Source organism: Fundulus heteroclitus, chromosome 15 (assembly GCF_011125445.2).
Source record: "Fundulus heteroclitus isolate FHET01 chromosome 15, MU-UCD_Fhet_4.1, whole genome shotgun sequence".
NCBI classification, from domain to species: domain Eukaryota; kingdom Metazoa; phylum Chordata; class Actinopteri; order Cyprinodontiformes; family Fundulidae; genus Fundulus; species Fundulus heteroclitus.
Genome location: NC_046375.1, coordinates 22,537,831 through 22,609,919, shown reverse-complemented (window position 1 = coordinate 22,609,919; position 72,089 = coordinate 22,537,831). Strand labels below are relative to the sequence as shown.

At 40.9% G+C, this 72,089-nt stretch overlaps 3 protein-coding genes, 1 long non-coding RNA gene and 1 pseudogene across 6 annotated transcripts in view; 1 reads left to right on the top strand and 4 right to left on the bottom strand.

Annotated features, from left to right (window-relative positions):
* Positions 1-2,046, bottom strand: part of psmc1b (proteasome 26S subunit, ATPase 1b) — a 12,726-nt gene extending 10,680 nt beyond the window's left edge. The window contains exons 1-2 of the mRNA XM_012868906.3: positions 1,978-2,046; positions 1,411-1,464 (exon numbers count right to left, since the gene is read on the bottom strand). Coding sequence (XP_012724360.1) covers positions 1,411-1,464; positions 1,978-1,980 — 57 coding nt within the window. The 5' untranslated portion in view covers positions 1,981-2,046. The remainder of the gene's footprint in view (positions 1-1,410; positions 1,465-1,977) is intronic.
* Positions 2,047-12,600: 10,554 nt separating this feature from the next.
* Positions 12,601-16,646, bottom strand: LOC118566234. Its single transcript, XR_004932890.1, has 4 exons — positions 16,615-16,646; positions 16,332-16,490; positions 16,114-16,209; positions 12,601-15,899 (listed from the first exon to the last, which is right to left on the bottom strand). It is a non-coding gene; the product is annotated as an uncharacterized LOC118566234 (long non-coding RNA).
* Positions 16,647-16,675: 29 nt separating this feature from the next.
* Positions 16,676-23,235, bottom strand: LOC118566207. Its single transcript, XM_036147630.1, has 4 exons — positions 22,928-23,235; positions 17,856-17,954; positions 16,733-17,735; positions 16,676-16,686 (listed from the first exon to the last, which is right to left on the bottom strand). The coding sequence occupies exons 2-4, from the start codon at positions 17,856-17,858 to the stop codon at positions 16,676-16,678; spliced, it is 1,017 nt and encodes a 338-aa protein (XP_036003523.1). The 5' UTR covers positions 17,859-17,954; positions 22,928-23,235.
* Positions 23,236-24,023: 788 nt separating this feature from the next.
* kcnk13b (potassium channel, subfamily K, member 13b) lies at positions 24,024-55,293 on the bottom strand. 3 transcript variants are annotated; one of them, XM_036147673.1, is made up of 4 exons: positions 54,553-55,293; positions 37,520-37,929; positions 37,157-37,390; positions 24,024-25,835 (listed from the first exon to the last, which is right to left on the bottom strand). In XM_036147673.1, the coding sequence occupies exons 1-4, from the start codon at positions 54,890-54,892 to the stop codon at positions 25,680-25,682; spliced, it is 1,140 nt and encodes a 379-aa protein (XP_036003566.1). In that variant the 5' UTR covers positions 54,893-55,293; the 3' UTR covers positions 24,024-25,679. The 3 variants fall into 3 exon arrangements, with proteins under 3 accessions (XP_036003566.1, XP_012724359.2, XP_012724357.2); XM_012868905.3 differs by having other exon boundaries at positions 37,157-37,387; XM_012868903.3 differs by having other exon boundaries at positions 37,157-37,929.
* Positions 55,294-64,326: 9,033 nt separating this feature from the next.
* On the top strand, positions 64,327-64,445 carry LOC118566250 (annotated as a pseudogene).
* The last annotated feature ends 7,644 nt before the right edge of the window (positions 64,446-72,089 follow it).

Here is a 72,089-nt window from a genome sequence, read left to right as displayed (position 1 = left end):
CCTTTTATTTTCTGCCTAGTAATTATTTTATTGCTGTTTCTTCAAAATAAAAATTGTGATATCTTTTCTATTATTTTATTTTGTATTTTTTCCACTGTAAGCCCCTTAAACCACTTTAGTTGTCTTAGTACAATGACAATCTATTGTATATTTTTCCTTTAATGTTGTATCGAAGCAGGTTGTGTGTTAAGAGGCAGCAAGCCTCACAACCTGCTTTACAGAACATGGTGTAACTGTGCTTGACAGGCAAGCAGACTGTTATAGAGCACATATACTGTACATACTTTTCTGAGGGCCTAAATCTATGCATGGAAAAAAAAACAAATATATAGGCTTTGGGTAATATAGTTTTTCCCCCTCATTTTTTGTGAAAATGAATTTGGGGTTTTCATTGGCTGTATGCCATAATCATAAAAAAATAACACAAGTAAACAGTTATAGTAAATTCCTATGCGCAGGGCTGGACGATATAGGAAAAAAAAAAAACATAAATAAAATAGAAATTATATTGATCCATATCGATAATTGTCAACAAATTCAAAACATATATTTGTGCACCCTAAGTGCTGTCCTGGCCAATTTATGCTGTTGCTTAGCAACCTATTCTTAGATACAGAACACACAAACACTGAATTCAAACTCAAACCTTTACTCGATCAACTTTTTACCAAAACTGCAAGTTTTTAAAAAAAAAAAATGAAAAAGAACGCTTGCTCTCTGAACTCCGTGAAGGGGGCGGAGCATTCCTTGGTCTGTGATTGTGATTGGTTGGGAGGATGTAATGGCTATTATCGTCTAGAACGCAAAAGGAAGGAAAACTGTTCCATTGAACGTTTTATTGAGCCTTTTTTCTATCATCGATGTACATCTATTGATTGACGTATATTGTTATTGAATTATCGTCCAGCCCTAGTTCTGCATATATGGAATCCTTACAGTACATGACTTTTATTGTTTTAATAGAGTTAAAAGGAACAACTTTTGAAAAGATTGCATTTTACTGAGATGCATTTGTAATTTTCTGCCAATTTGACAACCTTTGTTAGTGACAATTTTCTTTAAAATACTGGACAACAATAAAGACAGTTGACCAATCACACAAACGAATGCTCCAGGTTGTAACCATACTTCAAATTATTGGTCTTATCTAAATTACTTTTTTGGCACTTTTCAGTTACATCACTCATTCGGATATCGATTCACTTGAAATTTATGTCATCTCGTCTTATGTTTTATCCATGTAAAGACCATGTAGACTCTGAAACTTGTCTGAATATAACATCAAAATGTTCAAACTGGCAAATAATCTGAGATAAAAAACCCAGCAGTGTGTTAAACTGTTATGTTGACTTTGTTATATTCAGATGTAACCAACAGGAATGGCTCCTAAAGCCGATAGGAAACAGTCACCTTGTCATCCTTCTTGCCTCCTCCTGGACCGTGGCCTCCACTCTGACTCTGACCCTGGGAACATAAACAGGTTTTAATAATAATAAAGAGAAAAAGGCCAAGGTGAATCCTCACGATGGTCCATTTTCTCCCACAAACATTGTTTCCCGGTGCAAAAGGTAGCTCGTAGCTGTGACCTGCCCAGTCGGCAGGCGATACTTTAGCTCAATATTTGTAAAAAGCCGAATTATAATAATATTAGAGACACCCATAGAAAAGACCGTTAACTTAAACGGGTGAAAAAACCCCCAACTATGGACGTATTCCCGACATGAAAAACTTGGACAATGAAAGGAGAAGCAAGAGCTCTGGAAGCTAAGACGAAAGCTAACGTTGCTAGCTGGAGGCTAAAGGATCGTAAACTGCCTTTAACCCGTCTTGCTTCTTCGCAGATAAAACACACAGCCATAAATAGCTACCGCGCGGCGTGGAATGTGACGCTAAAAGACAAGCCATACTCGTAAAAATGAGTCCTAAAAAAAGAATTATATATTTATTAAGCGTAGCAAAAAGTGCTTGCTCACTTACCATCGTTGCTTGTCGCTTGAATGTGACGTCACGTCATACGGCAACAACATAGGGCACAAAAAAAGACACGCATCATCAGGGAACCATGTGACTGCCTGGAGTTCATAATGCCTCAGGTGGGACACCTGGCCGGCTGTGGTAAACCCATTGAGCCTGACACTTTCAGTCACAGGGTGTTGGGTTCGAGTCCCTCCTGAGGCTTTCACGTTTTCTCCTTTCTTTATTAGTTGTGACGATATTAGCTTAATGTGATAACAGCTATAACTAAACTAAAAAGTAACTATTCCAAACTCAGGCTTATTATTTCGCCTATATAGATGTTTCTTCTCTTCTTGGTATAAAAATGCTCAGTATAGTTAATACTTTTTTTGGGCTGCCACATGTTTACCACCACACAGGAGGCTTTGACATTTTAATCCAGTTCTAAATGAGTGCCATATTTCTATGCTTTATAGAATTGAACCGGTAATTTTACTTTTGCATTACTGATGTACTACACCAGCAGTTTAAGCCGGATAAATATAAATATCTTCATAGACAGTAAAGTGTAACCAAAGTTTTATGAAGCAACTTGGTAATTAAACCGGCTGTGATCTAACATTTAACTGGGCTGCATTTGTATTGTTTTAGGTCAGTGAGGACTACCAAAACAATTTCCCAATTTTTAAATCACCAGAATAATGTTAGGGAATCTTTGAGAGAATAATTTCATTATTTTCCTCAAGTTCAGAAGTTTACAAGCATTTTCTTAGCATATGTTGTAGAACTGCCTTTTACGCTGTAGGACTTAGGTCTCATGCATTGGATATCCTGTTTAGGTTTATAGGTTGTCTTGCTTGGGCACATATTTCCAGTTTAGCACAGAAAATTTTTCTCTAATGTACTGCCCACTTAAGATAACTAACTGAGCTATATTCTTTAGTCAAAACCAGGTCTTAGTCCAGCCATAATAAAGAACATTTCCGTGCTAGTTTTTAAAATGTGTGCTTGTGATTGGTGTCTTACCATTCAGTCCATATGCCCTGAATCTGTAGTACAGTGTTCTGAAGACAATAATAAAAAAAAAAGTTAAATATTCTTAAATACGAGTCACATTTTCTGTGACTCGTATTCTTAAGTAATGCCTACTAAGTCTTAGGCATATTTGTATCTATAATCTTTAAAGGTGCAATTTAAATGTTATTTATTTTCTTTCCCATACATGCCCTTACAATTGCCTGACGTGTAAAATTTGTTTTTCTCTATTTACCACAGTTGCAGGTATAGGCTGGATTAGTCAATTCATCAGGGAGTGATTCAGGGTGAATGTTCTGGACGTGCGAGTGGGTGTGATGCGCTGCGAGCTCTTGTTCACCTGGCTACTCGGTTGAGTCTCTGCTGTAATCGATGCATTAGCGAGAGATCATCAATATTTATAGCTTTCTTACCTTAGAAGACATTATGCTTCCAAACAAAAGACCCGTGCAGTCGCAGCAGAAGATGCTATTCCTCCTCTCCCATGTACGTGCACAATTTCCTCTTCTTCTTTATGTGAGGAGTTGTTAAGAACTCAATAAGAAGGTGTCATTTATGCTTCCAATTACAGCGGTTTGATAAGTGTTGAGACTCATTTCATTGTGATAACCCATGAGGCTCCTTGGTTTTCTGACAGTAGGCAATCAAAGTTACTGATAGTCAACGTTTTTCACAGTTTGGCCGATCCTGAGACTTATAGTCAGGAGCGACTTATATATCAATTGTAAATGGTAAATCATACTGACCAATATGAACAAAGTAGTAAACATTACCGTATATAGCCTCAAGAAGGCGCTTTAGGCTTGTTAAAACTATATACTGCTCCTGTACCACATAAAAATTCATTGAAACATTAACTTATACACAACAAAGACAAAACACGTTTGTATGTTGTTTCGTTGTTTCAGTCTGCATTAACGCAGCAGAGCGTTGCATGGTGCATTTCGAAGGCCCCAGACAGAGACAGAGCCCTGTTTCTGGGCTGTCCATGAAGCTAATAACAGCTAGCACTAGCTTACTGGTCTGTTGTCCGAGCATTTTACAACTTCACTGATGCAAGTGAGCTTTATGTACTAGTTTAGCACGTAACACCACTTTGCTCACGGTCTAATTTCAGCGTAATTTTGACATGTCAGTTTTTAGTCTTGGATTGTGTGAAATAAATTTCTAAATAAATGCAACTTATAGTCTGGTGTGACTTATAGTTCGGTGCGACTTATATATGTTTTTTTCTCTTTATGATGTATTTTTTGACTGATGCCACTTATAGTCTGAAAAATACGGTACTTTTTGTATCTATCAGAATCAAGCATTCTCATATATCAGCTCACAGATCAGCTTTGTGACAGGGATTTTTAGAACACATATCAAGATTGATATGTGTTTCAACTAGCACAGTTTAAATCAGTCTTATTCTGCTGGAGGTTTCATCTTCCTGTGAAAAGCGAGTTTTCCTCTCCACTGTCCCTTCATGCATGCTCAGTATGAGGGATTGCTGCAAAGCCATCGACTATGCAGACAACTGTCCACTGTGGCTCCACGCTTTTTAAGGAAGAGTGAATGCTGCTTGTCAAGACCCGATGCTGGGTTTCCTTGGGAAACTTTTTGACCAATCTATTTGGATGATTTGTGTGAACTTGACTTTATGAAGTGCCTTGACATGACGTGTTGTGAAAAAGAAATCATAGGCCTTCGATGAAGTCTGAATTCCAAGAGGAAAAGAGGCCAACCTAACTAAAAATCCAATATGGCTGCTGTGTTTGAAAATCTTGCAACAATGTTGTAATAAACACACTTATTACAGTTCTAGTAATGTGCACCTTATAAAATATTCCCTTATGTACCAGTGTACCAAATGAAGAATAAGTTGCTTCATGTTTACATTGGAAATAGTTGGAATTTTCTGACAAATGTTCCCCCAAAGGCAGCCCAGCTATCAGCAGTGGAAGTTGTATCATAGTTTATGTATGCAGTGTGCAAAGGCATAGTCACATGTCTCTTTTGAATCTTTATTTATTTATTTAGTGGTTTCTTTATTTGCCAGCTGTAGCAGGATGACATCATCAAGTTACATTTTGATTTTCAGTCTGCTTGTTAAGTTAATCAAATTTTTTTTAACAATGTTACTTATCTCTAATAGGGCAAATAGTAATTCTGTAGTCACAATCAGCCGTTCAATATTGCATTATGTGGCTACTCATTTAAACCTGATTATGACCCACCGTGCGTGGTAAATGACGTCAAGTACCTTCCATTTACATTAGATTGAGTAAGATGCAATAGTTATACACCTTAAACATTTTTCATGTGATACGACCACAAACGTTAGTGTTTTTATCGGGATTTTATACAAAATCCAAATAAAAACACTAGACCAATACAATTCAATAAGTACCTGGGCAGGGATGAAGGTTGTGTATCAGTTTAAAGCAAAGGTAAGGTTAGAAAATATCATGTAAACCTGCTCTGCAGGATCTCCTTCCATCACCTTCATAACATTCCCAAACCTTGCTCCACTCTCACCCTACCATGTATATACAGAAAAATCGATTGATGCCTTTGTCTCCTCCAGTCTGGACCATTTTAACGCCCTGCTCTTTGGGATCTTTATCAAGATTCTTCAGAGGCTCTAATATGCCCAACACTCTGCAGCTAGGACCCTGGGGTCCGTTCTTCGTACGTCGCTAACTCAGTTAGCAGGATTTCATTGTTGACGATTTGGCATGATCTTGGATCGTTTGGTTCTTCGAAAGACATTCTGCACTTGTTGTCATAGCAACAAGTGCGCCAGCTTGAGCCTGCTCCAGAGCAGGCTTATTTCATGTAAACAAGATTAGATCACGGCTGTATAAGCGGAGGAGATGGGAAGTCTGTGGTAGCCATGTTTGTCCATTTTTACGACAGCAACCTGTTGTGGAAGGTGCAAGAATAATTTGCAGAGCTTTTTCGAATTAATCGCGTATTGCGCAATAGACAGGATCCTTTAGAGCAGCGTGACAAAGTAGAGATTTTTCTTGGTGGCTGTTATAAACAGACACACACATCATTTAACAGTGGCTTTTAAAGAGGAAAAAGTGGTGTTGGAGCCATAAATCTAAAATTTTAAGTTATTTGTATGATGGTTTGCTTTTTATTTTTATCATATTCAGTGAGAAGATTTGTTCGGGCCATTTTATTGTGAAGTTTAGTTTACTTTGAAAGGCTTGCTTCCTGTCGAGCCGTATATTGTATTAGAAAAAACTATGGTTGGATTATCTGGACACGGAGCAATACAGTTTTACCGTGTAAACTGTGGATGACTTGGAAAAGGAAGATTTTCATTTTTTATGGATAAAGATTGTTTTTTTTTTTTGTTAAAATTCCCAGTTTGCACGTGTCCTTTACTTCCCGTGTCTAAGGAAAGACACTGAAATTTGGATCTCTTGATATAACAAGTATAATAATTAAAGGCTACCATTTTGTAGAATATTCTTGTATTTCACTTTTACTTGTCCCCATGTTCTAGTGGGTCCCGTGGAGGCTCTGACATAAAAGAACAAAGTAAATATGAGATTATTAAAATGCAAAAATGAATACTGTAGAAAGTGATAGAAACATCTACCATGGACAGTATTTACACATTAATTTGTCTGCTGCTTTTTGCCAGCCCTCTCTCCTGGCTTTAACAGATTTTTAGGTGTTTTAATGACTCAAATTCAGCATAACCTTCCATTAAAAGCTCTTGTTCTGCCTGTGAGAAAAACTGTGGGCGTTCTTTGGCCATGCTGAACAGCCAATAGCAGCGCTGCTGATCATTGTTTCTACTATCGATACATTTCCCCTTTTAAACAAACGCATGAACGCGCAGTTGTCTCAGATAACTCAATCCAGCCATACTAATCGTAAACAATAGGTGTGTTGGAAGAACCCAATTAGCCGGATCATGATTAGCCGGATGAAATCATCTTGGATGTCTCATTTGATCTTGGATGTTTTAAGCAACGTACGAAGAACGGACCCCTGATGAGAATGTGAAAATATGAACACACTGCAAACCATTCTTCGCTCCCTTCACCGACTTCCCATCTCCACCAACATCAAACTCAAAAATTCGCGCCTCAATCATCAATGTATGTATAAAAAAAATACCCTGACTTTTTTATCAAAGAACTATTCACCCCACAAGCCACAACACAATCCCTCGGCTCCGCTCACACTCTCAGACACCTAGAACCAGATTCAGCCACATGGAGGACAGATCTTTCTGTGCCGGTGCTCCTCGTCTGTGGAATGCCCCCCCCCCCCCAACACTATGCACAGACAACGCTGAAAAAGGTCTTATTTCTGCAATTTCTTTTAGTAAAACGTTTCATTCTTTTATAGTCGGGTACTATTTATAATTTCTATTTCCATTTTAATATTTGTTTTAAAATCCTGCAAGCACTTTGAGATTTTGATCCCAGAAAAAGTCCAATACATACAAATAAAAATGTGTTTATTATTATTATTATTATTGTTATTATTATTATTATTATTATTATTATTATTATTATTATTATTATTATTATTATTATAAACTATATCCCAAGCTTTGAAAATCTCACTAACCACTGTGCAAGCCATCATAATTAGCTTAAGACACAGCTTCAAACCTACCATGTCATGCGTGTCCACCTAAACTGATCGGCGAACCAGCCAAGATGTCATTTTGGAAGAGCTGCAGAGATTTACAGCTCGGGTGTGTGAGTCTGTCAACAGGATTGTTAGATGTGCCCTCCATAAATCTGACTTTTGTGTAAGAATGGCAAAGCTACAAGAACTACAAAAGCCACGAGCTACAAGAGGAAGCTTGTGGAGAACTGGAAGTCAGGTAGGGGACACAGCCAGCGTGTGGAAGAGGGGGCTCTGGTCAGATGAGATGAAATCGGAACATTTTGGCCTTTTTCGTGACACTCACTTAAACTAACACTTAACATTAGTCTGAAGATACAATCTCCATTGTGAAAACATGGTGGTGGCAGCATCATGCTGTGGGGGATGCTTGTCCTCAAGAGGGAATGTAAGATCGGTCGAACTAACAGGATGATAGATGGAGGTGAAGATGTGAGAAGGTTAAAGGAGCATGAAGCTTGTTTGAAAGCGCTGTGATCGATCAGATATTTCCAAGGTGTCTTTGTAGCCATCTGTGGGTCTTTTCTCAGATATACAGTTTCCATATACTCTGTCAAGATTTGACAAAACAATTCAAACTTAAATGTTTCAGCTTTTCGTGTGTGTGTTTAAGCCCTGCATAACGGATGCAGCCCTGGTATCAGTAACTCTCAGGGTTTTTGCCGTGTCTCAGAACGGACTCTTTGTGTGCCAGTGCGACTCTCTGCCAGTTTCACATGCACGCATGCATTTGTACACACAGGCACACAAACAGGAGCTCGCAGCACACAGGCACTGGTTCAAAGCTATTATTATCTGTGTAGGCACTGCTTTTCTTCCGACTCCCTGTTAGAATATTCGTGCGCGACTCTGTGTAAGACAGTTCGTCTCCATAGTGAAAAGTGGATCTTTCAGAATGCAAGTTATTTCAGGCGTCCGTGTCGCTGTGTTAATGATGCGACTCGCTGAAAGATTCATCAAATGTTTCTTTTATTCGCAGAGGGAGAAAGCATGGGACATGCATTGAAGTTTTACTTGGATAAAAACAGGGGGTTCAAAGGGATTTGTGTGGCCGGTGCAGTGCACTGTGCTTGATATCTTTGTTGTCTCCTCCCACCTCTGTTGACTCCGCAGGAAAGCGTGTAGCCCTTTTAACTTCACATCAAAACGGTGACCCTTGCTGGAAATGACTGCTGCTAAGAATACTGCAGCTGAAAGGCGTTTACAGCAGGGCAGGCTTCAGGACAGGGCTGTCCAAAGTACGGACTAGGGGTCATCTGCAGCCCTTGGAAGGATTTTACAAGCCCCCCACTCTTTACACACCCCTCAGTTTAGAGGCAGATGGGCACTTTTTAACATTTTTATGGTGAACTGCTCATGGAAATTTTAAATCATTTGGAAATCCAATTTGTTAGGCACAATGTAAAGTTTTTGTCTCTTACTGCAAAGTTTTTTTTTATTTGAAAGAACAACTTACCCATTCCATTCTTGTTGATAGAACAGACTAAAAAACTTTGAGCAATAACATATAAACACCCCCGTTCCAATAGAAGAAAAAGAAATGAAACCGCATGCTTTTGTTTTGAAGAGAACACCTTTTTATATTTCAGATCAATAATTTACAGCTTTCCATTTTACTCCATTGTTGCATTCAAAATGTGTTTAATTTTATTGCAGAGCAGGTAAAAAAAAATCTATTAAAATGTGTGTGCTTTTAATTTGGTAGGAAAACAACTGTAGCAAGGAGGGACCTCAAGAATTGACAAATATGGCCTCGGTTTGGACACCACTAGGATACCGGAGAGGATCGGAACTGTTTTTTCTGTATGAGTGCACTAAAAGCCTGTGCTCCCACCAGCGCAGAGCTTGTTCAGCGTTGGCAGCAGGTGAGGGTTAATTCTTGTGTATGCACTTTTAGACAGTGATTGTTGTGCTAACAAGGGACAAAAAGAGACCCCTTCTTTCCAAGGAAAGCCTTAAGAACAGACTCAAATTCAAGTATGTGCTTTCCAGTACATACTTGTACAGGAAAGCACATACTTGAGGCTAACTTGTCACTTGGAGAAGAAAAGAGGACTCCATTAGTCATCTGTCTTTCCAACCCAGAATTATGCTGATACAATCCATCTGTGGACTGCGTCTCACCCAAGGAAGTGGGCTTTTCTTACTATCCGGCCAATCATTGCTAAACACGGACCCTTTCTTTGCATGCATGCAATTTACGTGCTGGAAAACTTTTTTTTATTATTATTATCAATGAATATACCATGTAAACATGTAGAGACAATTTGTGAAAATTTCTAAAGCTACAAAATAAGTTCATGCCACATGCAGCCAGAACATTTCCCCGTGGCTGTGCACAGCTAACCTTGTAGCATCCGTCTGTTTGTCGTCTTTCGTCACACTGACCACAGTGCATGTGTGCAGTTGAATGCAAAGCAAAGCGCAGAAACCACAGTGATTATTTATTATAAACTCAACTGCATTTTATGGCCCATAGTTATCATGTTTGGATTTTTGCACCCAGTATTTTCCTAAAACATTTTAATACACAATATTCCAATTCTGTTGGTACTGCTGACACTAAAATTTGAAGCTGTACGGCTGACGCTTAATGCATGCAGCATGAGTGCTCAGCTCTGGTCAGAGGTTTTCATGCTGTCCTCATGGATATACTGTAGATGCATACTAATTTGGGATCATTAACGATGGATTCAGCCCTTCATGGAGTGATTCAATTTTAATAACTTAAAAACCAGAACAGGTTGCCCAAGTTTGAGCTTACTGTAATTTCTTCTTCTAATCAAAACTTGGGTAAAATCCTAAACACAGGCTAAAACATAGACATGTAACACACATTTGTTTTGTGTCCCTAAATGAGTTGAATTACAGCCACACAACTTTTGGAGCCACCAACAAGCTATTTTTGGTAGTCTTTGAGTCCACAATAAATGCAAAGTTGTGCACCTAGCTCTTGTTTTTAACAATCATTAAAGCTGTATCTTGTACCAACAATCTACCCCAAAGAAGGGAAAAAAATCAGACCTTTAGAGAGAAAGACACTATGTTAAAGCTTTAATCACCTAATGACACTCTGAGCATCCAATCTCAGCACATACCAATGTCTATATTGAGAATCGCTTCGATAGGTTTAAGGCCAATATAAGAACAAAACCATTTTGGCTCTTTTCGAAATGATTTTTTTAAAAAAGAAGCGCTCTGGAAATTAGAAGCACTTCAGTACAAGGCTCAGCTGGCAAAGTGAGACCCACTCGGTAGTTTCAGCGTGCATATCCAAGAAGGAAGACACCTACGATCCCTCTGAAGCCCGACACTGTCAACAACTCATTTCCATTTTTGCTCTCAGCGACTCCACTGACACGTTATTAACAATCTCATCATTAGGTCTTCTGTGGGTTTCTGCACGTACTGTGAATCCACTGAAAAAAAAAGACCAACACCCCCCCCCCCCCCCCCCCAAAAAGAAAAATAGGCCACAACAAAGCATCGGATAATAAGCTCTGTTCGGTTCACTCAATTTATGCCAGTATCAACCACCTGCAAATCAGCACCACCGGAGAAAATGAAAATGCCCTCTGGTTTGCATTTGCACGCCGATAATGTGCTTTCCTCCCAAAGTAAGCATCATTCTGGATGCAGGATTGTATTTTAGGGCTGTAATGAGCACAATGTGCAGGTTCTCACGTCATACAAACCTGAAGGGCTTGGACAGACGGCGATGCAAGGTAAGATAAGGGAGCTTTCGCACCTCAGATGGCTATTATTACTTACACTGACAGTTCCAGCTATAGAGGGGAAACCAAAGAATCATTTCACAAATGCTTGCCATTTATATTAAACTGGAAAAAAAAACGTTGGTCAGAGAAGACGCACCCAATTATCTGATAGATTGGGTTAGGGTTAATAGGTTTAATAATTTAACAATCAATAGGTTTAATAACAAAGGAGATCTAGCTGCCTTTTGTTCAAGCACTTGAGGTGAGATTTTGTCATTTCTGTGTGATGAGGATAAATTAAAAAAACAGAAACTGTTGGATGAAGTGTAAAATCAGTCTTTGGTGTTTGCCTGAGTGGTATGATTCTGGACTTTTGTAGGTTCTACGCTTCAAATCTACGCTTTTACAAATCAAAATATAATTGAAATGACTGCTAAACTTCTTTAAACCCAATCTAAAGTATGCATACAAGAGAATGCAGTATGTCATCCAGGTCTATACACTCTTGGCTTAGGGCACACAGGTTGCACTGGGCGGCAGCCGCTGAAGGGGGCATTGCTGCAAGGATGCAAAAAAACCCCAAAAAAACATTTATCAAATAAAAAACAGAAAACCTGCAGCCCTTATGAAATGCTCTGTGTTAAAAAAAATAGTTCAGAAGAAATACACAAAGCCCATGGCCCACGTTTTTTTCTAACTGTTTGATGGACCTCCCACCACTGAAAACCCTTACCAATGTGCCATGATCAGCCACTTCAACGCGAGTGGAAAAATAAATTTTTCAAGGAATTGACTCTGAGGGTTTCTCGTCACTCTATCATATATTTACATTTTGAAGAGTGCCTAACAGAATCAAACCGTTCTAACATGTTTGCTAAGTTAACGTTGAGCTAAATAATGTTTGCAGGAAGGGTTCTCCTATTTCCAAAAAAGTAACAAAAAACAAAACAACAACGTTTTTCTCTCCATCTGCACTGATAAAAAAATAGAGGTCGACAGAACTTAAATTATCTAGGCAACGTGATGCATTTAGTTTTTTGAGTTTTCCTTACTTAAATTCACTGTGGTTGAGTTTACAAAGATTTTTGAGTTCTGCCAACTTAGGTTTTTGGAGTGTTACATAGAAATTTTAAGTTCTACTAACTTAGGTTTCTTAGTTTTATACATACATTTTGAGTTCTACCAACTTGGGTTTTTTAGTTTTATACATACATTTTGAGTTCTACCAACTTAGGTTTCTTAGTTTTATACATACATTTTGAGTTCTACCAACTTGGGTTTTTTAGTTTTATACATACATTTTGAGTTCTACCAACTTGGGTTTTTTAGTTTTATACATACATTTTGAGTTCTACCAACTTGGGTTTTTTAGTTTTATACATACATTTTGAGTTCTACCAACTTGGGTTTTTTAGTTTTATACATACATTTTGAGTTCTACCAACTTGGGTTTTTTAGTTTTATACATACATTTTGAGTTCTACCAACTTGGGTTTTTTAGTTTTATACATACATTTTGAGTTCTACCAACTTGGGTTTTTTAGTTTTATACATACATTTTGAGTTCTACCAACTTGGGTTTTTTAGTTTTATACATACATTTTGAGTTCTACCAACTTGGGTTTTTTAGTTTTATACATACATTTTGAGTTCTACCAACTTGGGTTTTTTAGTTTTATACATACATTTTGAGTTCTACCAACTTGGGTTTTTTAGTTTTATACATACATTTTGAGTTCTACCAACTTGGGTTTTTTAGTTTTATACATACATTTTGAGTTCTACCAACTTAGGTTTTTTAGTTTTATACATACATTTTGAGTTCTACTAACTTAGGTTTTTCTGTTTAACCTTTAAGTTCTGAGTTCTATCAACTTTGTTTTATGAGTTTGACATATAGATTTTGAGTTATACAAACTCAGATTTTGTAGTGTTATCTGTAAGATGAATTCTATCAACTCAGTTTTTTTTAGTTCTACCAATGGTCTTCACTACCCATCATTCAACACACAAAAAATTATGTTAATACAACATTTTTATTGCTTCAAGTCAAACATTGTATCAATAGATACAGTATAAAACCATGTTCAACAACACAATCTTAATTGCACAGAGCAAAGTAACCTGAGAGCCTCTTGAGAACTGCACTTTCCTCTCCAAGTGTGCGTGTGTTTGCTTATTCAAGAGTTGGAGACCTGAATGCATGCATGTGTGTGTGTGCGCGCTGTGGTAAATGGCAGTCTGGGCTATGTGTGCAACAAGGCTACTATATCAACAGATACAAACATAAAACCACAATGTTGAACTGTTATGGGGAGAGCACAGAAGAGCTTGGCGCCCTGAGAACAGAGCTTCTTGAGAACTGCTCTTCTGTCTGTGTGTGGGGTGAGAGAACAGTCTATATGTATGAGAGCTATGTGTGCTGGCGAGCAGAGTAGCAGGTGTGCACATTGGTGATGGAACCTCAAGCTGTTTAACAATATCCCCATTTACATGACCTTCTTTCACTTTCAATCTGATTGATAACTAGATGCAAGCACCTCACCAAATCAGAATCTTTGGATCCAAGAGGTGGTGTAGGTGACACCTTTTCTAAATACTCTAATCTGGAAATTAGGCAAGAGGGGTCATGTAAATGCAGCTATTGTATCAAGATACAAAACAACAACATAAACCACATATATTATAAAAATATACCCACAATGAACTTAATGAATTATCTTAGCTTCTAGAAGAAAGCACAGAAGAGCTTGGCTCCCTGAGAACAGAGCTTCTTGAGAACTGCTCTTCTGTCTGTGTGTGGGGTGAGAGAACAGTCTATATGTATGAGAGCTATGTGTGCTGGCAAGCAGAGTAGCAGGTGTGCACATTGGTGATGGAACCTCAAGCTGTTTAACAATATCCCCATTTACATGACCTTCTTTCACTTTCAATCTGATTGATAACTAGATGTAAGCACCTCACCAAATCAGAATCTTTGGATCCAAGAGGTGGTGTAGGTGACACCTTTTCTAAATACTCTAATCTGGAAATTAGGCAAGAGGGGTCATGTAAATGCAGCTATTGTATCAAGATACAAAACAACAACATAAACCACATATATTATAAAAATATACCCACAATGAACTTAATGAATTATCTTAGCTTCTAGAAGAAAGCACAGAAGAGCTTGGCTCCCTGAGAACAGAGCTTCTTGAGAACTGCTCTTCTGTCTGTGTGTGGGGTGAGAGAACAGTCTATATGTATGAGAGCTATGTGTGCTGGCAAGCAGAGTAGCAGGTGTGCACATTGGTGATGGAACCTCAAGCTGTTTAACAATATCCCCATTTACATGACCTTCTTTCACTTTCAATCTGATTGATAACTAGATGTAAGCACCTCACCAAATCAGAATCTTTGGATCCAAGAGGTGGTGTAGGTGACACCTTTTCTAAATACTCTAATCTGGAAATTAGGCAAGAGGGGTCATGTAAATGCAGCTATTGTATCAAGATACAAAACAACAACATAAACCACATATATTATAAAAATATACCCACAATGAACTTAATGAATTATCTTAGCTTCTAGAAGAAAGCACAGAAGAGCTTGGCTCCCTGAGAACAGAGCTTCTTGAGAACTGCTCTTCTGTCTGTGTGTGGGGTGAGAGAACAGTCTATATGTATGAGAGCTATGTGTGCTGGCAAGCAGAGTAGCAGGTGTGCACATTGGTGATGGAACCTCAAGCTGTTTAACAATATCCCCATTTACATGACCTTCTTTCACTTTCAATCTGATTGATAACTAGATGTAAGCACCTCACCAAATCAGAATCTTTGGATCCAAGAGGTGGTGTAGGTGACACCTTTTCTAAATACTCTAATCTGGAAATTAGGCAAGAGGGGTCATGTAAATGCAGCTATTGTATCAAGATACAAAACAACAACATAAACCACATATATTATAAAAATATACCCACAATGAACTTAATGAATTATCTTAGCTTCTAGAAGAAAGCACAGAAGAGCTTGGCGCCCTGAGAAAAGAGCTTCTTGAGAACTGCTCTTTACTCTGTGTGCACGTGCAGCATGCTTGTTCTTGGAAAAGTTGTTGGGGAACAATATATGTGTACAGGCCTGTCCATGTGGTAGTCGGCAGAGAAGAGCTTTGTGTGTGTGTTCATGCAGGAGTTATGACAAAGCTGTGTGTGCATGCATGCATGTTGATGTCCACGTGAGTGTCAATCTGGCTTCACAGCAGCAGCTTCTCTTTCAAGGATCGCGTGCGCTGTGAGCATCTTGAACCAAGTTCGAAAAAGATGTTCTGGATAGCCTCGAAGGTGTACCTCATCTGCTCTGGATAGTTTATGTCCATTGCATACAAAAGGCCAAACAGGCAGGCGTAAGCAGCTGCGAGGTCAGGTAAGTTGTGAAGTATCACTGCCCCTTCCAGGATGATGGCGATGTCAGTCACTGTTTCCCATGCGGCAGCATCATCATCTACATAGACGGTCAGTATTGCAACGGGCACTCCTTCAACTACCGATTCTTCAGGGTCTGTGTTCTGATGGTAAAAATCATACACAGCGACATATTTTAGCGATAGACACCCTGTAACAGTTGCTGTCACCCATTAAACAACACATATCCTTATTTAGTTGTTTACAGTCACATTTAGGCACAAGACTACCAGCCAATAATTTTCCAGTCTCTGGGGAGATATTAAAGAGGCACTGAAAAAACTAGTAATCACACAAAATTGCTCTTGACTTACTTACCACACACTTCAAATAGAACTCTGATGCATCGTCACGAACAAAAATGGGAAGGCCTTTCAGTGCTGCTGTCCTTCGATGACGCACAATGTCTGTTGTCTGTGAAAATGTGCACACAAACATTGACACACACAAACACACACATTGTAACACAGCAAGATTTTGATGATTTAAAGTAATTTTTGTATTTGCATGTAGTTTAGTTTGGGGCATTTACCCACCTCTTCATCAAGTTTATTCAGCAACATCTCCATATCTGGACCAAAAGCTGCTTTTCTGGCTCGGTACAGTTTTATCAGGCGAGGGACATACTTGTCGAGGGATGCATTCCAAGTTGCCCGGAGGTCTCTGCTGGTGATTCGATAGAATTCTTCAGATATCTGGACACAAGCAACAAAACAGTCTTTAATTATAATATCCATGTCAGTGTTTAATGTGGTAGTCATGCCAGCCTAAAGCAACAGGAATGAGCGTTAGTACACAAATACACAAGGAAATCCTTACCTCCTCATGAGAAAACAGTGCAGGCCATCGTCTTGGACTTCTGACACCATAGGCTGCACTTCTACGATTTCTCTCCGACGATGGGAGAAAGTCAGTTCCATCTTTTGCCTAATCAGACCCATGTTCCTTTTCTTCATTTCTTCAATCAGTGCAAGCCTTTCCTCCTCAAGAGTGGTACCATCATGGTTGTCTGGATATTCTGGAACATGGTTGACCTCTCCACGTTTGGCCCTTTTCAGGATGAACGGAGCAGCCACTCCATCCTCTCCCCTTCTTTTTGTATTCACCATCACCTCATTGCAGCCTGCACGACGCAACTTTGCCCTGAAGTTGCCCATCTTATAATGAAGACTCTTCAGCCATCCATCATACCCAGTTACACTATCTGTCTCCTTTAGACAAGGATACTTGACCAGAAGACCAGATGCAACAGACACCAATTCATCCTTACTGGGATAGGCACCTCTGATATCAAAAATACTCTGCCAAAGTTTATTCACAATGTCAGATCTCATATCTCCTGTAAGAATGAGGCGCTTCTGTGTTCTTTCATATACCTCATTTCCCTTACGCAATCTCAGCTCAACATCATACGCAAATTTAGGGATTGGGAATGGATTTGGCCACCGGGTGGTACGCCTTAAAGGGGTCTGGGGAGAATCTGTATTGCTCTGGACAGAACTTGAGGAGGGAGAAGGGAGGGACTCGAACAAGCTCCCCTGGACAGAACTTGAGGAGGGAGCAGGGAGGGACTCGAACAAGCTCCCCTGGAAGGAACGAGTAGGGCTTCTCTGCGCTTCATTACAGTCCTCAGAGTGTAAGCTGGCTGTGTCAAGGGAGGACACTGAGCCAATCGAATGGCTATCAGATAGGTTGAGGGGAGATGCCCCAGTGTTACACACAATGTGCAAGACTGCACGCCCATCTGGCAACTCTGACATTTGAGTCAACTGACATAATGCATTTGAAAAATCGGGGTCCTCGAACTGGAGTGAGAAATCACCTTCCAACTGGATTTTGTCTTTAAGTACATTGATGAGCTGGTCAACAGATGCTGGTACCTCTGTGAGCAGGATTCGACGGGCTTCTTTTGGAGAGATAACTACTCGAAGTAACAAAGTCTGTAAAGGGGGGAGGGGGGGGGGGGTAAATGTTGAAGTTAACAACACAACTGCAATGGTAATGTTAAATTTAAACACAAACACATTTAAATTGAAATAACAGTGACTCAACATACATACCATTTTTGATGGCTTAGTTGAGGATGAATGTCCTTGTGGTCACCATCAGTTTCCCACCAACTTTGTATTGTTCTAGAGGATGATAGTCTATCAACAGATCTGGATCCAAGGCAACAGTTTCAGAGAGGTGGCTTTCAACAAGTTCATAAGATCGTAAATGTTCAATGTACCTTGAAACAAGTGTTCGGCAAATAAACGTCACTTCCTGTGCATTTATCAAAATGATTGCAATCTTGTGAAATTTTGGAAGGTCATTGCACTGGCCGGAAGATAAAACCATGCCCTCTGCATACTGTGTGCCATGTAGCTGAACAGATTTAGAAAGACTCACACTGTCAAGATGTGGATACTTCCTCTCAATTACACACCTCAGTGTGGTATCCATTTCTGAGACCGTGACCACTTTCACTCTTTCAACAATGAGCTTTTCCTTGAAAAGGTTAGGGCTATCCAGGTGGTAGGCCAACAATTGCTGGTGTTTCATGGAGAGAGTAAGCAGCACATTTTTCCAGTTGTTGGTGTCGTGAACCACTTTTTTAAAAAAGCTGTGCTTCGCCTCATATCGCATTGTCCATAATTCCACCAAAGGGCCATAACAACGAATTAGATGTGGGTAATGCTCAATAAAATGGTTCTTTGGTTTAAGTTTGTACTCTGGAAATGTATCAGTAAGCAATTGACGGTGGTCCTGCAGTTTGGAAGACAGACGGCACAGAGCTGCCTCTGAGAGCTTGTGTGAAACAACTATTTCAACAATGTCCTTGAGGTCCATTAAAATCATCCAAGCAGGTTCATGTTGGGGTATCTTGCATCCAATTAAAAAAGGAAGTAAGCGCAACAAAGCCCAATTCTCATGTCCATTGCCTGCAACCGTACCCTTCTTTAAGCTTCCTTTCGAAATGTGTTTTGGTTTGTTTACTTTGTCTGTGTTTTTGTATGGAAATGACTTTATGCTGTTATTAAGCACATCCAACGTAAAAAGACCTTTAGCAATCAAATTTTTCAAACACAAACACAATTCATAAGGGATGACCCCTTCGAAAAAATCATGCAGTATATCTGGAGGAAAGCCATTCACTGTATGAAAGAATTGTAAGTGCTTCTCAAGAACACACTTATTTTTGACACCATCAATGCTTTTGAGTGTTTCGTTCTGCCCGAGCTCTTCTAAAACTGCATTGTGTCCATCAACAGCCCTTAACTGGAAATCCTCAACATGAGTTGTAGCAATTTGGTGCTTGCTTATCAAACAAAACCGACAGAACTTCTCAACATTAAAACTTTCAGAAAAGCCTGCAAGACTATGTGCTGCAAGGTTATCTGCGCACACACAAAACACAGTACCTTTGACAAACTGATCAAGCACTTCAACAAATAGTCCCTCTTCCTCTATACGCCGTATATCTTTAATCAAGGGTTCAAGAAACTTTTCATAACCATACGCCTTAACATCATCACTTCTACCAAGAAGAGCAAGCTGAATTGATGTAAGGCTAGATCGGAACTTGGCAGGTAAATTTAGAAGAACCCAATAGACTGCAGTTATCTTATAAATGTTTTTAGAGGTGCCCAAAGGATTACAGATTTCAAAATCATCTGTGTATAATGCCAGACTGATGCATTTGTTCTGCTGTCCCAAAAGCTTATTGTCTTTAAAGTGCTTTCCGTCTTGGAAAGACTTGTAAGATCCAGGGAAAGAATCTTGACCAAAAACAACCTGTTCTGAAAAATCTTCTCTATTAAGTAGACTTCTAAGCACCTTCGGGACTGATATATACACAAATGAATTCTTGAGAACTGGGTTAAAAAGATACTCTGTTGGTTCTATTACAGAAAATTTCTCCTGAAAATATAAAGTCCTGCGATAATCAGTAGAGAGGCAGCCCTTTGCAGCTGTTGTTACCAAGAGTGGATTAGTTTCGACAATGGCATCAGATATTTCATGCAGAACTGAATCATCTACTTCAATTTTATGCCTCAAAAGTATCTTTTTCACACTTCTCAAAGTCTGATTGCTAGCAAAAGACAGAATGTTATGCAATTCCTCTACAACTTTTTGTGTAGCGTGCCTACTAATATGCAGCTCTGTTATCATGCACAAAAAGAGACTAGCTAATTTGTGCTCAAGTGTTTTACCATCCACAATCTCATCAGCCCCATCTACACCACTCTCCAATGCCACCCCTACTTCACAATCATCCAGTTCACCATCACTTGCTTCAATGTCAGTGTTGCCTCTCCATACAGTTCGAAAATCTTTAAAAGTACAATGTCTGTGATTACGGCTTCTATGAGAAGTAAAGGTTGGGCGAATGTTGGTTTTGAAATTGCATCTTAGAATGGGGCATTGCACGGTCTCTCGATTCCTTAAATGGTTTGCTAGATGGTTCCAAAAAGTCTTTTCGCTGCAAATCTCTTTAAAGTCGCACAATTCACATTGAAATGTTGAATTGGGTGAATTTACAGTGGATGTGTGTGATCTTGAGAGGTGTGACCGCAATGCACCAGATGTTTTAAATACACATACACAATCTGTGTAAATGCAAGGCCAATGTGTACCGTGACCGTGGTGAAGCCTACAATGCTTAAGAAGAATGTCCTGAGAGGAGCTTGAAAACTTGCATGACTTGCACTGCATGAAGTCCCTTCCTGAAACAGAATCACACACAAATCATTAGAATACATCTTGCTTAAAGCATAGGCAATGTTTCCATTAATATTCCTTCATTTCCTAGGTCAATTTCTTGTTAGTGAGTGACAAGGTATTGAAGTAATTAAACATTCTCCAGCCAGAAATGAGCTGATAAGGAGAAGAAGAACACAAGCTTTGCGCGGACGACCTGAGTGGAGCGCCTGTGTTTTTTCCTCCCATTCACTATATGCACGCGCGAAAGGAACGACAAAAAACCGCCTGTTATCGTCAAATAAACAGGATATCGAGTTAGGTTTTTTTTTTTTTTTAAATATTGCCGAGGCGGGAAACCCTGGACTGACACGGGAGTGGATTTTCACTCCTGTCCCGTCCCACAGAAAAAAAAAAAAATTGTGTCCTGTCCCAATCCCGGGCCAGAGTAGAAAGTAAAGTCCTGTCCCGTCCCACTCCTGGTATAATTACTCCCACTCTCAATGACTCCCGCTCCTGCACCACTCCCATTCTTGTTGCCTTTATTAAGATTTCTAGCAATACACTGAACCTGATTTTCCTATTTAAGTTCCTGTTTTTTGGCTGTAGTAAAGGCCAGTTAAAGTAAGTGGAATAATGATAAATAATAATAATAAAAGTAAAAAAAACAAGGAAACAGACCATGCCTAGCTTAGTTGAATAAAAAACAAAATGTACAATGTTGCCTTTTACTAATTTATTAAGTCATTGTTTCACATGAACAATAAAGTTACTTTTATGTTTCAAATTTTTGAAACTAACTACCTAATTAATAAAGTGCATAAAGGCAATACTTTCACAATTTAGATAATGTACTTCATTAGTTAAAAAACTCAGTTTTGTAAAAGAAAAAGTTCAATATTGTACAAGCATATTAATATTTGTACTTTTGCAAGAAATATCCACAAACTAATTAGGGTTTACTATCAGAACCAATACTTCCATCAAACATTAAACACATTCTTGGACAGACCTCTCAGCTTTTATCAAAAATTCAGAGTGAGATTATGTTATTTTCGGGGACTGGAAAGAGCTGGTCCAGTCAGCTCTGTCTCATTTTTATCTGACCAGACATTAAAAAGTGAAAGAAAAGTCTTAAGACGTTGTTCGGTTAGTGGGTTAAAACAGAAAGAATAACAACTGTTCAAATAATACTGAATAAAATAATAAAGTAGTTTTAAGTTATTGGCCGTATTATTACACTGTAGCACATTGGATAATGATTCCAGGAAACACGTTTTACAAGCAGGTATTGAATGTTAACACCGTTACATTCAACTCTCGCCAAGTTTGTTAATATTTGCAACTTTCCAGTCAGCTCTGTGATTTAATTACCTACTTCTGCGTTGCAAATCCAACTTTTCCAGTTTGAGTTCGTGAGCAGCGGTTAATTCCCCCATTCTGTTTATGAGCGAGCGGAAAACATAGACCGGAAGCACTGTTGGCTTCTGGGTCGTGTAGTTCTTTTGACTTGCATTATAGTTCAGGTTTCTTGGAAAAAACTACAAAATGGCGGCGGCGAGTCTACAATTATTATTTTTTTTATTTAGTTCTGTACCGTCCTAATCACGTGATATTTACTAATGTTGACTCCGTTAACACGCATTTTTTTGTTGTTTCGCGCGTGCGTGAATGGCAGGGAAAAAAACACATGGATACCCCCGCTCCGCGCAAAACTTGTCGTCGTCCCCCCCCCACTCCCCCGCTCCGTGCAAAATGTGTCTCTCCCCCCATCCCCCCCCCCCCCCCCCCGTTCGGTTCTTGAGCGAGCGGAAAACATAGACCGGAAGCACTGTTGGCTTCTGGGTCGTGTAGTTCTTTTGACTTGCATTATAGTTTAGGTTTCTTGGAAAAAACTACAAAATGGCGGCGGCGAGTCTACAATTTTTTTTTTTTTTTTTATTTAGTTCTGTACCGTCCTAATTACGTGATATTTACTAATGTTGACTCCGTTAACACGCATTTTTTTTTATTGCTTTCCCGCGTGCATGAATGACAGGGAAAAAACACATGGATACCCCCGCTCCACGCAAAACTTGTCGTCTCCCCCCCCCCACCGTACTATAGCCTAGTGCCACTACTCGTTAAGCAGACGTAGCTCTTTCTATCCCGCTTGAAAACGCTCCACAACCACATTTGCAACAACCGCAGTTCTTACAAAACACGTGTATGTAGTATAAATACAATTACATTTAACACTTTTAGCGGTTTAAGTTACTGACTGCATAACCTCACATTCAAAAATTAGCCTGAAGTTAGCAAACTAAAAACAGCTAATAACTTCAGTAATTTGGTTGAAATACACTAAATATACAACTCTGGTTAATTCACCGACTAAATCGATCTTCATTTCTTTGAACAAAAGTGTTCTATGAAATCGTATTTATGGAAATAACAATAATTAGCCTACCTGAAAATCTCAAGTCCGCCAATCTTCTCAAACGCGAGGGAAGGCTGTGCATTTGAAGAAAGGGATAGGAAACCCCGTACCGTAGTAGGCGTGTCCATGAACATGAGCAGTGCGCATGCCCATGAGTTTACAGTTGAGGGAACTCAAAAAATCTTATATAGGCGATTTAAAACTCCTTGTTAAGCAAACTTCTGAGAATTTGAGTCGGGCAAACATGTATTTATTTGTTAGATGTCAAATTTATATTTCTGAGTCAGATTACAATACAATTGTGTGTTAGAACAACAATTGCCAATTACTTTTTTAACAGTGTGAGGCGCTTTCTGAATTCGGAGCTACTGACGGAAAAGGGCCAATTTTTTAAGCTGTATGGGATGTGCCGCTCTGCATAACTAAATTCACACGTACTCCCCCAACAATAAGGTGTCCTTAGTGGCGTTGTTAGTCTGGCTCACTGCGAGATGTTCGGCCAAAGGCAAGAAGGCGTGAATTGTTCTGAAACCTCAGGCTCAATGCTGCACTGGATGTTTCTGAAAGTTGAAATCTGAGGCTTCCTGCTGTGTTCAGAGATGTTTTTTTTCTCATTTGACGTGAATGGCTTCCTTCCACCCTCTCTCAAATCACCACGGTTAGGGTTACAAGCTGAAGTCGGCAGGTGATTTGGGGCCATTTCACCTCTTTACCAGCAGAATTGGTTGCTCTGAATCAGAGGCTAGCTTCAGTGTTGTTATGTTTTCCACCTAAAACAGTCGTCAATTGATATTTGAACGCCGTTATATGGGTTGTTAGACTGTATTTCCTGTGTGAATGAGCTAAGGAGAGGCCACATCAGATCAAATAGTTGTTAATACTCATCATTTTACTTAATATCACACCCATTAATATTCGTATTTCGCGTCCTCTCGATGCCAAAAACAGCCAACAATTGTATCATCAAAGCAGAGATGCTTCCCCAGGATGACATAAGACGTGCAACTCAACAGAGGAATTCAACTCCTCATGGGTTAGGGTCTTTTTACCATAGGTGACAGTAATTACCACGCCTTGTTATGCTGTGGATCAACACCACTGGGCAGCCTCCACAAAACGGTTAGAGCTCCGATTTCAAACCTCTAAAATAAAGATTTCAATTGTACTGATGCCGTAACAGCGTGATCACTAAGAGTTAATTTTCTTAAAAACTGGGACCCCCGTTTGCCTCTCTACCATGTTTATTACAGTTTTATAGACTATACTGAAGAGGCATGTCAACCATAAGAGTCCACCTATCTCCCCTTGTTCCCTACTGCCAGAGATTTTCAGGCACCTCATCGACCTTTGCCATGACGATGAACTTGCATCCTGCCTCCCGAGGACACGGTGACTGGATTGAGGAGATCCTTAAAGTGGTTTCTTTGAAGAAAGATTATTTTCTTTATAGTGCCCTTAGAAAAAGACAGAACAAATAGTGGCTCCTCTACAAAAAAAAATGACAGGGTGAGTTTTGTTCCAAAGTACCATCTAAATGAACCACCAGACTTAGAAAAATGTCCTTTGGCGACTTGGTTTCCCAATTCCACCTATGACAGATAAAGCCTTCATGACGACTCCTTTACGTAAAAGCACGCAGCTTCAAAGACAGGCGAGTTCTGAGACTTACACCGTGAAACAGGACCAGACATTTGGCCAAATCCGAGCAAATTATTATCAGCTTGCTGGATTCTGTTCCAATAAATGTTTTTCTTCACATTTGTTTTGTCTAATTCTGGTGTAAAGTTCCTGCAAAGATTTTTTTTCTACTCCCTCTCCAGTTCAGATATGTAACCAGAGTCACCTGGTTCCTTATGTAAGTACCAACACATTTCTACAATGAACTGAACCAGAACCGGGGACACCTCATACAACTACAAGTTCCCGCTTGCTTTGACCCGTTTGCTTTAACACGAGATTCATTCTTGATTAAAAGAATTTGAAATAAAAAAAATGAAACCCCACAATCAGGATACCATCTTCAGATATCCTTTTTGAAGAATAAAATCACCCTGGCATATGTTGGCAAGATGCAGGAGAAAAAATAAACCATGATTATATTTATCACTAGTTCCCATTGGTGCTGTCTGTATTACTGGTGCAAAAATGGGAATATCATTTAGTTTATATTTCAGTTTTGATAAAGATAATTTATTGAGTAAATACAGAATTCTTCCATAGGACCTAAAGTTTTTTTTTAAAGGTCAATAGACTACGTATGCGCAAGAAAATAGTTTAACATAGCATATCAACCGTACAACTATATTTGGTATAAAAAAAATGTAGGCATCCTTTTTATTTCCTGAACATGGTGCTGCGCTTTACATGGCGAGACACTATTAGACACAAACCCAGGAAACGTTTGCTTTATTAAAGCCATTTTCTCTCATTTCTACGCTGCACAGTCACAGCTGTGATACGGACTTGGATCGAGTCACAGAGCAACAATGCTGTTGAGGATTGCAGATGAGTGGAAGTTGCATTTAGGTGTGAAGAAGCTCGGAGAAGAGGCTCTAGGCAGGCTTTTTTATTTGTCACCATGGAAACTGGGTTCATCACCAGGGAACATTCCAGAAATCCAGTCCAGATGAAAGATTTCAGCAAACTGTCAGAGTCATCTTCCTGAAAGGAAGACGGATCCATGGCTGCTGGGGGCGGGGGGGTCAGTCTCGGTGTCAGTCAGCCCACACTCGCCTCAAACTCTTCCTCATCTGTCTTCTGTAGGTTTTAAACCCCCCCCCCCCTATCTGTCCACGCTGGTCTCTGCCAGCCGGTTGTTCATGATGCCCAGGGCGCCCACCCCTCCCGAGAAGCCGTTCTGATGCGAGCAGGAGCCGGACGGCCGAGGGTGTCCGACGGCCATCTCCGAGAGCTGCTTCTGCATGATGGCCAAGTTCACCTGCGGGAAGAGAAAGGAGAAAGGCACATGAGGAAGAGTTCGCCACCCGTATCCAGAGGCTTGCACACCATCCGCCCCGTTAAAAGCGGGCAAAGGCGGGTGAATACAAAGCGTTGGCAGCTAGCACACGTCGTTCTGACAGCACAGATATAAAGCAAGCAGAGGTGAGCTTTCCTTGGCTTATAGGTGCGATGATTTAACTGGAGAGAAAGGTGACGAAAACAAGCGTGGCTGAAGGGAACCAGATGATGCGCTCCATCAAAGCCGCCTTTCCCCGTCATTTACCATTGTGAAAAGCCTCCCCTAGAAAAGAACACGGCTGCTGTTTCTTTTTATCCAATTATGTTTAACAGTAGTCAACCAGATGTCCCCACAGGGGGGAATCCTTAGTTTGTACTCCACCTGACATTTCATATATATATTTTTTCATAGTTTAAAAAATATTGCAGAGAGCAGTGTGACATTTGTTGCAGACGCTCCTGCTCCGCTTGCAAATTCAATAAAGAAGGTGACTGCTTTATATTCTTTATATTCTTTTCTTTCTGTCGCAAAGTCTAGAGCCTGCTCCAGCAGACCTAGGTAATCTTTCCACCAAAAGACGATGATTTAGTGAGATGTGCCTTTGTGAAGTATTTTTCGATGGGATTAAAATCCCACGTCTCAGCATGTTTTACTGGGATATTATTTGATAGCCCAACACAAAGTAGCGCGTAAGTGTCCAGTGGTAGTGAAACGATGATGGTTTATGTTTTTTTCATATATAGATCCTTTGCAAAAAATTGCTTTCAGAAGTCTTATTAAATGGAGTCTTTGTGTGTGAAATCTAATTCCGGCATGAAGCCAGCTTTTCCATGTCGGCCTCAGAGGTTTGTCTGAGAACAGTGGTGAACAAACAGCGGCGTCATAAAGACCAGGGAACAGCCTGCAACTGCAAAACTGTCGCTAGCAACCAAACTAAACTGAGAGGACAGTCAAGAGGAGCATTGTTCAGAGAAGCTGCCAGGAGGCCCATGGCAACTCTGGAGGAGCTGCAGAGATACACAATTAGTAGTTGTGCACTCCACAAAACTGGCCTTTAGTGGCAAAAAGAAATCCAGCGTTGAATAAAAGAAGATTAGCCCAAAATCACGCTTTCTTGTCTACATGTAAAACACCATGTATGGAGCAAAACTGCTCATAGTCCTGAAAACACTCCCCCCACTTGGAAAAATGGCAGCATCGTACTGTGGGGATGCTTTCCTGCTTTACTTAAGCAGGGACAGGGGATCTGGTTGGAATTGATGGAAGGATGATGGGGCAAAATCCAGGAAGAAAACCTGCTTCATCTCACTGCTAGAAAGTGTGGGAAATGTAGGAATTGTTTGCAAGAAATGTAGGCAATGTGTACGCTCTACTGTCCGCGTGGCTCACAGTATGCACACTGTACACCCGAGTATGTGGGAGCCTTAAATATGAAGATCTGTCTCACAGTTTTGCATTCACAAACTTTATGTTGCCTTTAGGGTAATGGCTTCTTCCTCCCTGAGGGGTGTGATGGCCACACCTGCAGCCACACAGTCGGTAACCTCACAAACCACTTTTTCACTTTAAGTTTGCACATACTGTATACATACGTTAATTTGTTTGGTTTTTAGTGTGACAATATTGAAGTACATTAGTTCCAATTGTAGCGCGCACATTTGGTTAACTTTTGTATATTTAATTTTGTTACATGCTTAACATCTGTTTGTTTTCTTTTTTTGGTGTTGTGGGGAGTGCCTCCAACTAGGCTGAAGCAGAGGACTCTGGCTGGCACACTCCAATCCCTGATTAACTCACTGATTGGGTGATACCATCTGGAGTTCCACTAGGGGGGAGAAGACCATGGAGTCCTTATTTTAATTCTGTGGCAAATTCTTTCTTTTGCTTTTGGGATTTATTTATTTTGCTAATTTTTAGTTATTAGTCATTTAAGTTTAATCCTTAAACCAACTGTGTTTAGTTATCTTTGTTGTTGCATAGATGTTCCCTTTCCCTCTTCCTCAGTGTGTTAGTCTGGTCTGATCAGCCAGTATTTAAGCCCCCTTTGTTTGTTGTATGTCAGGTCAGTTTGTTTGTTTGAGCAGTTAGTTTGAGGTTTTTGTTATGTTTAACTTTGATATTTTTGGCTTGAGTTAGCGTCTTTATTTGACCTCTTTTAAGGGCCCTATAATTATTGTTTGAAACTTTTGTTACTTTGGGGAAATAAAACCCAGTTTTTTGAAAGTTACAACTGTGTCCTCATGCTTGACCGGCTCGGTCCCTCACACATGGTGGCAGTGGTGGGATTCAATACCATAGAACGTGTGCTTGTAACAACCTCCTCTCCCTCGTAACATAGACTTGGTCCATCGGCAAAGCTTCACTCCAGAGTGACTTCCAATTAATTTGTATCCTTGCTTAGTCAGTGCTTCCCTCAGAGCAGGGGTGATCATCTCCCGTCTTTCCTCTTCATTTTCAGCCTTTGTCACTCCGTTCAGTTTGGACAGCTTCACCATCTGGCCGTTGACTTGATCCTCCTTCACTCCCTTTGCTTTCCAAATGATGCAGGACCGGAGGAGGATGACATTGAGGACGTCAAGAATGCCCAGGCGACATCTGCATCAGTCAGGATATCTTCAGGTCAGTCACAATTCTCTCTGGAGCCGAAGTTACAAAAACTGACAAGTGATGATGATATTGAACATTTCCTTGTTACGTTTGAGAGAATGGCAGCTGCCTGTAGATGGCCGAAAGCAGACTGGGTTTTCCACCTCATTCCTCTCCTGACTGGAAAGGCAAGGAGTGCCTATGTTCATATGGATGTAGATGAGACACACAATTATGATGATGTGAAAACAGCCATCTTAAAGAAGTATGACATTAATCCAGAAACGTACAGACAAAGGTTTCGTTCCCTGTATGTTTATCCTGATGAGAGCCCTAAAGAACTTTATGTGAGGCTGAAGGAATTGTATGGGAAATGGATTTTACCCAGAGGTAAAACCGTGGAAGAAATTGGTGAAATGTTGATTCTGGAACAATTTCTGAGAATGTTGTCCCCTGAGCTCCAGGTGTGGATAAAAGAGCATGATCCAAAATCCGCTGCAGAAGCTTCGACCCTCGCAGATGTGTTTGTGGCTGCTCGCAGGAAGGGACAGCCATGGAGTAATGCCTCATTTAAGGATAAGAACGCCTGCAAGCCAGCATCATCTCGGCACCACCAGGGTTCAGCAACAGGTGGGAGTAAAATCTCAAGAATTGAATTGCTTGCCAATTCTCCTAATAAATTTAGTAAGAGACTTCCAGTTTGTTATCTATGTGGTCAGGAAGGGCACACTAAACCGGTGTGTCCACAAAACCCCTTAAAACTGACCCAGATGTGCTTGGTACCATCCCAAGACTCAGATATAAAAGAAAGGGGATCTTTAACAAGAATGACCACAGTAAAAATCAATGGAAGAAGACTGAAGGCCTTGATAGATACTGGCAGTGCTCAGACTTTGGTTCACAGACAATTTATACCAAGTGGCGTGCATACTTATGATACCATCTCAATCTGTTGTGTGCATGGGGAGGAGAGGCCTTACCCTACTGCTGACATATTTATTGAAGTAGGTGGACAAGCCTATTTATTGAAAGTAGTTGTGGCTGATGCCTTGCCCTTCCCAGTAATTTTGGGTGAAGACCTGCCAGTGCTCAATGATTTGTTAAAACCAGCAAAGGACTGTAATGTGGCTATTACGAGGGCCAAAGCTGCTGAAGTAAATGAACATCTTCCAACTTTGAGTACCTTACCTTTCTTTGACGCTGACGTGGAGACTGATCCTGGGAGATCTAGGAAATCACGAAGTCAAAGAAAGCAAGAGAAGTTCAGAGGTACTGTTGTAAAGGTGCCGGCAGATGCTACCCCTGATGAACCGCTCGGGTTTAAAATGCCAACAGACATTATTCAAATGCAGCAAAATGACCGCACGTTGTCAGACATTTTGTCGAGAGCTAAGAAGGATTCTAAGGGTGAGCTTGGCCACAACAAAGAGGAGTATTTTTTACAGAACGGCATACTTTACCATCGGTGTGGTCAGGCTAAACGGCTAGTGGTTCCACACAAGGCCCGAGAGATGGTACTTAATCTGGGCCACTCCATTCCCTGGGCTGGCCACCTAGGGAAATGCAAGACCACTAGTCGTATTAAACGTTACTTCCACTGGCCTGGCCTACATTCCGATGTTGCACAATTCTGCAAGAGCTGCCCCCAGTGTCAAAGGACATCAATTAGAGGCCCTTCAAGAGTTCCACTTCAGCCCTTGCCTGTGATAGGCACCCCATTTGAACGTCTCGGGATGGATATTGTTGGTCCCTTGGAAAAAAGCCATTCCGGGTATCGGTATATGTTGGTGGTCACAGATTATGCAACCAGATACCCTGAAGTCTTCCCATTGAAAACGATGAAGGCAAAAGCTGTAGCCTTCTCTCTAATACAGTTCTTTTCAAGAGTGGGGTTTCCTCGTGAAATTCTCACAGATCAAGGAACCAATTTTATGTCTGTTTTACTGAAACAGGTGTATAAATTATTGGGGATTAGGAGTGTAAGGACTACTCCATATCATCCGCAGACGGATGGGTTAACGGAGCGCTTTAATCAGACCTTGAAGCAAATGCTCCGTAAGTTTGTAGATGAAACGGGCTCGGACTGGGATCAGTGGTTGCCTTACCTACTTTTTGCATATAGGGAAGTGCCCCAGGCTTCCACTGGGTTCTCCCCTTTTGAACTCCTATATGGTTATGAGGTCAGAGGCCCTCTTACCCTGTTGAAGGAAATCTGGGAAGGGACCCAGATAGGGGAGGAGCCAGTTAATGTCATTTCCTATGTCTTAAAGATGAGGGAGAAACTGGAAAAAATGAGCATATTGGCTCAGAAACATTTGGCAGATGCACAGATGTCCCAAAAAGCTTGGTATGATCGTTCGGTAAGAGAGAGATCTTTTAAACCAGGCCAAAAGGTTCTGGTAATGTTACCTACGAATGATAGTAAGCTCCTGGCAAAGTGGCAGGGTCCCTTTGAGGTGCAAAGGAAGTTAGGCCCTACAACCTACCAGGTTGCCACTCCAGGACTCCAACGATCTACCAGAGTGCTGCACGTAAATCTGCTTAAAGAGTGGGTCCCACGATCTGAAAAGGGAGCAGATGTTCTGTTCATCCGGCAAGTGGGAGAGGATGAAGAAACAGAGCAATACCTGCCATCTCAGTCTGCCTCCAGCGTGGATTTGAGCCATCTCACTGACTATCAACAGCATGAGGTAAAACCTCTCATTACTTCCGATATATTCAAAGAATATCCAGGACGGACGAATTTGGTGGAACATAATATTGTCCTGAAAGAAAATGCGTCAGTCAGACGCATGAGTTACAGGGTACCTGAACGTCTTCTTGGACCTTTGAAGAAGGAAGTGGACCTCATGCTGGCCCTGGGAATTATTCGGCCCTCAAAAAGTGAGTGGTGCAATCCGGTTGTGCTGGTTCCCAAAAAGGATGGCACTATAAGGTTTTGTATCGACTTCAGGTATCTGAACTCTGTTTCAAAGTTTGATTCTTACCCTACACCACGAGTGGATGAACTTATCGAGCGTCTGGGAAAAGCTAAATATTTATCTACAATTGACCTCTCTAAGGGCTATTGGCAGGTCGTTCTCAGTGAAGGCTCAAGGGAGTTAACAGCTTTCCGTACATCATGGGGGCTGTTTGAGTTCACCGTTCTGCCATTTGGTCTACATGGAGCACCTGCCACTTTCCAAAGACTGATGGACCGGGTACTGTATGGTCTTGCTGATTATACCAGTGCCTATCTTGATGACATTGTCATTTACAGTGGGACCTGGGAAGAACACCTGACACATTTGAGGACAGTTTTGGACCGACTGAAGGCAGCTGGTCTCACAGTCAACCCAGCAAAGTGTTCCCTGGCTAAGATGGAGACTCAGTACCTTGGGTTCACAGTTGGAGGTGGGGTCATAAAGCCACAAGTTGATAAAGTCAGAGCTATTGCATCTGCTCCTCTTCCACAGACCAAAAAGCAGCTGAGATCCTTCCTTGGGATGGCCGGCTTCTACAATCGCTTTATTCCAAACTTTTCGGCTAGAGCGGCGGCCCTGACAGATTTGACAAGCTCACGATGCACAAACCAGGTTCAGTGGAGTCCGGAAGCTGTTGCCGCTTTTCAAGATATCCAGCAGTCGCTAAGTGAGAATCCAGTTCTCCATTGTCCTGATTTCGAAAAGGACTTTGTACTGCAAACAGATGCTTCGGAAAGGGGTGTTGGAGCAGTGCTTCTACAGGACTCATGGGAGGGCAAGCATCCGGTGGCCTACATCAGTCGCAAGCTGCTACCCCGAGAAGAGCGCTATGCTACAGTGGAGAAGGAAGCTTTGGCCATTAAATGGGCACTTGATTCCTTCAAGTACTACCTTCTGGGGAGAGAGTTTGTTTTGCAGACTGACCACAGGGCACTTCAATGGCTAAACCGTATGAAAGACTCTAATGCAAGGATTACCCGGTGGTACCTGGCTATGCAGCCATATCGGTTTAAGGTCCAGTACATCCCTGGGAAAGAAAATGTGACTGCTGACTTTCTCTCTCGCTGTCCTAGCGGCAGTTTCCAAGAGGGGGGGAATGTGATGGCCACACCTGCAGCCACACAGTCGGTAACCTCACAAACCACTTTTTCACTTTAAGTTTGCACATACTGTATACATACGTTAATTTGTTTGGTTTTTAGTGTGACAATATTGAAGTACATTAGTTCCAATTGTAGCGCGCACATTTGGTTAACTTTTGTATATTTAATTTTGTTACATGCTTAACATCTGTTTGTTTTCTTTTTTTGGTGTTGTGGGGAGTGCCTCCAACTAGGCTGAAGCAGAGGACTCTGGCTGGCACACTCCAATCCCTGATTAACTCACTGATTGGGTGATACCATCTGGAGTTCCACTAGGGGGGAGAAGACCATGGAGTCCTTATTTTAATTCTGTGGCAAATTCTTTCTTTTGCTTTTGGGATTTATTTATTTTGCTAATTTTTAGTTATTAGTCATTTAAGTTTAATCCTTAAACCAACTGTGTTTAGTTATCTTTGTTGTTGCATAGATGTTCCCTTTCCCTCTTCCTCAGTGTGTTAGTCTGGTCTGATCAGCCAGTATTTAAGCCCCCTTTGTTTGTTGTATGTCAGGTCAGTTTGTTTGTTTGAGCAGTTAGTTTGAGGTTTTTGTTATGTTTAACTTTGATATTTTTGGCTTGAGTTAGCTTCTTTATTTGACCTCTTTTAAGGGCCCTATAATTATTGTTTGAAACTTTTGTTACTTTGGGGAAATAAAACCCAGTTTTTTGAAAGTTACAACTGTGTCCTCATGCTTGACCGGCTCGGTCCCTCACAGGGGCCTTTCAGCCCGTGTTGGTTCATGACTTGTTTCATTGTGGATAATGACATTCTCCTCCCAGCTTCACCCAAGGTCAACATGGTCTTTTGCTTTGACTCTGGGCTTGACTAAAACACCTTGAACTCAAGCGTGAAGGCTTCCCATGGTGTTTATTTTTGGATATAACGATCTAAACGGATGGAGATGGCGCCTTCAGACAACTGAAAATGGTACCTACGCCTGTTGAGATCCATGAATTCTCCTGATAAGTTTGCTGATCTCTTATGATCTTTCCCATAATGTCACAGAAGAAAGTCGTGTGTTTGAGGTTTTGTCTTGTTTCCATTGAACTCCACTGAGGTTAATTAACCTATTGTGAAATTTCAAAGCCATGACATCATCTTCTGGGCTTTCCCAAATCCGTCAAAGGCATGATTACTATATCAGGGCATGCAAACGTATTTCATTGAAGAGTTAAAATATCAAATTCCATTTGCTAAATGTCTCATTCTGAGATTTAGCAATTTGAAATAATTTAGGTAATCCTAATTTAGCAACAACAGAGAAAAAACTTTACGGTGATTTATAGTGGCAAGAAAAAAAACTGTACGTAAAGTTTAATTTAGCCTACTATTACATCTTTTAAAGGGAAATTAGAGTAGGTTAATGCTTGTATCCCTGAAAAAAGGAATTCTCGTTCCTCAGGTGAAAATTTACCCATGGAGAAATAAGATCCTTAAGAAATGAACAATAGAGAAATGCAAATGTGTTTAATAGGTGTTGAGAGGGAAAGAGAGGTCTGAAAAAACTCCAACTCACTTATAAGGACAAACCTGAACAAAAATGGAAGAGCAACAATTTAAAACCCAGCCTGTAATGTAATTTCACAAGTAAAAGGCACAAGGAAAAAATATTCACACATTTGTCTAAACGGGTACAGTTTGGACAAGGAACTAGGGGATCATTTCAATGCTTATTATCTTAGGTTTGATAATAAGGATTTTAAAGTTCAAATTAACCAAATTAAATAGGAGATTTACTCTTTTCCACTCTCTCATTTTGTCTTTAACAACTAGCATATCAGAAGTATGCTTCATGGAACCAAAGTAATGGGAGTCCTGGTCTGGACAATTTCTCTGGGGACATCTTTAAGCATTATGCAGAGCAACTCTCTGGGCTTCTTACTACATTTCAAAGCACTTTTTAGAGCAGCAAAGGGTTCCTGCATTGTGGGGGAGAAAAAAAATCCACAATTGTTCCTGCGCTGAAAAATAAATCTCCCATTTAGACCCATTACATCCCTAGTTGTGAAAGCTTTTGAAAAACTGTTTAAGAGCAAGTAGCCTGTGACAGGGGAAAGATGACTCACCTGGTCAGGTGGTGGAGGATTTTATTATGTGTTGTGACAACGCCCACTTAAAACTAATGTCATTAAAACCCAAGATGTGTGTATAGATTTTAGGAGGAACTCCGGTCCAGCACCTTTAGTTCTCATTAAGGAGGAGCCAGTGGAGCGTGTTCAGTGTTATAAGTACCTGGGTGTTGTCATTGACAAAAAGCTGACATTCATGGAAAATTCAAATAAGGTCAGCAAAAAACAGAACACCAACGACTGCACTTTTGCCGCAAGTTAAATCAGTCTGGGGTGTGTAAAAAGTTGAGGACTGTTTGCTACAATTCCACAATAAAAGCAACTATAGGGACAGATTCTCTCATCAGTCGGAGACAAAAACATAAAAGAAACAAATAGATAAAAGTGGCCGGCAAGATTAGCGGTACCAAATTACCTGACCTAACAGATCAATTTTAAAGAGAAAGGTGAACGACATTCCCCAGTCTCCCTTGTCTCCCACTTCATGGTGAATTTTAAGCTCCTACCATCTGAAAAGAGATTCAGACAGCCCAAGGACCTGCAGACGGAAAAATTCTTATTACTCAGATAAATTCAAATGTGATTGGATTTGATTGCCTGATCATTTCACTCTGATAGTTTTTAACTGATATTTGTGCCGATATTTCCCCAGGAGTTTTCTTTACCCATTTTTCCTTTGCCAATGCTGTCGCGTGATTGTGCATGTGTTTGCGCTATTTTTTTTTTTTTTTATGTTTTTCACCTGGCTGCAAAGGAAATGTCCCTACAGGGACACTAATAAAGATACACGTGTGTACTGATACCTCAGAATTAAACCCAAGAACCACAACATTGCAGCAGGTCTGCTCAGAAACCAAGGGCTGTGGTCCAACAGTGCCTCTTAAAGCTCAGATTGCTCTCAGTCGTCCCTGTTCTCGCTAATAGCTTTTTGAAAAAAAATCATTGTGCTGGAAATTGTGTTCGGGGATGAGTTGGTGATGTGTTGAGTGTGTTTTAATTGAGTCTATTTACACAGTTTGAAAAAAAAAAGCATATAATAAGATAAATGTAATAAGAAAAACAACAGCTTTAATGAGACCAGATTTATTTCTGTGTGGGAGGCCGGCTGGTATGAGCGGGCTTTAATCCCCTCCCGGTAAGCAGGTTGTTGTTCAGAGGCAATCACCCACCGTTTTGCAGACAACTTGCTGTTCCTCTGTGGCTTAAATTAAAGCTGCGGTGACCTTCAAGCATTATCTCACATTCAACCGCAATAAGAGGTGCTTGTTTTGATGGTAAACTTTAATTTGCAAATTAACTAGAAAGGAGAAATTCTGCTAAAAGGCTAAAAACAGTCATGTTTTTCACTGCGATGGTCATGTTTCAACATTTAGTAGATAGCTTTTATCTTTCCCAGTTTCCCCCGCTATGTAAAGAATCTGGGGTGACTTTGCTGCTCCAGGATCTGGACAACATGCCGTAATTGATGAAGATATCAATTCAGCTTTCTAGCAGTAAATCCTGAAGGAGAACGTGTGGCCATCAGCTGGTGACGTTCAGCTCATGTGCACCAGGAGGACTATCATCCAAAGCACAACAGTAAAACAAAATGAACGTGTTGGATTAGGGGCGGACAATATATATTGATCGATAGGCCTATGGTGTAATTGAGCAAAAAAAAAAAAAGGGTCGATAAAAAGTTCAACGGAAGAACAGTTTTTCTACCATTTGCCTTCTAGCCTCTCATATAGGTTGATACTACAGTCATTACATCCTCCCAACCAATCACAAACGCAGACCCAGGAATGCTGTTCCCAAGCTCCTCCCCATTTTAAATAATAATCATTTTTATTGTCATTTCAACGTACATTCCGATGAAATATGTTCTCTGCATCTTAACCCATCCCCTTGGCGAGCAGTGGGCTGCCACTGTGCGGCACCCGGAGAGCAATCTGGGGTTAAGGGTCTTGCTCAGGGACCCAGAGTGGCAGTCTATGGGAGTGAGACCCAGAATCACTGGGACACAGGTAAAATGCTCTAACCACTAGGCCACCACTCCCTAATAATTGACATTCTGTAGAGTTCAAACAGTTCAGAGTTCTTTCTCTTTTCACGAGTTGCCGTTATGGTAAAAAATGTAATAAATAAAGGGTTGAGTTTGATTCAGTGGTGGTGTGTTCTTAATATAAAAATAGGTAATTAAGCAACAGCATAAACTGGCTAGGGCTGCAAATAAAATATAAGTTTAGAATTTTTTGCTAATTATCGACATCGATCCATATGATTTGTATTTTATCGATATGCTATCTTTCTATATTGTCCAGTGCTATGTTTGACTTAAATCTGATTCAATCCTTAAGCAGGCCATTAATGTTTAAAACCCCTCCAATACAACAGAAGCACTTAAAACACTTCCACCGACATTTCCCCACATCGATATAAATCTTGTGAATACTTCTGTAAGGCACAGCATATGTCCATTATCTACTTGCCTCATAGCTGACTTCTAATTACTGTGATTTCTTTAGCGTGGCCAACTTGTTCCTGCAATGAAGTTCTCACCTTGTTGGCTGCTAAGAAGTCCCTCATGGAGATCATCTCCCCAGACATCCTGCGGCCTGGATCGGTCTCGCTCTCGTTGATGGCATCCGTCTCAATGGAGGGGTCTCTGCGGGCACGGAGATGGCCTGGGGCAACCACGTTGCGCCGAGGGTGCCGATGCGGGTGAGCACCCCTTCTGGGAAAGCAGCAGCGGCACGGGGCTTCCAACCTCCTGAGCAGCCAGTTGAGGACCTGCTTGATGACAATGGAGATGACGTTGAAGAGGGAGTAGATGCAGCAGACGCCGGTGAGGATAAAGAAGAAGTTCCCAACCCGGTACGCCGCTGTAGCGTGACCCTCATAGGAGATTCTCTGACTACTGACCATATCCCCAAACCCAATGGTGCTGAAGGCCACAAAGCAGAAGTAGAGAGAGTCTAGGTAGCCCCAGCCTTCAGCCGCAGAGTACATCAGCGAGGCGCAACAGGAGACCAAGATTGCCGCCGCACCAAGGATGAACATGACGCAATAGACCGAGGGTTTCCAGCCGGCAAGTTCCTCCCGTTTTCCTACCCCCCCTGCCTCGGCTCCCTCAGAGACTCGCCGTCCATTCTGAGGCAGCACGGCCTTGTTGCGGCGCCGCTCATGAAAAGACTTGAGGACGAAGGCAATGACAGTGATGACGCGCTCCAGAAAGAGGTTGAAGAAGAGGATAGTGGCAGCGCAGCCCAGGAGTCCGTAAAACATCAGGAAGATTTTTCCTCCAATGGTGGCAGGAGTGGTCATCCCAAACCCTGGTAAACACACAGACGTTCAGCAGTGAGTTTCAATCGGAACAACAAGGAAAAACACTGCTATCGTAGCGAGAAGAGATGAGGTAAACATTAGGGGTAGCAGCTTCATTTGAATCTTCTGGTTTCTCTGCAGCGTACATCAAAGGCTAAGTGAGAGGATAGCACCGAAGTAATGAAACAAGACCATTACTGTCCGTAGATAATCACAGGTTCCAAAGAAAATCTCCATATTCTTTTACATGCATGCTTTACAAATAAATTGCTGTGCTCCAAGGAAATGCATTGATTAGTTGCATAGGAAATGAGAGCTGTAACCACGTCTTGTTTGCTTTCTCATTTGAACTGAACTAAACATCAAATCTCTTGGCAATGCAAATGGACAATTACGTATCGCTTCTTCCTCCAAGTTTAAATTAGAAGCCTCCCTTCAGCGGGTATCCATTGGCGTTTACTTGTCTTTGCTCCCTCCCAATGTTTCTGATGGTCATGAAAAACTCCTTCTAGGATCTAATGTGATTAGGAGGAAGTTTGCCTCTGTAGTCTGTCCTGGGATTGCCATATTCTCTAATATATTTAATTGTTTGGCAAATAAATAATATGTTTTTACATTTTTCAAGGCTCCGTGTTACAGTCCTTTGTAAACTTTTCCAAACCCCTTGCGTCTTTTCACCTTTTGTGCAAAAAACACAAACTTTAGTGTTTTATGATTTTTGTGTGATAGAGCAAGAGAAAGTAATAACTGAAGCTGCATAATTACTCAATTGAGTCTACCTATGTGAAATTTAGCCGCAGTAGCAGCTAAGTGGCTCATGATAACTGGAGGAGATGCAGAGAACCACAGCTCAGGTGGGAGAATCTGGCAATGGTTTAGTTATTAGATGAGTGTTTTGCAAATCTGGCCTTGATGGCAAAGGGGCAAGAAGGAAGAGCTTGTTGAAGGAAAGCTAAAAGAAGTCTCCCTAGCAGTTTTACCCAAGGAGATAAGGCTAACATGTGGAAGTGGAGACATTTTTCTTTAGCTGGGAATGGGAAGCTGGTCAGAGCTGAGGGGAAGATGGATTTAATTAAACACAGGCCATTTCTAGAAGAAAATCTGTAAAAAAAAACTTGATACCTGACCCGAGGCATACCTTCCACCAGGACAACCCTGCACATACAGCCAGAGCGCCACTCAAATGGTTTACATCAAAGCATGTTCAGGTGTTAGAATGGCCCAAAGTCCAGACCTGTTTTAAATTCAGCCTCGAAAATTGATGCAGACCGATGCCCTCAACCTCAGTGAGATTGAGCTGCATTGGGAAAAAAAGAACAACAACGGGAAAGCATTTCAGTTTCCAGATGTGGAAGGACATACCCCTAAATACTTCTAGCTCTAATAGCAGTGACAGGTGATTCTATAAAGTATTTAGGGGGATAAATACAAAATAAAATGTAAAAGAAAAGTTAAATAAAAGTGAACCAAAAATGCATTTTTGATCTCCCTTATGTCTGACATGTAATCTGGAATTTTTCACAGTGAAACTTCTTTCATTACAGCGCAGGTAATCAGAAATATCTCCTTTTCACCTCTCATTTAACAACAATGAAGAAAATGTAGTAGGTCTCTGAAAACCTTGACCCCAGAACATTAATGACTTTATGTTATATGATTTTTATAAGTGTTTTTATGGGTTATGTCATCTTAACTCATTTTTTCAACAAATTTCAACAGGTACAAGTAGCTGTAAACGTGTGTGATATGGAAGGTCTGTTCAGCGAGAAAGGGGAAGTTAAATGGTAAAGCTTTTTTCTTGTGACTGCGATGGAAAACAAAAGCTTCAACCTGACTAATTGGCTGCGCTAAACAGAGGCTTCTTGGGGAGCATTTGATTGCCTCTTCATTCAAAGTGGTTGTCAAGGTGCTAATTCAGCCAGAGTTTTCTCCTAAACACAACGATAAAGCCAAATGAGACGGATTTTATGCATTTGTTTTCCTTCCTTCTTCAGAATATCGTTTAAAAAAGATGGCATACGCTATCTGACCCATTTAATAAAATATAATAGTAGCAATATTATTAAAACATGTAACACATAAGAAAGGAATTGAACCATTATGACATGAGTGAACATAATTCCAAGTAGTAAGCGTAGCCGGTGTAGTAATTCTTTTCTGAGTTGTGCTACAGTCATGACTTCTCTTATAAAAGCAACATGATCTGAAAGATGAAACATTAGGATCATTTCAAGCTTCAAGCCTAACTTTTATTCAGGCAGCTAATAGATATATCAGGAAAGTAGATATATCTATATAATGTAAGACTTCCATGAAGCCACTGAGGTAACGGACTGTTTGAAAACCGAGCTTCACCAGATTGGAAAATAAAGCAACATTGGAACTGCAAAAATAGTCATTTCAGGTATATCTATCTATCTATCTATCTATCTATCTATCTATCTATCTATCTATCTATCTATCTATCTATCTATCTATCTATCTATCTATATATATATATATATATATATATATATATGTATTGACTAAATAAACTCACTATCCACTTCTTAAAAAAAGGGTCAAATCAGTAAATGATATGCAGTGTTTCCCCAAGATTTACTCCCCTTTTTCCAGGTCCACTGGATGACAGAGCATTCCTAACGAAACGAAAATGCAGGAAATGTTGTTTATTTATCTTATATGTACTGTATTTTATGTATTATTGTATCTCTTCGTTTCTTAATAAATTTTCTATATGCCTGTCTCTACCTTTCTCTTATTTGTCAATCTTTCTGTATTTTTCTTTCTCTTGTTTATCTTCATCTGTCTTACTCCACTTATCAAGCTTTATCTACTCTATCTTTCTCTGTCTCTCTATCAAGCTATCTTGTATCTCCGACAGCCATTTATTTGCCGATGACTGGATTTTTGCTGCCTGCCATTGGCAGGGCATGAAGCACTTGAAGCACAGTTTTGTATACTTGTAGCAATAATAGGAGAGTTACTTGTGCCTCTACTCACAGGCAGGGGCAGAGATAGACAGGGGGCCAGGCGGGCACTGGACCCCCTGAACCCTGATTGCTACCCCCTCCCCCCCTCCCAAAAAAAAAAAAAAGTTGACATGTCACAACACCAGGTGACTGACTGATGTACAGTATTGTCCGCTATGTAACCCAAACAATTGTGATCCACCCAACTACAGCAAGGACTTTACAGTACATATGAGTTAATTAGGGAGGTTAATCATCAATCAAAAACTGAAGAAAAAATGGTTTTATAGGATCAAAAAGGTAGCAGGAGAAATGATACCTGGAAGAAGGAGCAGAAAGGGGTGAAGATTACTAACAAGACTAAGATTTGGACATACTGGACTTAATTATACACTTTTATTAAATGACATAGGGAACTGTGACTACGACGGGGAGTATGAAACAACAGAACATGTTATAGACATATGCCAAATAGTGTTTTTAGATTTTGTTTAATTTTTTGGTGCATTGTACCAAGAATCACATACACAAATCTTATATATATATTTGAGCTGTATATGTACTTATACATATTTTAAGTTTTAGAATCCTCAATTTCAAATGACTGTTTGAGAAACAAGTTAATTTTGCTAGTTTTCCTAGTCTACCCTCTGTCTGCTTTGAAACTGTATGAGAGAGAGAGAGAGAGAGAGAGAGAGAGAGGGAGAGAGAAAGAGTGACGGCATACATAACACGCCCGCTCCCTATTAACACCTGAGACCTTGTATCTGATCACATGACACCAGGGAGGAAACATAGTTCATTAAGTACAATTTGGACATTTTCACTTAGGGTTGTACTTACATTCCTCCAGCAGTTTGGACATTAGTGGCTGTGTGTTGAATTATTTTGGGGAGACAGCACATTTATACTGTTATACATGCTGCACTCTGACTAGAATGTATCAAAGCGACATATATTCTGTGCGGTCCCATTAAAGATGTAATAAACTATTTACGAAAATGTAAGGGGTGCACTTACTTTGGAAGATACAGTAATTACATATATTTACAAAAAACAATGTTGATTCACAGCTAGTGTTTCTGCAGTTGGGTCAGTAATCAGTTCACACTACATCCAGTTCCGACTCGCAAAATTTCCCCCTGTTAATTTGAATGAGACTGAGGTCGGATCAGGTCTGTTCCCCTCGCACCCTTGAAGACTCCAGTTTTGAAGACTCCAATAAATGCAATGTGGATGGGTGAGAGACCCATCCAAGATGGCGGCAATGCTGAAACGTCAGCTCCGATAGGCGACACCAGTACATGGGTCATTTACCTATAGCTATATCTACCTGTAATATCTATGCTTGAGAGGGTCGGATCCATCGCTTAATGGGTCATGTGACCTAGAGTGCTGCCTTTTACACATATTAATAAACAAACTACAGTTGTGCAACAGCTTTTTACTAATCTTTACCATATATTTCCCAAAAGGGTAGGGGTACAGTCAGTAGTCAGAACAATCATCAAAAACAAAGAGAAGAAAATTCATCTCAGCCCTAAAAACTTTGTTTAAAATCTGTTACAATTCTTTGAAATGATGCCATTAATCAGTATGGGTAATCTAGAAAGAGATGAAAGCAAAAATAGCTAAATCTTGTGTGTTTGTGAACTGTGCATTATATGAGTGTAATAACACGATTAGATTGCCTGTGGAGGGAGACAAAAACAACAGCGCTGGTGAACAGATTGATCTTTCAAAAAACCCAGTTTGTTATTTTAAACTGCTCAAAAATAGAAGATAAACAAGATCATGAAGAAAACAAATTTCTATTAAAAACCTGTGGTTGCAGCAATAGCCTGTGTAGAGCCAATCCGTTTTCCATGTTATACCAGGGATTTCATAGACCAATGTGTTTACTATAAGGCTTGTAATGAAAACAATACATTTTAACAACAGATAATTTAAAAAGCATTTGAATTCTAAAACGAGGGTGTGAAAGTTGACACTCATGGAAAAGACAGTGTGCCTTTTCCTCTACACAGTCTCGCTGTAACATTTATAATTTGCTGTTTGTGAAATCCCAGGATGCACTGTTATATCACCACCTCGCAAGTTTAAAAAAGGAAGAAAAGGTTGCTCACAGGCACACTGAATGTTTCCAAATGAGACTAACTCAACTGAAGATTTTCAACTCACTTCTATTTTTTATCAATTTATGGTGACTTAGGGTGCCTTATTATTATTATTAATATTATTATTATTATTTATGCAGGTGAGTTGTACATTGGCACAGTGGTTAGCGCTGCTGCTTGCAGCTAGAAACCCCAGGCTGGGTTCTGCTCCCCATGCATGCATGGTTTTTCTCTGAGTAGTTTGCCTTCCTCCATCCTAATTGTTAGGTTATTTGGACTTAGATATGAGTATGTGTGTGAGTGCATGGTTGTCTGGGGATCTGCCCATGGCATACCCTGCTTCTCGTCCGACGACCACTGCAGACAGGCACCTACCTCCAGAAAGAATAAGCTAGTATACTGCAGACGAATGGATGAAATCCATGTTACCCAAAGCAGCAGAACTAATTTGGCAATGAATGGGAGTACATTATTTTCAAACCAGATCCGATTCTCCATTAAAATGCAAAAAAACACTGTGAGTGAATGCATCTGTGTTAAGAGATGCCTGTGAAACAGGCTGGTATTGTGAATGTGCACGCACTAATGATACTGTCACAACTGCACACTCCCTGGTACTCTTTGACATCTACCTGCTGTGGTGCAGCCAACGCTCTCACCGAGGTTACAATTTGACAGTTGTATTGGAAAGGCTTTATCAAAAAACAAAGCAGGGGTGGTATGTGGGATTAAAGAGTGGATAAAAGGATAAGGTTGAAAAGAACAAATTTACTTTACTTGAGATATATAATAGCTTAGCTGAGACCAATAATTTGTCTGTCATTTGTGAATGCAGGGGCATGATGCGCCGTCCTTCAGCGGTGACATATTGAGCGCTTGATTACTTACACTGTCTGAACCCCTTTAGACATACACAAACTTTTTTTTTTTTTTACTGACTATTTAACTTGATTGCTTCATACTGTGTTTTGCAAAAGTTTCCCCAAGGCTCTTTCACATTTTGTCACATTGCAACCTTAAACTTTACTTAATTTTCTGCCATTTTGCGCGATTAGACCGACACACACTAGTGCATCATTGGGAAATGAAAGGAAAGTAAAACAAATAAAGTGTTTAGCCGCCTCTCTTTACTCTGATATGCCTGAATGAAATCCAACTGCGCAACCAACTGCTTTCATAAGAAACCTGTTCACTCCAAAGGTTTCATATCGTATAGCACCGCTGCAAGCATAAACCGACAGGCTTCACAAGGAGGGACATGGGGAGCTGAGTAAGTGGCATTCATGAAGAAAACCTTTTAGAGACTGCAGAAATATTGAGACTGTGGCAGAGGTTCCAGCAGAGAACCCCCCGACCCTTAAGCCTTAAACACACAGCCAGAGCTACGGTGGCTTGCTTTACAGCAAAAGTGCATTCATGTGCTGTGATGACCTAATCAAATCCTAGACCTGAATCTATTTGCTAATCTGTAGCAAGACCTCAAAATTGCCATTTACAGATACTCTTCAGCCAGTGTGAGTGAGTTTGAGCCCAATTGGAAAGTATGCCAGGAGGAAAAAATATCTACATGCGCAAAGCTTGCAGAGACATGCCCCTAAAGATCTGCAGGTGAAAATGCACCCAAAGATGGACCGTCAAAATATTGATTGGGGGGGTGGGTGACTGTAATTAACATCAAGTGTGCAGTTTGTTGAAGAACAATTACTTCGGGAATGAAGCTTTCCACATTTTAGGCGATATGCATCTCTGGAGGTTACACTGTGTGGCACGGTACGTCTGAATAAATTGCAAAGACTTTGCCTTCCACTGATGTCTCTTTCATACACGCCCCGAGCCTACTATTGATCAGAGGTTCTGTCACGGTGTCTGACACTGACCGTAAATTTGTTCCAATCTTGAAGCGAAATGGAGGTACAAATCTGAGGAGAGGTGGTGTCAACAAAAGATCAATAGGGACAGTTCTGTTGGATGGGCAGCGCTGAAGTGCTTACGTGCTTTGTCTTCTCACACTGATAAGTGAACCCAGTACTCTCACGAAAACACTGTTCTGAGAATCTTACACAAATACACTGTTTTTCCTTTGTGTGACTCCCTTGATCTCTTGAAGGGAATTCCATTCACTAACCGAACTGAGGGTACTATTTTTTCCATTATTTTGTATTTTAAAGCCGGTAGACGTTTGGTCTTGAGTTTGTAATGGTGTTTGCAAAACAATGGAAAATTGTGAAAGAGTGTATCTCATAGGGACAGGTAGATAATAAGAAAACACATAACTAGAGGTCAAAATTAAGCTGATTCAGGAAAAAAGTGCCAGTATTTTAAAATAGAAATTATTCTAATGTTAAGTTATATTTTGTAGAAAAAGAAGAATCGTCTTTTTTTTTGGCCATGATTGTGCACAATCAAATAATTTGACTTTGGTTACAACGCTCATAGCATGCAGACATTAGGTATACATGTACAACTCAGTTATAAGCCTCTCCTGCATCTCCCCGATAGTCAAAACTATGATCCATTGATCAGTCTATCCATCCTTGGTTGGGTTGCAGGGCCAACGAGTCCAATAGGGTAGTTCACGCATGACGTCACGCGTGACGTCAGCGCTACATCCAGGTCCCGCGGTTAGGCAAAAAACAGAGCTGTTCTCGTCTACTACATGACAAAACGGGTGATTTAGAGCGTACTTTTAGTTTGTTTATTTTTGGAGTCTAAACAATGCCTACGACTTGTTGTGCTCCCGGTTGCACACAGAGGCATTCCAAGTCGTTGGATGTACGTTTCTGTCGTTTACCGAAGGAGGAAGGACGAAGAAAGAAATGGATATTTTCAATGAAAAGAGCGCAGGCAGACGATCCAAATGGACTGTGGGAGCCATCATACCACGACAGAATTTGTAGTCTACACTTCATCTCCGGTAAATACAACTTAATTCTGCTCTAGTCATTGTTCTACTTAAATAGCGGCGGAGGGGAGGTGGCGATCGCTACACGGGCCGGAGAAGCGGAGTTGATGCGCTGCAGCAGCAGCGGCTGCATTACGCCCCCGTTCACGCACGCTAGTACTTCTGTGTTTACGCTGCAATGTCGCCGACACCCCCACCCATTTTAACAAGACAAAAACATCAAAATAATCCGTAGTGAACAATGTTTTTTTTAACCTACCGGGCGGGTCTTCCTCTCTGCTGAGACGCGGTCTGTGTCTGACGCCGCTTTCTGATGTTACACAAACATGTCTGAACATCCATTTTCTGACCCTCTTAATCCCTCATGGCGTCGTGGGGGTTGCTGGTGTCTATGTCCCGATATAAAATAATTGTAGCCGTCCAGTGGTTTCAGGGGCTTTCATGCTCTCTCGTGTGTACTGGCCTGCGTGTTTATAAGGCAGCTGTATGTCGCGGTACGGAACGCTTGGCCAGCATTTCACAGACTCGCTCCGTTCCTTCAGGCTTTTGCTGTGTGGATCTGGCAATCTGATACCATCAACCATCAACTTACTCTTAAAATGATCTTGTGATATGTTATCTAAAGAAGAAAAATACGTGGAGAACTCGTCGGTTTCTCTGTTTGCGTCCGCCATTGTGTTCGCCTTTTGCCTACCAGTCCGGCGCGCATGCGCGAAAAACCGGCATCAAAACAATAGCAGTGAACTACCCTATAGGTAAACCAAGTAAGACATCTTCATGCCAACCAACTCACTTCAGCTTGTCCTGAGGTGTTCAGTTGCCAGAATACCACTATGTAATTGTCCTGCAAGTTGTAGGTGTGCAGTGTCTCCTCCCACTGGGATGTGCCAGAGGTTGATTATTCAGGATCAGAGAGGTGCCAAAAAAGGTATTTTGGGAAATTTGAAGAAAAAAAAACATTGTCTTGTGGAGAGATCCACAAGACAAATAAGTCTTCATAGCACCTAGAGGCAGGCCATATCATCTGTTGCCTTGCAGCAAGAAAATCCTGGGTTCGAGTCCTACCCTTGCCCTTGGTGTTTCTGCATAGAGTTTGCATGTTCTCCCTGTGCATGCGTGGGTTCCCTCCGGGTACACCAGCTTCCTCCCACAGTCCAAAAACATGACTGTTAGGTTAATTGGCCTCTCTAAATACTCCTTAGGTGTGAGTTTGTGCCAGAATGGTTGTTTGTCCTGTTTGTCTATGTGTTGCACTGCGACAGACTGGCGACCTGTCCAGGGTGTACCCCGCCTCTCGCCTATTGAACCCTGGAGATAGGCACCAGCACCCCTCACGACCCCAAAAGGGATAAGCATATTAGAAAATGGATGGATGGATGGCACAAACATTTTAAACAATAAGCCCTCTTTTTTTTTGCAGTGCTTGTATCTGGCTTCACTGTGTGCAACAAGGAAGATGCTAAAAAATTTGGGATACTATTTTCACGTGTAATATTATACTGTACTGTAATACTGTTGTGTACGTCTCTACCGGAAGCTCACAGTGACGGCTTCCACCTATCAGTGGCTAACCAGTTTCCTGACTCACTGGCAGCAGCAGGCTGAGCAGGGGAGAGTCTTCTCCTGCTCAAGACTCATCAGCACTTGGGGCCTTTTAAGTTTGGTTTTCTTCCTACTCGGAAGAGTAATTACTTTAAGTTGGCCCATCAAAGTAACTATGTTTACATGGACAAAAGTAATCAGAATAAAGAGCTGATCAGAATAAAAATGCGTCATGTAAACAAGCCAGTCAGAATATTGTGAACGGATTAAGCTCAATTGCAATCAAGTTGTATTCTGAATGAGAGGGGTAGTTTATGCTGATTGATAATTTGATTGACATGCATGTAAACACTTGTCAGGATCAAATTATTCCAAATGTGGCAAGCTGACCTGAGTGCGCAAACGTATTTCCACATTGTTGAGTGGTGGAGATACGTCAGGAAGCCAAACTGTCGAGGTTCCAGAAACAACAATTCTATTCGAAAAATTAAAAGAGCTCAAAATTATTAGTTATTCAGGAACAATTCAACCGTAATTAGAAGCTAGTGAAAGTCCAGCACTTGGAAGACAAATTAAATCATGCAATCCTGTATTGATTACTATTTTTTGTTCAGCAAAGACGGATGTTCCGCATCCACATCAGATCGATCTCTCTGGACTCCCTTGATCAGCTCCATCACCTAGTGCAGGGGTCGGCAACCCGCGGCTCCGAAGCCGCATGCGACTTTTTGATCCCTCTGATGCGGCTCAGCTTTTGAAAATAATGAATGAGAATTTAATTAAAATGTATTATATATTAGCTGTTCATTTTCAAAATGTAATTCTACGAAGATTAGGGTGATCTTGTAACATCTATAATATTTTAATATTTAGTATTTAAAACAGCGGTTCTGCCCTGCGACAGACTGGCGACCTGTCCAGGATGTACCCCGCCTCTCGCCCATTGAAATGCTGGAGATAGGCACCAGCAACCCCTCGCGACCCCATGAGGGATAAAGCGAGTAAGAAAATGGATGGATGGATAAAACAGCAGTTCCCAAACTTTTTTAGCCGCGCATGCCTTTCAGTGTCCCAACCGGGTTAACACAATAAATAAATAATCTGTTGCAGTTATAACAACACAACCATCAAGTTTATGAAAATAAAATTGGGGGGAGGGGGTACATTTTTTACCTTCAGGTTGGCGCTAGCACTATTTGCAAAACCCCAGCTGTCATAGAGACAGTTTCTTTCTGCCAGCTGTCACTCTGAAGAACACACTGAACACCTCACAGCCTGAATAGTCCGCTACACTGCTGTGAAACAAGATAAGTATGTTTGCACTATCATGACTTTTAACCTCTCCTTTTTTTCCTCTCTTTGCATATCACAAAAAAAATACATATTTACATCCTGATATCAGAACGTTTTGAGCCCTGCAATCAAAGTCAAATTCAAAAGCTGATTGTGTTTTTGTAAATCTCAAATTTAAAAGAAGCTTTTGGAATACTTCTAAGTATTCTGGTTTAATTTTCATCCCTTAGACTTTGTTGCCAAGCGATATTGCTATATGTAGCTTTGACTAATTACAATTTTGTTTTTTTATTTCATGCAGTAAGGAGGACTGGTAGGGCCCCAACAGACTGATGCATATTACATTAGTCCATGTTCTAGCTGAAAAGCATGACTTTGATTTTAGCGCCCCTGCTAAAACTGGTCAGCTCTTTTTAAACAGTAAATGTCTAATTCGGTACCTCTAACTGTGTACAATGTCCACTCCATTCCTTCTCAGAAGAGTGACTGTGGTGTAACTAAAAAAGGGACTAAAAATCTTCCATGTTTCAGCACGTGTACCTAATGACTTTGTGAGTGTGTCCATTACAAGCCCTAGCATGGGAATATGAATGTGCATTCACCTGAATTGATCATTTAAAGAGAAGACTCATTAACTTCATGAGGCTATGATTCTGCATCTGTCTTTGAGCCATGTTTCACAAATCTCCACATGGGAAACAGACGCACAAAACACTAAACGTTCGGTTTTCAAGTTGTTTGGGCCCCATCTTCACCACAATCCTTCTATATTTAGAAACAAGTCATTCAAATTTACATGTCGTATAGCTGTCGGGGCGCTAATGCCCCTACTAGTAATGGTACTCATTGTCCACTGTTGCTGTGTGGTGAGGAGAGATAGCTTTCTGCACTGGAGGGCTTTCATGGCCTCCCCTTATCTTTCCCAGGAGAGCTTAAAAACAAATCAATAATCAAACACCTGGGAATTGTGACAACCGCTTTGCAAGTCTAAATATAAAAAGTGTGCCGCACATTTGACTCCCTTTCGCAGCCTCTGGCGGGTTTTCTTCCATCCATCTTTTCATCCCTGACAGACATCCCTCTGCCTGCTGAAAAAAAGCCTCCTCATAGCATGATGCTGCCATGTTGAGGGTGAGGTGTACTGTTAATTTTCTGATACAAAAAAAGTTCTGTACCTAGTCTGAAAAGTTAACTGCAACCTGCGGCTCCAGAGCCACAAGTAGATATTTGGGCCTACCACAATGACTCTTAATAACTTTGGCTAACAATGATAAAGACCCAACTAATGTTTTTAAATATAGATACAATAGTATATGCAGGTTTTAGATGTTTTTCAGTTGCTTCATGTAATGAAGTCATTGAATACTAAAAGTACTAGTTGGTAGATAGGAAAACTATGGAAGTAGGAAATGTCATTTGCAAAAGTAAAAAAAAAAAAAAATATATATACTTAAAAAATTACAAAGAAACAATATGGTGGGTCATTAAAATGACAGCAATTTTCCTATAGTAGATTCTTATCAAAAATAATAAGTCCCCCCCCCCCCCTCTCTTCCAAAAGGTCATGTAACATTTGCAGAGTTTTATTTAGCAGGACTAAGGTCAAAAATGGCCCTTTGGAATGTAAAGGTTGCAGACCCCTGCTCTATGCCAATGACATTCAAATCATCATATCCTATGTTTGGATAACAGGTTAGGGTTTAGCATCCAACCCTTCATTCGTCGTCCCGCTGAAAAAGTCTGATACCCTACAAAGAATATTTTCTGCATTTCTGTGGCTTCTTAAACAAATCTTAAAAGGTCTAAAAAATTTAAAACTCAAACTTAGGCCTTAAATAGTCCTTAATTTACACGGATTGTCCATACTGAGCCTTAATGGGATCCATGATTAGTGGAATATGTTGGCCTAAATATGTTGTAAGTTTCCTATTAACGTAAAAATTGCTATTTTTGATACGTAAAAACTTCTAATTAATTAAAAAAATTGTATATCCTTTGTTATATTTTTTGCCCATGGAGGTCGCCGTTTTTTTGACCTGCGCAATGCATGCTGGGTTAATGACATGGTTAGGTCCTATAGGACTGGAACCTACAGAGTTATCAGAGTTGTTTTAGTATTGTATTGGGTTTGACTGGTGTAAATTTAGACAATGCCACACAGTGTCGCTGTTGGCTGTAATTTAAAAAAAAAAAACTTCAGAAAAAGTGAGGCGAGTCTTCATCGCTACCCTCATGAAAACAAAGCGTAATGGGGAAAAATCTGTTGGAGGAACACGACTTCAGAAGGACCCACATTTGTGCTCTCAACACCTCTCTCCAGAAGACTGAGTCATTTTAACCAACAAAATTGATAGTTTTTTATACATAAAGCGCCTAAAGCCTGCCACCTTGCGAACGAAAGACGCTGAGAGAAACATCAGAGACAGGCAACACCGGAAGCCTTTTTAAATAACGAAGGTATAGCCACTGCCGCAGTGAATTGATGGACCCACCCCGGACGTAAGACCAGACCCCTAATACTGACACCTTGTGGCTACAGTCGGTACAACAGCTTGCCAACCACAAAAATCTAATATGTCGTTTTTTAAACGGTCCGTTGCTGCTCTGAATTTCACAGGACAGGTAAATGATGTTGTATTCTGTTCTATGTCTCTTACTGGCTTCCATGTTTGCAGGCTGCTGCTCTTTTGCAAAGATAAAATACCAAATGCTGCGCTCTGTGCTGGGAACCCTGGGGTTCCACACAATAACCCTAGGTTTGAAAGGAGAAAAACGGGACTAAGACATTGTTGATAGAGAGGACCAATTCTTTATAGGGAATGTTACTTCCATCCTGGGTGAGAAATGAGAATGATTTAGGTTGATTTTTTTTTGTGTGTCATCTGGCTATGTGGCAATACGAATTGTTGTCTTAATGCCAAAAAGAGCCCAACAGATTTTATTCTCACAAGAGTAGCATTATCACTTTCGCCATAGTGCTCTGCTTGATTTATATATGTAAATAGTTTTATTATGTAGGGAATAATTCATGTTATGTGGACACTACATTGATAAAGTAGAAAAGGAGAGAGAAATAAGAGGGGAAAAAAAGAAAGGGAGAAAAGGGCGAAAGAAAGAGAAGACAGTAGAGAAATACTGACAAAACAAGATTTAGTTTGATTTTAAAGTACATATCCTACTTGTACTTCCTTTAATGGACCAAAGACGAGCCCTATCAGATTGCTGCTCTATCAGTGTTATTGGACCTGACCCCGGACACAGAGGACTACTTGCCGGATCACAGAGTCCTACAAGTGGTACGTATCATCCATCGTTTCATTATGTATTAATTAGAATTATAATTATTACTATTATTATTACATTGTCATCAATTTCAACGCACTCTGGTTCAAACTGAAATGGTTTAACGATACTCATTGCTGTTTTGGCTGGATGGAGCAAGCGCTGAAAGTTCTATCATACCTCATTTACCTAGAGCTTGTTTTTTTCATGGTTTCTTATGGAACCAAAATAAAAATGTCTTTTATATTATCTATTGCTGTGGGATCCAAATTGTTTGTCACAGTGACCAAAATTGATAAGTGAAAAGTATACACAGACCAAAAGAAAAAACAAATTGAAATTACAAAAAAAAAAAAAAAAAATGCTGTGAAAAGAAAGGCAAGGTAAGACAAGTTTATTTATTTAGCACATTTTAGTAACAAGATGATTCAAAGCCATCCAGTTTGCAAAATATTTTTAAGCTTGATTGAAAAAAAGACATAAAAAACACAGCATTCCATTCTAAACAATGACAAGAGGACTTGGGTCACTTGTGGTGCCCCAAAGGCTGCTTTTGAATAAAAGTCATTGGACAGATTAGGTTCTATTTACATTGAAATTAAAAAAAAAGCAAAAAGCTTTACCATTAAACGATGAATACTTTCTTAATAATTTAGGTAGATGTAAATATATTTAAATTACTCAATTAAATTGTGTCATCTCTATCTGCTTAATCTACCTCTGCTGGCAGACCAAATTTATACCATTCCTGAATTGCAGTCGACACAAATTAGCCCCGGGAACTTTGGACGCCCCAGATCAACTTTATCATGTGTATTTACTGAGTTTATGCTTGAAAATCCAGATTTCAATAGTTGGCTAAAACCTATCATCAAATGATATCAATCTTACTAATTTAAGAAGGGATTAATGTTTGGCCATGTAAAAGCCAAGGTGTTCCATTAATTAGATGTGATTTTACTTAAACATTTTATAGTTTTTTTTTTTTTTTTTTTGTTCAGGTGTTGCTTAAAATAATATGAAAAAACACAGGCCCTGTCAGCTATACTTGTATCATTTGTGAACATATCTTCACATATATTAAGATGGATTGGTGGATCAGTGGTGTCATCCAGACATCTGATTCATAAACATGGAAGCTGTATCAGACAATGGAGACATAAGCATTTGATATCAATACTGGATCAGATCAGCCCTATCTCTGTCAACAGAACAACACACATACCCTCTTAACTATTGCAGGCTTGTTCCCACCCAGTAGTGCAATAAGATGTGAAAAAATTGAGTTGAAGTACTGATCAAGCCGCAGATGGCATGGCTCCCTGCCCTGAGCGGCACAACGTGGAGGGGTGGCACAAGACCTCACACCCTAAAAGCGACTAATTATCACATGTCAATGGGAAGTCTGCATCCCCTGCATTTATCCCCTGCATTGGTATCACATAAACAACATAGGGGTTTAATGGGGCTGTCTATTGACTTAAAGGCCATTTCTGCTTCTCCAATCTAAACACGCCTATGTAATCCTGTCCAATCACAGTACAGTAGTCGGACACCCCTTGAGAAAAAACTTCTGCCCAGACAAGGAGAACACATGTTGTCATTCGCTGCGGGAGCGAGAACAAATGTCTCGTTTCTCGTGGAGTATGTAGCGGCCTTTAGTTGGTATGCGGTTCACAGCTTCCCATTCAGCACTAAAAGAAAGAGCCATTTTTGTTAAAGTAGTCTGGGGTGCATCTGATTATATCTAGTTAAAAATCTAAAATGTTTTGACTAATCAAACCTTAATTAGATCATTCTACTCGCAACAGAGAATCATTAAACAAAAAAGACAGTTTTTTTTTGTATTAGAATTAATAAGGTCAAGGCTAGCTGCCTTATAGAAACCTGGAGTGAATTCTTCTGTACAGGTGACGTATTCTTTAAACCACATGTAGCGATTTGTGAAACATAAAGAAACGCATCTTTATTATTTTCTGAGTTTAGAAAAAGTTATTCTTTTTGCAGGATAGGCTTTTTGGAAAGAGAGGATGTCTGCTTTAATTGGAATACGATAGTGAAACTCAATTTGTCTCTCATACATCACATGTTTTTGAGCAAAGGTTCTGTGATGCTGTCTAAAAAACAGACCGCAGATGTGCTTACATCGAGATGTTGAGGAGGAAAAGGAGGCGGAAATATGGGGAAAGGTTGGAAGAACAAGGGATCGATGATAACAGTGCGGTAGCCCTGGAGTGCTTTCTCACATGAAATTGAAGACAAACTGATTTTTCTTTGTGTTTCTCTGCTGTTGGCTTTAAGTGGATTCAATCAATGGGCAAAAATGAATGTTTAGAGGAAGGGGGTAAATTAGGACTTGGGATGAGTTTGAGGTATTTGCAAAAATAAAAATAACAATGAAAAAGGAAGTTAAAAACAACCTATTTTTCCCAAAGGGGTTCAGTCAAACACATTTTAATGTTCTCCACCTGAAAAGATTAGCGTGAGAGAGAAACGCGCATGTTTTGCGGTTGTGAACCTCACCTATTGTTGACACGACAGTACCCACGAAGTAAAAAGCTCCCGTGAAGTCCCAGCGGGGTCTGATGGTGTCCACGCGGATCCCCGCCACGTTCGCCTCCTCGTAGTTCCTCAGGAAGTTCCTCAGGTCCCTCTTGCTCAGGTTGTACTTCTGGGAGAAGTGCTCGAACCTCTGCGCCCACCGCTCCTTCGCCTCCCGCTCCTTGGGCTGCTCCAGCGCCGAGAAGACGGCCGCCCCGCACAGCAGGTAGAGGACGATGAAGAGCGCCAGCAGCAGGAACCGCGCGTTGTCCTCGTTGATGGGACTGGAGGAGCCGCAGCAGCAGCCGCCCCGACATGCCATTATGTTGCCGTTGTCTCCGCGGCGCAGCAACAGCGGCAGCTGCGATGGACCTGTGGCAGACGGAAAAGTCCGCCACCGTGGACTTTCATTGTGTTCAAGGCAGCCCTGTTCCGTGGGGAAAAAAAAGTGTCACACAAAGGAGATCTTTGAGCAGTTCCAGGGTCTGAATCTTACATCGGATGGAGAAGATGTGAGAAGACACCAAGGAGACGATCACGGCAACCTGTGGATGAAGCGCGTCGTGCTGATGCGCTCTTCTACTGATGCGCCTCCAAAGCAGTCCCCGCCCCGGGGCGCGTCTTTTACGCACCACAGTGTGATCACCAGTATCGCCGCTCAGCGCGCGCCTTTTAGAGGCAGATAATGAGCCTGGACGTAACCCTCGTCATGTTCGACCTGCTCCAAACTTTGGAGGTTTGATTCTGACAATATAGAACGTGTTTGAAATGGTCAGATCAATAATACTTGACCTTTGCGGCGCTCTGATGGGGGAGCCACGCTTTCAGCCCGTCTTTACCCGGGGGCCGTGTGAGCAAATGTCACAGCGGAAATAAATTATTCAGGTTTAGAGAGGCCCCCAAAGAGCTATTTCTGGAAACATGAAAATTTTCGACTAAACAATGAGGAGTCAACAGACCCATGGACAAAACCACAGGTTATACATTAGCCTTTATATCGCGTCAATGCATATGCGTTGTTGACGATAAATCCCTTAATTGGTAAGTGCTGAATGTCTAATTGGTAATTGGTTATAGCGAAAGGAAGCAACATACATTGCAAAAGTATTTCTAACTTTTCCACATCTTGTGAAACAAACATCAGTGTACCTTTTTAATGATTGAACAAAACAAAGTATCACATAATTGGGAAGTGGAATGAAAATATTCATGGTTTTTATTTCTTTCTTCCTCTTCTTTTTTTTATTAAGTAAAAATCTTGAACCTGTGGCTTGTATTCAACACTCATTGTTCAGAGCCACAACTCAGATTCAGAGCATCAGAGAACTTTGATCTTTGATAAATCTACTTTGATCTAAACCTGCATGGTATTCTGTTGTCACTTTGGTTTTATGTTCATTCTGAGTATTTAGTCATGTTCTGCTTTACTTCCCTGTTCTCTTGTAGTGTTTACATATCAATCAGTTGCTTCCCCTTCGCCATTCCGCTCATGCTCCCCACACAGCCGCAGTGCATTCTGTTTTATTAGAGTTCTCTGTGTTGAATGCTAGTAATAACTTTCACAGTACACCGTGTCCTGCCTGCTTCTTGGCCCTCCACATCAATAACTAACTTTAACCTTTTATTGGAGCTCTGCCTGTATGTTTAGGGCCATTGTCCTGCTTGGAGGCGTACCTTTACTGGGTCTCTAGAGGCAGGGTTCCACTGGCTCGTAACGGCCGCAAACTTTTGAGTGTTTCAGGAGCAGTTTTCGTCAGTGCCAGCCCGGGTATTTGAGACCCTGCTGAGGAGTAAGGCCAATGCATGCTGGCTCAAGAGAACTTTTGAGTGAACACCCCTCTTTTCAGTGACTGGCCGCCGGGCGAGGAGAAATGAGAAGGTTTTCTCCGAGGAAGTCCAGAAAAACTGGAGAGCGACACATTAATATTAAGGACAACTATAAACAGAGTGAGTCAATCCAAGATTTTTTTAAAATTTATTTTCAAACCATGAACCATGCCTGAAGGGTAAAAGAAAAAAGGGCACTTCAGCTTTCTATACCCAAACACGCTGTATCAGATCCGTGGATTTATCAAGACTTTCTCTCATTTCACACTGAAAACTGTTAAGTTTTCTCTCTAAAGTGTCCATCCATCTACCTCATGCGGATGTTGCTTGCCTGTCTTTCTGTATAAAGTGCCTGGGGGAATCTTTTGCAGACTCAAAGCTGCAATTCTTTTTTGCTTTAGTTAAAGAGTTAAAGAAGTTTACTACTCGAGAACTGTGTGCCTGTTTGTCACTTTCATTCCTGACAAAATACCTTAAGGTTTGTTGTTCTAACATGGAAGAAAATGGGAATTAGTACAAGGGGTAGGAATACTACTGAAATAGACTCGAAATGATCAAAATCTAGTTTTCTTATAATTTCTGATATATAGAAACATGTCTGCACTTTACGATGGTTCTGCATTTAGACCTCCCAGGTATATGTACAATATCTGTTTTGTTGAACTTCGTAACTTTGACAGAATAAATTTTACATTTATTAATCTAATGATTCTAAAGCTAAAACCATATGTCATAAATATGTACGTTTCCATGGTAATTCAGACGTTAATGCGTTTTGTAACCACAGTAACATGTCTGATGTAATTGTGCTTTAATTATTTTTTTTTCTTATTCATAAAGCATTTAGATTGAATCTAAAGTGCATAACCCCTTGCCTTTTAAGTAGATGTGATGACACCAATGCTGCTGACTTAGAAATTACCATGTACCCTGGCAAGGTCACTCACACACACACCCCAAGAACACAGGCACCACGTTTCTGTGGTAGGGCTCAAAGTTAAGCTCTTGGGTCTGTGAGCTTCCATACAAGTGAAACATCCTCGAGCAGCGTTTCCACCATCTTGAGCATAATTGTTGCTCTTATCATGACCTTTGAACTCCCCTTGGGTGGTAAGAAGAGGCTGGATTTTTTAATGATGGAGTCAGGTCGGCAACTCAGAGGAGTTTGAAAAACAAATATCCCAAAGGACGAGCCCTGATCTGCAGTTCAGCCGCACAGAACTGAAAAAAACTACCAAGGCACATGTTTATTTGGCTTAAAAATCTTATTTGCTGGATAAACTAAAACTTTAATCAATATCTTATTTAACTGAATACAATTAAGCTAATAGTTTGGTACAAAATTAAGTCAGTTTGTTTTACAGTGAGAAATGACTTTAGGCAAATCTACATACTCCTTTGAAAAAATAAACAATTCCTACAAAGTAAATCTCAAGCATTTTTTCTGGTTACACTTCTCTTATTTGGCTGATCAGAGTGTTTAGCAACTTTTATTTAGCAACCTATAACTTTAATTTTTGTTGTGGTATAAATATGACTTGACACAGCACCATCGCTCTTGGGAATGGGAAAGACAAAAGAACACGCTGTTTTAGTAAGGCAGAGGTGGGTTCGTCTTAATGGGTTTGAGGAGAGAGAAAAAATTCCAAAAAGAAAATACCTACCTGCCTGTGTCTTACCAAAGTTATATTCACTGCAATAAACTAAAGTAGGTTTGACTGTAAATGCCTAATAAAATGCCTCTCCCTGGGCTACCACCTTACCGTAGTGGAGGGGTTTGAGTGTCCCAATGACCCTAGGAGCTATGCTGTCAGGGGCTTTATGCCCCTAGTAGGGTCATCCAAGGCAGACTGGTCCTAGGTGAGGGACCAGACAAAGAGCAGCCCAAAACTCCCCTTATGATGAGTAAGATAAATGGACGTTGTGTTCCCCTCGCCCGGACGTGGGTCACCAGGGCCCCACTCTGGAGCCAGTCCTGGAGGTGGGGCACGTTGGCGAGCGCCTGGTGGCCGAGCTTTTGCTCATGGAGCCCGGCCTGGCTTAGCCCGAAGAGGAAACATGGGTCCCCCTTCCAATGAGCTCACCACCTGTTGGAGGGGCCAAAGGGGTCGGGTACACTGTACAATGGATGGCAGTCGAGGGCGGGGACCTTGGCGTTCCGATCCTCGGCTGCAGAAGCTGGCTCTGGTGACGTGACGTGGAATGTCACCTGTCTGGTGGGGAAGGAGCCTGAGCTAGTGCGCGAGGTTGAGAGGTTCCGACTAGAGACAGTCGGACTCACCTCGACGTAGGGTTCTGGCTCTGGAAACAGTCTCCTTGAGAGGGGTTGGACATTCTTCCACGCTGGAGTTGCGCCGAGCTGGAGTGGGCATACTTGTTGCCCCTCATCTCAGTGCCTGTATGTTGGGGTTCACCACGGTGAACGAGAGGGTGGCCTCCCTCCGCAAACGTGTGGGGGGACCGACTCTGACTGTTGTTTGTGCTTACGCATTAAACAGCAGTTCAGATTACCCACCCTTTTTGGAGTCCTTGGAGGGGGTACTGGAGAGTGCCCCTCCTGGGGACTTCCTCGTTCTTCTAGGGGACTTCAACGCTCATGTGGGCAATGACAGTGAGACCTGGAGGGGCGTGGTTGGGAGGAATGGCCCACCTGATCTGAACTGGACTGGTGTTCTGTTGTTGGACTTCTGTGCCTGTCATGGATTGTCCATCACAAACACCATGTTCAAGCATAAGGGTGTCCATATGTGCTATTGGCACAGGACACCCTAGGCCGTAGTTCAATGATCGACTTTGTTGTCGTTTCATCTGACCTGCGGCCATATGTCTTGGACACTCGGGTGAAGAGAGGGGCAGAGCTTTCCACTGACCACTACCTGGTGGTGTGTTGGCTCCGATGGTGGAGGAGGAAGCTGGTCAGACCTGGGAACGTCTGGCAGAGTCCAGCGTGAGACGGAGCTTTAACTCCCACCTCCGGGAGAGGAGGTGGGAGCTGTCATCCGGGGAGGACTCAGAGTAGAACCGCTGCTCCTTCACGTCGAGAGGAGCCAGTTGAGGTGGCTCGGGCATCTGGTAAGGATGCCTCCCGGACGCCTCCCTGGTGAGGTGTTCTGGGCATGTCCCACCGGATGGAGGCCCAGGGGGAGACCCAGGACACGCTGGAGGGACTATGTCTCCTGGCTGGCCTGGGAACGCCTTGGGACTCCCCCGGATGGATGGATGGATGGATGAATGGAAATGCAACTAACAAGACTGGATGAGTATCCATATTTATCTCGCAGGATGGGGAGGAAGGGGGAAAAAAATGTCCAAAGCTAACTGATTAACTGAAGCTTTAAGCTTGGGCCAGATAAGACTAAGCCTGAACTCTCCACTACAAACATTCCAGGTGTGTCTGATGTGGAAAAAGCATGAATGTGTGAAAACCCTCCCATCTGTCACTGTTAAGTAGGGTGAAGGATCTATTATGCTGTGGGCTTGCTTCTCTTTCAAAGGCTCTAGAAAACTCAGTGAAAAAGGTGAACCGGAGCAGTTGTCTATCTTAAGTTAATATTTCATTTCCTGTTAACACATAAAATAATGTGTTTGTTGGGTTGAATTTATCTTTTTGTGGTCAACAATAATAATAAATTTAATTTAAAAGGCACTTTTCAGGGCACACAAGGACACCTTACATACATAAAAGCCATGAAAGTTAAAATTAGAAAACGAAAATAGACAAATGAGAGGGTAAAATAATATGATCATGGTGATCAGTCGGAGACAAAATGGGGGAGTGGTTAGAGCAGTGCGCTTGCGCTCTGAGAAGGATGCAAGTACCCGGTTCGATCCCAACTGCCTGCACTCTGGGTCCCTGAGCAAGACCCTCAACCCCCGACTGCTCCCCGGGCGCCGCACAGTGGCAGCCCACTGCTCCCCAAGGGGATGGGTTAAAAGCAGAGAACACATTTCGTTGCTTTGTACTTGTGACAGTGCAATGACAATAGAGTTGAATTATATTCTAAAATGCTTGTTTGAGCAGATGTTTTCAGCCGGGATTTAAAAAGAGACAGCGTGCCAGTGTTCCTGATGTCAGGAGGGACGGCATTCCAGAGGCGAGCAGGATCGTGATTAGGATTGAGGTGGTGGCGGTGGCAGTGAGAAATGGGTGGGCGAGGGATATTACATAATTGTTTTTAACACAACAAGCACCTTTTTTATGTGTTCACCAGAAATTAAATGTTAACATAAAGTCGAAAACTACCCTGGTTGAGTTCTTTGCGCATAGAGTACATGGCATTATGAGTTATTTTGAAATACAATAAGTTTTTTTAATTGGAATTGTGATGATCTCCGCGAATAAACAGAAATTGATTGTCATTTGGTCTTTGAACAGGATAATGATTTTGAAATGTATGACTGACCAAATCAAGCCAGACACGGTTCATAGACATAAAAGCAACTGTCTTCAATGGCTCGCACAGTTTCCAGGTAATCTTCGGGGTGAGCTAAAGAGGAAATAGGCAAGAAAAGACCCAGGACTCTAGATGATCTAAAGCAGGGGTCACCAACCTTTTTGAAACTGAGAGCTAATTCATCTTTATGTATAAACTCATGGCTAATGGTACTTAGTTCAGTACTTCAGGAAATATTTATTTAAGTGTGTTGTTTTGCAAACAAGACTAAAATTGTATTTGTGACATACTGAACAATATAATGTAAATTTATCAAAATGGCAATAAACAAGATTGGTTGATTTACTGCACCAGCGCGACAGGCAGTGTGTATGAACAATGGATGGATTATTTTACTGTTGAATTAATTATTTTCTGGTCCCATGGTGCAACGCATGTTGTTTAGTCTGTCAGCTTTATCCACCAGAGAGCTAAACACTGCTCAAACTGATCTGAAGATCTTGCTGTGTAGGGTCATCAATCAAGTGTTAGGGTCGAGGCTACAGGGACAGTTCTAATAATTTCATGGTGCTTTTTATTAGAGGCCCCAGGGAATAACGACATAAATGCTGAAATAATTGTAAATGCTTTAAACATATGATGAATTCATGAATGGATGTGTATATGAATATTTATATATTAGGGTTGGGGGTTACGTTTAAAGTTTATATATATGTATAAAATAAGAATATCTAAAATCTTGACAGATTTAGTTATGCCCATCTTTATTTAAATTACATGTATAAGAAATATACAAAAATATGTTAAACATGTCTGTTTATAATTGCATTTTGGCCCTTTTAGGCCTTGACACCAGTTATTTTAAGACCTGTTTTCTGTTTGTATCTAAAATAGACCATTAACCAGGTGTTTAATAATCAGAAACCATTCATTTCAGCTTTTAGCACCTTCTAGGACCCTTTTATTTCATTAGTCTGAATGTGAGGTGGTCAATAAAGGTCTGACAAAAATGGCATGAAAAAGTGGAACAAGGCTGTTGATGTCACTGACTTATTACTAAGTAACTCAGAAAACTACGCTGTAGACATTATGAAAACTTTAAACTTAAAGGGATGGCTCAGAATTTTTAAAGTGAGGTCATGTTAAAAGGATATAAGCAGTTACTATCTTACCTTAAAGGTAAAGTCTGCAATTTTTCTGGAAGTTCCCTCAAATCCCTTTTTGAATAACTACGCTTGCACAAGACATTATTACCTTGCTTTTTCGCTCCTTAGGGGAATCCCGTGAAAAAAGTCTCCTAAATCCACTCTGGTCTTATTTCTTTCTACTGAGTCCTTCTTCTCATAAACTTGTACACGGTGCGCTTCTTGTGACTCTCAGCCATGTTCAAAGTATACAGCAACAAAATTCTGACAAATCCCTGCCCTTCGGACTGAATAGCAGAAGTTTTTCAGAGTTTTTACAGGCCTGCAGCTTTCACAGAGATAGATTATTTCAACCTCCTTTTTCCGAATAAATAATGTATGACTACTTTCAGGATGGAAGGACCATTTTACCCGGTATAACAAAAAGTGAACAGAATTACCAACTAGAGCTTTAAAGGGACCTCAACAGCAAATAAATTTTATTCTGTGGTTATAAAGGTTTAATATGGTCTTTTGTGCGCTGATTTTGCCGTGTGAATGTCAAAAGTGGGTCCCCAAGAATTTGCTCATGGGCGGTCACCTTTGTCTCTTTGTTCAAACATGGTCAGATAAGAAAACAGTTTATCTTTCTACGTAGGTTATCTTAATTCATATTCTCCAATCAGAGCACACCATTAAGCAAACAGCCTTTCGTCTCGTCTCTCCTTCTTCTTCTACAAAGGAAAAGTAAAAATTAAGGAAATAGACTTAATGGGGACATATCATGCAAAACCCACATTTTGTAGCCCTTAAATCTACTGTATTCTACTGTGCGCTTTGAGGCTCTAGCTTAAAAGTTGAATGTAGTCTCCCAAGGTTCTGTGTAGATATCTTTATATTCTGCTTGGGATATATTTTTCAGTCCATTCCGTTTTTGGAATAATTACATCACAGTATTTACTGTGGAGCCGCTGAATAAGGACATTGACTTCAGGCTAACCATTTTCGCGAATTCATCGCTGTCTCTCTACAATTTTTTAGTACAAGCTCAAGAATGCCGAAGCTACAAGTGGGTAAGTCAAAACATTTGGTTCATTAGCAAAGAGCACGCCACAAATATATGGGTTTAAAGTTTTTTTTCAGGAAGGGGATGAAGGGGTGTAGGGATGAGGGGATGATGGAATGAAAGGACGAAGGATCTTGCTGGTCATCTGGGGAGAATGCTAGAGGGCTTGGGAGATGAAGACTCAGCGTGGGGATATGGTCTTCGGGAAAATCATTTCATTTTCTCCCCATAGGACCCCCAAAAGATACTGAATTAATTGGAAAAGAGGTGAGAGTGAGCATGGAGTAAATCACTGCGATTAATATGGACATAGGAACGGTACGCCTGGGATGACCAGCAAAACTAAAACTTGAATAGTCTGATCTGAGATACCCTGACTGGATGTTGTAGAAGTGGCTCCTGTTCTTAAACAATGGGCAGAATAATTTTCAATAAAGACTCCAGACCTCAACAGGATTTGACAGAGATGTCTGGAATCGGGTGGCTCTACTTCCTGACTCGGTGATGAAGAGTGGCTTTGGAGGTAAGTGGCTTTGGAGGTAAGGCATTTGCTGGCTCGTAAGGGCTGAGGAAGGAGTTAAAGCAGGAGAGATGAATTGCACAAGATACAGCAAGCTCATTAGTCTTTCTTCACTGGAAAGTAAAGATCAGAATGTTATGCTTGAGGATGGATGTATCTAAAAGGCCTGGATGAATGGAAGGATTATGCTTGGATAAGGTTGGAGCAAACTCTGAGCAGTGTAGGAAACCGAAGAAGGCTAGTAGAAACGTTGATTCTAGAGTCCGGTCTATGATGGGAAAAAATCGGCGGAGAGAAAAGCAAGGATGCAACAGCTGAGGAGATCTGCTGTGAATGGTAGTCGCTGAGTGATGCTTGAATGTTCTTGGTTTTTGCATCCTTCAAGAACCATGGGAACATGCCAAAGAGAGATGGACTGGCAGTTTTTGCCCATTATCAGTTTGGAAGAAAAAATTGATGTCAGAAATGTAAGTTTGAATGGTAGAGGAAAGTATTTTTAAGGACTGAATGAGAGTAAGTAGTAAAGAGGCAAATGGATGTGCAAAATCAAAAGACGGAAAATGGGATTGATGAGCTGTATGGAAGGATGTGCAGCAGTTCCAGCCTGACAGATAGGCTGACATAATGCGAGGAGCCAAGCGATGAAGTATGTAATCCAGAGAAGATTCTTTTCAGGAAGGGGAAGAAGGGATGATGGGGGTGAAGGGGTGAAGGGGTGAAGGGATGAGTATAGACTTTTTGGCTGGAAGTTTAGCTCACTCAGTAGAGCTTCTGTGCCAGCAAGCGTGTGCTCTTGAGTTTGATGCCCACAGCTTCCAGATTTTTGTTTATGGCCACTCCATTCTGAACACGCCTGATCTCATCTGACCTTGGCTGCCAAACAGAGTCAGGCCTGGTTAGTACGTGGATAGGAGACTGCCTGGGACTACCAGGTGCCATAAGCTTATGAGGGGATTGGTGGCCTAGTGATTAGACCATGTATTTTGGAGGTTCAGGGTTCATCTGCCACTCTGGGTCCCCAAGCAAAAGACTCTTAACCCCAGATTGCTCTCTGGGCACCGCACAGTGGCAGCCCACTGCTCCCAAAGGGGATGGGTTAAATGCAGAGAACACATTTAATTGGAATGTACGTTGCAATAACAATAAAGATTATTATTCTTTTTACACCATTTGTGCCCCCAACGGATTGCTGCAATGATAATGTGGTAAAGTTCATAAAGTGCATATGAGGGTGTAACTAATTCATACTGAAGAGGCATAAACTCTTGGGGCCATTTGACATGGACGGAAATCTAGGTAAATGTGGACGCGCTGGTGATATGTGCTTTAGAGAGCCAGGCGCCTTGGCCTGCCAAGCGAATAAGTTTGATGGCGTGATCTGTAGTTGCATATTGCATTGAAAAATCTGGAAATGGGATAGTGCTATTGATACTAGGAACATGAGAACCATGAGGAGCTGAGAAGTCTATGACTAGCCTGTCTATGCCCGGGTGAAAACTGTGTAAGAATCCGTTAACAAGAAAGTTGACAAAATCTATCAGGTCCTGCAGCAGCCAAGGTCCTCTGGGCTTTTTATTTAGTTTTTGTGCTGTCACTCATGTTATCACCACTCCAAGCTCTAATACAACACAGGAGAGAAGAGCTGTTGGAACAGCGACCCAACCTGGGAGTTCATGACTGTGGAATCAGGACTTTATTCACCCCGACCTGCATTGGACAACAGAGGCTCCACTCTATCCGCTCTTGAAACCCAGGAAATGGGGTAAGCGGAGAAGGAGACGGCGAGGTTGTCGGGCATGCCTGCTGACTCGGCTAAAAGCTAACTCATACAGACCAACACTTCCAAGCCTCACTCTGGCCAACGTAAGATCCCTCGGCAATAAACTTGATGAGATAAGAATCACTGCAGTATGAGGAGTTGCTGCAACGTCAACGACAAATTGCAGGCGACTGTCCACTGTTGCTACATATCCATTCAGGAGGAGTAAATGCTGCAGGTCAATGATTTGATGCCATCCACTGGGTTTCATCAAACAGAAAACTTTTAACCAGAGTTAATTGGATTTAAATTAAAAGATGAACAGCTCCTCACAACTTCTGCTGGAATATTATAGCGCAGTCTTGTGTGGAGGAGGTTCTGAGAGATCTATTTAAATTAATCAAACCATTTAAAACTCTCAAAACAGGACATGTATGAATTGATAGAATTTAGTTTTTTTAAGTGCTTTGAATTGGCATATGTTGTGAATTGGTGCTGTATAAATAAAATTGATTGAAAATACTCTCTCCTGTGTTCAGTGCTTTTTGCCCTACTTGTCTTCCTTCTTCTTCATTTTTTATTTAAGTTACCAAGCTCTCATTGGCGTGGCATCTGTATTACAACAGCTATTACGGCTCCCCCGGCTTCGTGTGGTTTCATCTCTACACTCAAAGTTTTCTGTGCGGATACATTATTTGGGTCCATGTGGATATTGCCTAAACAAAGACTCGAATGGAGTCATGGTAAGACAAGAACATTAGAGTTCAGGTGAGCTATTATCTCTTCATAACCTTTACAACAGAACCTCACTTTAGGACTCCTGAACTACAAACCTTACACTCAAACTGTATTTCCTCGCCCTAAATAAAGGAACAGTTGTATTCTTTTGATTAAAAGTTGACAATGGTCAAGGAAGAAAACCAGAAACAGATTTTTAAAATTGTATTTCCAACATAAAAAAATTTGCAATACATATGAGTCATATGTATTGACAACCAGTTATAAGAGGCATGAAATATCCTAGAAGTCATTAAGAACAGAAAAGTCTCTGCTTAGAAATCAAAAGATCTCAGGATTCAGTTTGCAGCTAAAAAAAGGGAGTAGGTATTTCAACAGGGAGCTCAGCTAGGCCAAGTCCTGCTGACAAAAACTCATTAACTGCTTTGATGGGTTTTCAAATTTACTCAACCTGACAGTTTAAAAATATAATGGGTAAATTATACTTGGTTATTTTTCACTTTATTGTACATGAAAAAAACATGTTTGTTTTAGTCTGATTGCTTTATTTGCTCCTTAAAAGAACCAAAGCGCTTCGATGTTTGAAGAGATCAGAGGGCACCACATTGTGTTAAATGTTCATTTTGAGTACAGATTCATCAAATCAAACAAAACCCAGCAAATACATGCTGAACTCTGACATGCATTAAAAATACAAATAATGCCTGTCCATAAACCACAAGAGGTTATGGACTTATCTATAGCAGTCAACAGAGCATTTAAACAGCTTGTTCTGATATTGTGTCTAGGAAAATCTGATGACTCTACAGGTCATTAATGTGTTGCTTTTTAATGGAAAAAAAACCCAAAGCAATTGAAATCTTATTTCACTTCAGTTTAATCACAGATTAAATTGAATTTTGGTGAATACAGTGGCAGTGTATGTCTCCCACTGTAAATCTTAATGGGAAGGGAAGACATCTATCCTTGCAGCACGGGGTAACCATAGTAACAGGAAACTAGGTTACAATGAACTGTATGTAAACAACAGTAAAGTGTACAAAGGTGTACAATGCACGGACTCAGTTTTTTCCCCAATATTCCATCAGGAACTTGTTCATGAGAAGATCTATATCAGGACAGGAGTGTCCTGAGTCGGGGCTTTGTCTCTGGTTTCTGCCTGACGGCGTGCCCTCTGAAATGCGGGTAAAAAAGCCGAAACCATTGTTATCTTGACAAATGGGGTTCAATTAAAGCCTGTAGTAGAGACGCACCGAGAAACTACTACCGAAACCGGACGATTTCTAGCTCTATCGGCCCAGTCTGTTGGAAACTCAGGGAAGAAAATCTATGGCTCTTTTTCACCTTCTGCTCGGCTTCACCCTGTCAAGTAGTGGAGCAACTTTATTTACTCTAACGTTCACGTTTCTAATTACCTGCAAGTAGTTTCACCTGTGATCCTGCCTACAAATACCTGCCTCTCACAGCTAGTCTTTCACAGATTGTCTCCTGTGCCGTGTGTGAGCCGCTGCCCAGTGTTGCGGGCACTGCCTGCTCTGACCTGTGTGGATTCTCCGCTTGCTCCGCCCTCGCTGGTTATCTCATCGGCTTCTGAAGGCAAACCAACCAAACTTAAGCAACATCATCGCATGCATGTCTACTATCTTGCACGACTCTAAGATCTAGAACCCCAAACATCATTTTCAAATGATCCTAATCAATGAAAGCAGCTCCGAACAGTTTTTAACAACTTCCTTCAATTGGATTTAAATTAAAAGATGAGCAGCTCCTCACAACTTCTGCTGGAATATTATAGCGCAGTCTTGTGTGGAGGAGGTTCTGAGAGATCTATTTAAATTAATCAAACCATTTAAAACTCTAAAAACAGGACACGCATTTGAGAACAGTTTGAAATTCTTAAAGTTCGGGAGATGTTGCATTGTTTTTGTTGTTTTAATGTAGAATGATTTGGATTTGGAAGTGCTGGCAGGCTTTCGAAGATCTCAGAGTTAAGAATCTAGATTCTTTCCAGAATATATGCAAAGACTACTGGTGTTTTGTATCACCAACCATGTGTATTTTTTTTAATACGCTAAAGACAGCTTAAAATCAGAAATTCAGAATAATTTGGTTTTAAAACAGTAAAGGCCTGTAACATCAGCTCCATTCATTCCCGCATGTTGGCATCCCCCCCCCCCCCCCATCTTACTTTCGTTTGTTACCTTTTTTACCTGTGAGTAAACCATATGCATATTAGTTTACCAATATGCAGAAAGCTAGTCGGATAATGTTTGTGAATGATGAAGATAAATGATCATATTGATTTATTTTGTATATGATTTCACACACTATAGGTTCTGATCACTGATCTGTTAGTTGACTTTGATGAAACAAAAATAGTTCTAGTGGTAGAAGTTCTTTATTGGATTATTGGATGTCGTAAAAGCACAATTCCTTTTTCTAATATGTGAACAAAATATAAATTTAATATACGTCCAGTCTTTGGTTGGTAAATAAGGTATGCGATGCACCCCGGCAAGATGATCTATGGTGAGAGGAAAAGTACTGAATGGCAAAATGATGAACACCTGTGATGCTGCTTCTGTTCCTAACATAAACAACAATGTTCTCATATCTTCTTATTTCATGGCTCCCAACGGAAAATTACAATCAGTTAAAATCAGTATCACAATTTTGCAGAGCAGCGATAGGAAAATGGCTACATAACTGGTGTGCATATCTAAAACCCTATATAAGACACATGTGTCTGAGAATTTACAATACCAGTTTCCTTTAATCTATAAAGGAGTACATTCCATGTAACAATCACACAAGCTTAACATCAAAATGGATTAAATGCATTGGTAGAAATTCTCTGGACACCATCAGTCGGCACACTGAGCCAATGGGGAGTGTGAGGCAATAATTCCCCCTTTTGATATTTGCTGTGTGTTTAATTTGCTGAGAAGCCGACTCTCCTCCACCCTCGGCCTTTCAAATGTAAATGAATAAACGTGTTGTTTTACAAAGTGGTTCTGTCGCTGCTTCCCCTTCCACCGCGTTGCTGTGAATTCAGCAGACTTCAGTGCTATCTGAAGACACACAGAGGAGGGATTAGTTTGGAGCCAATTAGCTGCTCGAGGCGTCACCTTTGCTTTCTGTTTGCATCGCCGAGGAGGAAAAGCGTGCGTGTATGTGTGTTTCTCAAAGTGAACTTGTGTGAGGCGGAGTGTGTGCAAGTTTGGGTTTTAAGTGAGCGTGTGAAAGGCCTTCATCTCTACAGCCTTTGATGCTCGCAGCTCTTTTTTTTTTTTTTTTGTGAACATGTTAAGGAGATAGAGCACTGTGACACATTAGTGTCCAAAAGCAGCGGAGACCATGGCGTCTTGAGTCCAGTATAATTGGCCGAGGAGGGATAATGAGCTTGTTCTGTTTGAGGAGCGCTGTTCGGCAACGGAGACAGAAGAAACTTTGATATCATGCCTAGATCAGGGAGACATCAACTTCATTTAGGCAATGTCGTTTATTATTTTTCTATCTCAAATTCAAAAGGTGAAAACAATTATTAGGCACCCTTAAAAAAATTTGTGTTGGTCATTTCAGGTAGATAATGCTTGAGCAATACGTATGTTTTGGTTTAGAATAGAACAGCTATAGCATTTGGGATAAAAGACTCTGAAGAAACGTTTAACCAGAGGGGCTCTGTAGCGCCTCCCAGACCTAAAAACTCGAGCTCACTGTTAAGAGAATGAGAGCTTTCAGAAACATTCCTCCCAGCTTCCCTCCTCAACCTGTCAGTGTAAAGATGGGTCAGTTTTTTTTTTTTTTTTTTAGTTTTGTTTCTTTTTTTTTTGTGGGGGGGCTTTCCTCACTATTTCACCCGCCATTGACATAATCATGTTCAATTAGTACCTGCATTTAATCTCTGAAACCAAATGCAGTTTTCAATCATTAATCCACTAAAGGCAACAGTCTCTCAGCTGGTTGGTCTGTTGGATCATCTGCTTTAATTTGGACAGAAAGAGCCTATATTTAACAAAAAATATATTTAATGTTTCTATAATTCCTGGAGGATTAATTTTGACTTTGTTGATTCCTGTATATTCCAACATTAAACATTACTCAGCATATGATGTGTAATTAAAAGGACTAATAATATCGTTGGGAACAAACCTTTAATCTTCTCCATCATCCACTCCTTCCAGAGTTGGAGCAACATAGTTCTGGATGACGGCCAGTTGTGTTTTCACTCTGCATGCAGTATTATTAAGAAACGCACCATACATTTTGGTTTTTATGCAGATGACACCCAGCTCTACATAAAACCTGAAGAAACTAATGAAAGGGAGACCTGTATGGCAGGTGTTAAAGACTGGTTGACCAATAGCTTTTAAAATTCAAACAATACAGAAGTAGGTACTCTTAACATCTCTTAAAAACATTAGGCTTTCTCCAACTGAGCTGGTTACTTTGGATCCATTAGTTGCACTGCTGAAAGCCTTGAAATTACTTTGGACGAGGATCTATCTTACAGTTGCCCTTTTAAACAAGTTTCCAGAACAGCCTACTTTGTTCTCTGTAAAAGTCAAAATATACAATAAAATAATATTTCTGAGTGATGCCAAAAAGAATTGTACAAGCCTTTTCCTTCGGCTTTGGCCCTTTTTGTAGACCGCCTCAGTGTTTGTAGTCCAGTCCAGCTTATTATTAAAGTACACTCCCAGGTACTTATACTCCTCCACAGTGTCTACAGGGACCCCCCGGATGGAAACAGGGGTCACAGGTGTTTTTGCCCTCCTCAGATCCACTATTAGCTCCTTAGTCTTTGTCACATTGAGCTACAGATGGTTCAGCTCACTCCAAGTGACAAAGTTGCCCACCACTGTCCTGTATTCGCTCCCATCATCCTTTTTAATGCAGCCAACTATTGCTGAGTCATCAGAAAACTTCTGAAGGTGGCAGGACTCAGTGCAGTAGTTGAAGTCTGAGGTGAAAAGGGGGAAGAGGAAGGGGGAGAGGACAGTCCCTTGAGGGGCCCCAGTGTTGCTGACCACCCTGTCAGACACACAGTTCTACAGGCGTACATACTGTGGTCTGCCCGTCAGGTAATCAACAACTTCTGCTGCCATTACCATCTGAATATCTGTCAATACATATGTATATAAGTCACCTTGGACGTACATAAAACATCCTCTGCCTTATTTTTATTTTGTATTTTTATTTTTCTTACTTACTTTTTTTTGATCCACTGTATATATGAGGACACAATGTACATAACTGATGCACCTTTTCCTGCTTTTGGCACCTTCTTCTGATTATTGACTACTGAGCCAATGTGTCAAGTGAATTTCTCCAATGTGAGATCAATAAAACCTTATCTTATCTTATCTTAATCCAGGACACGATGGGGGCCTCCACCTGCATCGCCGTCATCTTCTCACCCAGTAGGGCCGGACGGATGGTGTTGAAGGCACTGGAGAAATCAAAGAACATGATTCTCACAGCGCTCGCCGGCTTGTCCAGATGAGTGTAGACTCTGTTCAGCAGGAAGATGATGCTGTCCTCAACTCCCAGGCGGGGCTGGTAGGCGAACTGTAGTGGATCAGTGAAGGGCCTGTGCAGATCACAGACTGAAAGGATGACTTGAAAGGGCCTTCATGTTCCCAGGATTTATACAATTTAGATTTGGAGGAAAAGCCTGAGAACCACCTTTTAATTGGTAATGAGAGTCTGTCCCTCTCTGTTTAAGGACTAATCTTAAAATTAACATTTTTCTATCTTAGTTCATTGATTAGGGCAAAAAAAAAATCATAACTGAAACATAAATAACTACATATGCAAGATTGTCTTGGATATTTTTAAGGAGTAATCCACCGAGATAAATCTGGATCACACATCTAATTAAAAAACAAGGCCGAGCCTCTCTGCTGTCTGCTTTGAAACTGTGTATTTGAGAGAGAGAGAGACAGAAGCGGAAAGGCGGAGCCATTTAGCTTGCAAGCTTCGGGTTCCTCAGCTGACTCCCAGGCTGTATCAGCGGTGAGAGCGTCATCAGGGGTTGGCTAAGCTCGAGCTCCCCCAGAGCGTCCACCAGTGCCAGGGGAAGATTGCC

What these genes read in the sequence shown, in the direction of transcription:
- kcnk13b (XM_012868903.3), bottom strand. Translation starts at nt 54,892, where the DNA reads ATGGCATGTCGGGGCGGCTGCTGCTGCGGCTCCTCCAGTCCCATCAAC. An exon ending in TACTGTCGTGTCAACAATAG is followed by an intron (nt 37,930 to 54,552) that starts GTGAGGTTCACA and finishes TGTGTTTACCAG; the next exon opens with GGTTTGGGATGACCACTCCT. An exon ending in ACTTCTTAGCAGCCAACAAG is followed by an intron (nt 25,836 to 37,156) that starts GTGAGAACTTCA and finishes CTCTTCCCGCAG; the next exon opens with GTGAACTTGGCCATCATGCA.